The sequence below is a fragment of the Mus musculus genome, chromosome Y (assembly GCF_000001635.26).
Source record: "Mus musculus strain C57BL/6J chromosome Y, GRCm38.p6 C57BL/6J".
NCBI lineage: Eukaryota > Metazoa > Chordata > Mammalia > Rodentia > Muridae > Mus > Mus musculus.
Genome location: NC_000087.7, coordinates 15,881,621 through 15,953,709, shown reverse-complemented (window position 1 = coordinate 15,953,709; position 72,089 = coordinate 15,881,621). Strand labels below are relative to the sequence as shown.

Here is a 72,089-nt window from a genome sequence, read left to right as displayed (position 1 = left end):
GGTCCTCCTACATAAGCTCTTAAAGGCAAAGCAACAGTGGAACCTGGTTTAGATTCACTTCCCTCTGAACTATGGCCTTCGCAGCTAGGAGTCCCTCCCACCGGTCCTGTCACAGAGGCCACCCTGGGGTCTGCTGGGGTGGGCAGCTGTGAGGGATCAGGATTAGAAGTTCTTTGGGGGTAAGGGGGTGGGAAGGAGTCAAGGAAAAAGGCATCATCAATTTCAGGATAGATCCACAGGGGGGCCTATGGAACATGCTCTGGCAGACCCGCAGGCATCATTTTCGGTTTCATGGCTACTGCCACCATCACTGCCTCAGCTCCAGAAGTCCAGGAACTCAGTCAGGGTGGCAGATTTTGTACCAGGTCCTGCCACACAATTATATATGGTACCGGATAGGATGCCCTCCTGCGGTCTGAAAAATTACTTGACACCTAGAATAACAGGCAGGCTAAAATTTCCCTGTGAAGGCCAGTCCACACCAAAAGCTGGCCATTTAGAAGAGCAAAAAGTTTGCCAAGGTCGCTTCTTGACATCGGAGGAAAGATTGTTGGCCCTAGTCATAACGTCTGTCCAATGGTTCTGAGTAAGTGTTAGTGGGGTCGTCACAGTCTTTCCCACGTTAAGCTCTGTCACACACATGGTAAAAATGATTACAAAGGCTACAAGACTCAAAAACAAAACCAGTCGCCTACTCTGTGTCAACCAGAGTTCCTGAAAAGAATCAGACGGCCTAGTAACAGGTCTCAGAAACAGATCGTCAAGGAGAAAATTTATCTCCTGACTTTTCCCGAGGGGGTTCACTAGGCATCTCTGGCCCTCCCCCTGACTTCCCTGAACTTCTCCCAGGGCGAACAAATGGTGGACACCTAGACACATCTGTCCTTATCCACTTTGCTCTCCTTTCGAAGTGCTGTCTCATAAGAGCATTTGCAAAACTGAAACTGTGATCTCACAAGATTTTCAGACAGAATATAGAGACAAAACCAAAACAAGATAGAGGGCCTTACCTCCAAGTGGGTCTAGAACCCCTGGGTGGTCACGCACCTCCCGGCCAATGCACCACATGAAAGACCCCTTCAGTGAGTCCCTCTTCAGGGAGGTGCGCACCCAGTAGGACACTGAGGCGGAACTCGCTGTAACTATACAAGCTTTAATCTCACACAAACACACAAACAAAAATGGAGCGCCCAAGCCAGCATGCTGGGGTCGAAACTCATGCACCAGGCAGGGGGCAGGGAAGTTCAAACCCGGCCCAAACTTTTTACAGGCTTATAAAGGCAAAAACCACAAACCAAAAACAGGGGAGCCAAAAGTATTTGGGCCATTACACATGATTGGCTTATTTAAATGTTGGCGGGATGATTACAAATTAACAGGGTAATATGTGCATGCTAAGGTGTAGGGAGGCACAAGGGCTTGGGACTTCTCGAGGTCAGCAGGACACCTGGTCAATGTATGATTTATGGGGAGCTATAGGGAGGTGCCATCCTGCCAGATGGCCATTTGGTCCGTCCTGATAGCAGTGGCTAGATCCTGCATTCTCTTTTTTATCTTTTATGGCCGGACATTTTTAGCTACAGGGTGGGTTTGGCTGTGCCTGGACCCGCCTGGGTCTATTCTTCAGCCCTGAATTTCTTGAACTTACATACCACAATACTATAAGACCCAAAATTATAAGTTTTTACTCTTCACTACAACATCCAAGATTTTACCTCTTAATCAGATCTCTAACTTTTTAGCTCCAAGTTACTTTTGGTTTTGCAATTTTCACAGGGTGTCTGACAATCTCAATCACTACAGCCTGCTGCTGTTCTTCAATAATTGTCTGACAGGCAACCAAGCTCCTGCTGTTTCTATCAAAGAAAGTCCCACCCATTCCTCTTGTTCAAAAGTGTGGCTGGACACGCACTCTCAGGCGAAGGAGACCTCAGTAAACTTTATCTGAACATTCAGGTGCTCTCAGGCACTCCTTTGTTGAGCCATGCCCAGGCTTCGAAAAAAAAAAAAAAAAAAAAAAACAGCCCAGTGGATAAAAGTCATTTCATTTGTACCTGGCTGTCCACTTTGAACAAATTAGCAATAATTCTGTTTTTGTGAAATATAACAGGTAATGAATATTTTACTTTCAGTCAGTGGAAACTAACGGCTGTTCCCATTAACTCTTTCACACCAATTAACATTTTTGCTTCACGATCCCTTTAACATTTTCAATTTCCACAGTATTCACACCAGGATGAATACTGAGACATTAAGAACAGGGACATCATTAGAGCAAAGGTAAACAACTCTGTCTCAACATATGTCCTTTCACAATGGAAACAGACCAGAGATCATGGGGATGCACAACTCTGAATAGTTTATAAAGGGCCCTGTAGATATCTGTTCCTGTATATTGAGGGGTGTGTTTAAGTGGAAAAAACTTACAGCTGTCATTTGGGAATAACACATATAAACCTCAAGTGTTTTTTTTTTTAAATGAAAAATGTTGACAATTACAGTTCTTATACATAGGGAATATCTGGATTAAGAACTAGTCTTTACCAGACTTCACACTTCCTCTGACCCTGACTCTGTACCTTCCAGGCTAAGAATAGTCTTGATGGCCTGATTTCCCCAGTAACAGGCTATCCAGCAGAAAAGAACAACAAACTTCTCAAGATGCAACCAGTATACTAAGACATGGTTCATGTCTAATTGTTTACACAGACAGGCAGAATACAGTACCACTACCAAGATTTGGGAATAAGAAGCCAGTGTCTATGAAAATCAAAGAAACCTTCTGAAGCATCATGATCAGGAGTAGTAGAAACTGCAAGCTTTGTGGCTGCAGTGGTGAATACTTCTTCACCTGACAGCTCATCCCAGATTTATCACACTAACCTCACAGGCCACTGTGAAGAATACAAACACTTTGGATGTGGACAGCTTAAGACAGAATGCTACCCAACAGGATGCCTTACATAGGCTCTATGTGGTAAGGTTGCTACAGAAAGTTAGAAGTGTCTGAAGGCGTTACTTGGGAACTGTAATGAGGACATCTTCTAAAGAAGTATTGTGAGACAGAAAATTTAAAAAAAATGTTGATGTCTACTTAGAAAGGGGTTTAATCTCAGGATTTGGTGATAAAATCCAGTAGATTTGAATTCGGGACTGAACTGCACAAGAAGGCCCAGAATTGCTAGGACTATACAGAAAAATCCATTTCCAGATAAGTTAAACAGAAAAAAAGGAGAGGAATGAAATGAAAAAAGAAGAATGTCAGTGTCCTGATGGTAAATCCTGTCTTTGTGAGCAATAATCAACAAACTTTGAAAGGAATAATGCAACAACGTGAAAAAAAATGGACACACCATTTGAAATATCTTACATAAATCAGTAAAAAAAAAACATTAAAAATATCTCACTAAAAATGGCAATATTTGCAGGGTGTTGGTGGTGCACAGCTTTAATCCCAGCACTTGGGAGACAGACTTAGGCAGATTTCTGATTACAAGGCCAGCATGGTCTACAGAGTGAGTTCCAGGACAGCCAGGGGCATATAAAGAATTCCTGTCTCGAAAAAATCCAAAAAAATCAGACCATACACACAAATAAGAAAACAAACAAACAAACAAACAAAAACAAAAAAACAAAACACACACACAACTCACAAAAAACAGAAATACAACATAAGGCAATATTCCCTTTCCGTTTTGTCTTGTGGTTTTCTTTTTTAAATGTGTTATTGCATCTCAGAGATGCCTCCTCCTTTATAAACACTGGCATCACAAACACATCATAGATATGAACTTGCAACATAGCCACAGGTGGTTTACAACTCCTTCTACTTCAGTGACACAAGGGACTCCACACACATACTCCTTCCATAGAGTAAATGTATCCAGTATCATACAGATTATTCAAAACAATGGAAATATCTTCAAATTATCTCAACACTTATGCTCAGTGATCGGGTGTCTCAGCTTGAGGCTCCCAATGATCAATTGTTTATAAGTACTAGCTTGTAAAACTGTAAATGAGTTGTCTATCTGGAACCCTTTATAAGATCCTGTCCTCAGCAAGGATCCTGTTCAAAGCTATTAGCCACTTTTTATATTTTTACTGTGCACATTTAATGGGATAAAGTAATGAGACTTTTCCTAATTGTAGAAACGACCTCGTCTCTTTATTTCCCCCACATTTTTTATTACATATGTTCTTCTTTTACCTTTTAAATGTTATCTCAAAAGTCCCCTATACCTCCTGCCCCCTGCTCACCTACCCACTCACTCCCACTTCTTGGCCTTGGCATTCCCCTGAATTGTGGAATATAAACTTTGCTAGACCAAGGACCTCTCTTCCCAATGATAGCCGACTAGGCAATCTTCTGCTACATATGCAGCTAAAGGAACAAGTTCTGTGGGTACTGGTTAGTTCATATTGTTGTTCAACCTATAGGGTTGCAGACCCCTTCAGTTTTTGGGTACTTTCTTTAGCTCCTATATTGGGGGCCCTGTATTCCATCCTATAGATGACTGTGAGCATCCACTTCAGTATTTGCAAGGCACACTATTTCATACACCAGCAAGATTTTACTTAAGGGACCCTGATATAGTTGTCTCCTGTGGTGTTTTGCCCTCAGTCACTTCTATGCTTCAGAAGAAACAAAGTTCTAGTTGTGTGCCATGCAGATCGTGTAGAGGGCTGTCAATATCCCCTCTCCTCCAGCAAAGCCTCACAAACAGTCACAACAATTGTCTTCCAGGACAACTTTGAGTGCCTAAGATAAGGATCAAAGCACCTCTGCTTGCTCCAATGTCTAAATGCCACTGCAGATTAAGAAATTACCTAGCAAGACCCTAAGATTCACAGTCCAGGACCATTTCAGCAACCCATTACATTTCTAGGGTCCAAACTTGTTGCAATTCTACAGACCTATACATTGTACCCTTAGAGCCCTTCTCAAGAGCAGGCAGCAACTGCTCCAACTGCTTTCTCCAAAAGCAGCTAAACAGAAACAACCTGTAGAGGCAGGTGATCTGCTCCTGGTTCCACCAAGGTGACTTTGCCTTGTGTGTGGGGTGGTGGTGGGAGTTTACCTGCTGTGAGACCCTTTTCCTGTAGTTGTGCTCATCCACCAAAGCACTTGGAAAGACAAGGAAAGAGTTCCTCATTCAAAATCCCTCCTCCTGCCTGTGGTGTTTGTGTTTCTAAAGAGTGGTAAATCGGCTCTATTTGGGGGGTTCTTTGTGTCTTTGTGATTAAACACACAGTAATTGCTCTCTCCTATCCTACCTTTCCCAGAAAAATTAGAATCATAGTCTACACATCATTTCTTTTATTTTACAAACTGTGATGGTGGGTATGGTTGTTTGTGTACATGCCATTTTGCTTGGACACTTCATGTGTAAAATACCTGCAGAGGCAAAAAGACACTACAGCAGGATATGCTGCTGGAAATGGAGGAAGTGGGAAAGAGAAAGGAAGAGGGGGACTATTAATAAATTTTAAAGCTTTCTAGTTAAATCCGCTGTTCAAGATAAACAATTAAAAGTGTAATTAGTCGCTGGCCTTGTTATATTAATACTGACTATAACAGTAAAGCATTTGAAATGTTTTGTAAAAAAATTTATTAATTTATCTAATACAGGGTAATGTGGAATTAAAAAAAAAACCTCTTCTTCTTAAAAAAACAAAGGACAAGATAAATTATATCCCCATGCACATTATTTAAATCACACTTTAAGAACTTTGAAATTTGGATGTCAAAGAACTTAAAAATGTCTGATAGTATCTTAAATAGGAGACATAATCATGTCTAGGTCAAATGAAAGTAATCTACTTATTGGTATATGGCTTGATCCTAAGTAGCTACTTTATTGGGAAAGGGACAAGAATAGGTTCTCTTCACAGAATGCTACAGATATATGAAGGCGAATTTTTGTGACAAACTAAAAGGTGTGTTTGCTTAGTGCCCTGACTGTAGTGACAAGAAAGCTGAATTGGGCATATGTTTTTGACCTACCTTTGTTTATCATTTTCCCAGTTTGGACAAGCTAAGATGCCTTACTTCAAGGTTTTTAAGAATTATGGGATATAGAACAGTAGAGACTGTGTAATCTGATTTAGAAAGATTAGTCTCAAGATAGAGTTATAGTGATTCATCTTCTAACTTCACTGTGACCAGGTATCCTAATTCAATATTGGACGGGTCTATTAATAATTCCAATATTAGAAGAATTAGGGAAGATAGCTAAAATCTTCATTAGCTAGCAAATTTAATTTGGAGCACAGCCTCCACTCCCAGAGAGGCTGCAGCCTTTCTGCAATTCTCAAAGCCACCCCCCCACACCAGGATCTCTAAGACTAAGCTTGATCATTGCTAATTTGCAACTGAATGGGGTACCTGGACTTCTCCAAAGAAACTTTCATACTCATGCTTATCACTGTCCCACCTTTGTTTCTCAAGCAGGTCATCCAAGTCCTTCAGCCTGACTGTAGCAGATGTACAGCCTTGCCTCCAACACTGAAGGTGGCAGTTATTGATCTTCGTTCTAGTACATATTATGACTTTGGTCTGAATTGGGAATAAGGTGTGCTAATGAGGGCTGGATATTCAATGACAGACATTCAGATCTCAGAACCATACCAATCTAAGACAGAGGTACATGCCAAAGGCCATGACTGTTGATAACACAACACAGAGCCATGTTTTGTGTGAAATATAACACAAACTAGTTGCACGTAGCATCCATAATGGAATTTGATGCTTCAGGAAGATCTAAGATTTCCTAAGGGAGGTGTGGCCTCCAGCCACCATAACTCCCATGCAAGACTTTAGAGCATAAATACATGTTATGCCTCAGTTTAGCACTTTTTAAAATATCATTAACGGGGGGGGTGTATAACCTCCTCCAACCTATGCAGGTTCAGACCTTATGCCATTGAGGCAGGGCCACCTGCAGTGCAGCTCCTCAGCTAGTTTCCTTTGATGTGAAACTACCTGCCATCTGCCATGAGGCCAAATTGGTTCTCCAAGATTTTCTGTAGTTAACTGCAATCTGTGAATTTGGTGACTTAGTGCTAAAAGGCTGTGCTGACAACTTGGTATCAGGAAAGCAAGAAACTTGGCACGGCAGAGAATAGGTTTCCCCCTTTATAAGTGCAAACTTTTATTAAATATTTGAGCCTAGATCAGAAAATTGTCTTGGCTCCATTTTTCTCTCACCTATATAGTTCCCCTCTCTTTTCAGCCTCTGTTCGCCTCCCAGGTGAAACACAGTTCAAGTTAGGTAAGGCCTGGTTTCCAACATTTTGGTCTTGATCTTTATCACATTGAACACAAGACAGAATTTTACATTAACACTAAAGTTATCTGCCTGTGCTTAAAATTCTGATTAAAAAAAAACTTCCTTTAGAACAGTGGAGTGGTTGATGAACACCAGACACTTACTTAGCAATAGTTGGCCTATGAATTTGGAATAAATTTCTTATTATGTGGAAGATTCAAATTGAATTAAATAGTTTTACAACAAGCCTGGAAGGAACAAGACATGAAGAAAAAAAAATTCTAGAGTAGATCAGTACTAAAACTGAACTGATCTGAGGGTTATCTGTGTGCTAGTGGGGAGGCTAGAAGGAGAGGGAGCGGGAGAGGGAGAGGGAGAGGGAGAGGGACAGGGACAGGGACAGAGACAGGGACATGGAGAGTGACTGGGACAGGGACAGGGACATGGACAAGGACAGGGGGAGGAAGGAGGAGGCAGAGGTAGAGCAGAGGCAGAAAGGGAGGTGGAGGTGGAGGCAGTTGCAGACTGAGGACCTAGAATTCCAAGCCACTGAAAGGAGTGTAATTGAGGCATTGTCTCCATAACAACTGAAAGCAACATAACCTAAGGGCATCTGCCAATTTCCTGGACAACTATTCACAAAGCTAATCTTTCAAATTCCAACCAAAATTTCCATAGAATGAGAGGATTGGGATTTCGAAATCAGGTGAACATATTTCTTATTATTCATTAATATTTTTTTACTTAAACTAGCAAAATATATGTATTCATTTTTTTAAATTTCTAATGTATTTCATTACTACTACTACTACTACTACTACTACTACTACTGTAATTATTATTATTTTTGTTATTCTTATTACTAAAAATCAGTTTTTCAGTACAGTTCTTGTTTTCCTCCTGGTTCAATTTGGTTAGAATAGCCTCTAATTTTCTCTCATTGATTAAATAGGTTATAACTTCTTTTGCTTTTATGTTGTGAATATAAGTTATGATTGTTAAAAGCCTGTTTAATATACATGATATTTTCTAAAACTAAAATTCATAAATGTTAAAACCGTATTTAAAATCTATTTGTAGTATTAACCATGGTAGAAGCAAAAAATAATCTCAAACAAAGTCCTGTGTGAAAGGAAGAAGTGACCAGTTCCTCATTAGGCAGTGACCATTCCATCTCCACAGGAGAATATGCAGTTTAACTGTGGCTTCATAGAATGAATTGGGTAGTGTTCCTTCTGTTTCTAATTTGTGGAACACTTTCATGAGAATTGGTATTAGTTCTTCTTCGATGCTCTGATAGAATTCTGCACTACAGCCATCTAGTCCCAGGGTTGTTTTGGTGGGAGATTATCATGATTGGTTCTATTTCTTAAGGAGTTAAGGTGCTGTTTAGATGGTTTATCTTATGAATTTGGTATATGTCTAGATAATTGCATATTTCACTCGTCTTTCGCAGTGTTTTTTTTTTTTTTTATTCAATACTTAACTATGAAGTTTATTCATTTCAAGTTTTTTTTTCCAGGCTGCATTCCATGGAATATCTTTGGCTAAACTGGAATTTGCTCTATAGACGAGACTGACAAGGAATTTAGAGATTTTCCTGCCTCAGCATAATAAGTCCTGGGATTACATGTGTGTTTGCCCCTATTCCGTGGCACCTAGGAATTAATTTTGAAGACTACTTACATACCTTCATATAGTTCAAACCTTATAATATTACAAAATGGAAGCCTATCACAGTGATTCCTGCTTTTAACCAGAGGACTATGGGTCTTATGAAATCATATCTCTTTTGACTTCTAAGAAAGCCATACATACATAGCCAATTTGAGGCCAGCCAGTGCTAATCAATACAATTTGGCCAAAATGGAAAAAAAAAAAAACAAACAAACAAACAAAAAAAAACAAAGTGAAAGTGCCTTTCTTATTTAAGAATGGGCTACATTATAATAACACACACACTCACTCACATTCAGACTCACAGAAACAGACACACACAGAAACACACACAGACACAATCAGACAGAAATAGAGAGTGAGACAGAGAGAGAGAGAGAGAGAGAGAGAGAGAGAGAGAGAGAGAGAGAGAGAGAGAGAGAGAGAGAGAGAGAGAGAGAGAGAGAGAGAGAGATCCACAGTGTTGGTGTTGGGAATCATAGCCACCTCCTATGTGGTAGCAGCAACTCTGTGTAACAGATAAGTCATCCTTTTAGATGTTGGCTCTAATTTTGAATTGGCCAAGAAAAACCTGATGCTATGCAGTCTGGAGCTGACATTTGGATTTCATAGGATCCCTGAAAATGGTTTCTGAGCAAGAGAACACAAAGTTTAATCATTCCTGGTGCATCTTACATATCTTCTGCCCAGTCTCCAAATGAGACACACAGAATTTACTGTTGGGGATTTGATAAAGGGGGTTTATTTTTGAAGGGAGTGTGGTACCTCCCTTCTTTATGCTTCTCAGTGCAGCTTCATTGAGTGTGTTCATTTAGTCCTGGTCAGAACACACAAAAGAGCAGAAACAAACATACTTTTCAATTTTTACACACCTTCTATTTTTTCTTTTCTTTTTTTTTTTTTTTTTTTTTGTTGTGTATCTTGACAAACCCTTGCAAGCATTAATTTATTCTTAGATGAATTTGGACATTTTGAGTAATGTTCTCTTCCTACACCTTCCTTCTCTCTCCAGAAATGTGGAGATCTTTACATGACTCAGAGTATAAGATCATTGGCTGCTCTTGCAGAGGGTCTGGGATTCAATTCCCAGTGATCATCCTGTGTGTCACAGCCACATGTAAGTCCTGTTCCAGGGGATCTTATACAAGCTAACTTAGGACCTCCATGTGGTCCAGAAATGTTCACATCCAACAAATACACTCTTTCAGGTAAAAATGTCCATCCAATAGAAATAATGAAAAGTATGCTGTTTACCATTTGCCATGTAGAACTTGATTTCCAAATGAACACACATATTATCAAGAGCAGACTTTAAAGTATGCATGTAGGTCAACCATTGTGATATGTTTGGTACTTATTTTTTCTTTCTTTTCTGTTTTGCATCCCCTAGGACCTCGCATACCTATGACTTGGAGGAAAGTAATCCAGAGTTCTTCCATAGTCTCTGCTTCAGTTTCTGCCTCTACTTACCAGCTCCGAATCAAGTTCTGTCCTGACTTTCCTAGGTCATGCAATTTACAAGCTAAGACTTGTAAACAGAAAGAAACCATTACCTCCTTTTGTAGTTTTGGGCCCCAATCTTTATCACATTGAAATCAAGACAGACTTGCATAATTACACTTATGCTATCTGCCTGTGCTTAAACTACTGGTTACAAACAGTTTGTTCAGAACAGTGGAGTGACTGTTGAATGCCAGACAGTTACCTAGCAATTGTTGCCCTATGAATTTGGGTTACATATCTCATTATACTGAAGATTCAAATTCAATCAAATGGTTTTAGTACAAGGTAGAGAGGCAAATTAATGTTCATAGAAAACCAATTCCACAGTAGATCAATTCTAAAACTAAACTAACCTGTATGTTATCTCAGCACTAATAAGTTGCAGTGGGACAATCAAAGGCATAGGAAGGTGCAGAGGCAGAGGTTCAGATACAGGCTGAGGTAGAGAATGTAGAGGCAGAAAAAGAAGGAGGGGCAGAGTCACAAGGACAGTCATAGGAAGATTCAGAATCAGAGAATCAGTCAGAATTTGTGGTGTGCATGTACCTGGTGTGTGTCTTTGTAATTCTTGGACATTTTAGAAGTTACATTAATTCAAGTCCTGAGAGGTGAGGTTATTGGTTACGACAAAGCTATCAGATTGCAACAAGTATACCAAGACATGGTTTCTGTCTAATTGGCCACCCAGACACTAGGAATACTTATAAAAGGAGAGATTCCAAGATAATGGCTTTCTTTCTACTGATAAGCCTGCCTTCCCGAGTCTCAGCATAAACGTTAATTATGATTCATTAGAAAAGAGCACACACAAGACTGCAGAATCTCAGCCAACACTATGAGAACACTTTTTTTTTTTAAATCACAAAGCCTTCACACAACATTTTAAAAATCCTTTACTGGATTCATCTTCTAAGTATACACTATATGTTATATTTAGTGTATCATAAAATACTAAAGAGGAGTATCTACTTATGCACACTGAAAGTGTACTTCAAACAGAAAGCATTAGTACTGTTACTCCATAGATGAAACATGTTTATGAAGTAACACTAAGGGAGATTTACACACAATATTTGCATTTCATATGAGGTCCCCAGATGAAACTTAATTGCATCAAAACACATGGCACAGCATGGAACAGGTATGACTAATATTAAAATAGTGAACAGCTGAATGCAGGAAGTATGGAATACAGAGTTACTAAGTTTGGTGGAATACTATATTTACATACAACATACATTAGTGAAAAACTCCTGCTGCATTAACTTTGCACAAGATTGAGTGTCAAAGCTAGCACTTTTAGTCTGGTGTTTGGTGGTTGGTTATGCAAGTTGGTTGTGGTTTTTTCATATCCATAGTTAAAGAAGAAGCACTAGGAAAAAAATTAGATTCAGAGATTTTCTAATTCCTCTCTCTACCCCTATTTCTGTCCTATCTAATGTTTTGGAGTATAAAAAGAAGAACCTAGAAAATATCAAACAAAAGCTATAAAAATGAATCTTCCTTGCCCTCCACCAGAAATCATCAACTGTGAAGAAATACACTTCATCTTCTTTATCATAAATTTTAAAGGACTCTCTTCAATAGCTTCTTGACTGGACTGTTTCTTTTTACTTGTGTGTGTGTGTGTGTGTCTTGCTGTGCATAATTCCTTCCTGTGTTGCTATCCATTCATGTTTGTGGATTTACTCACAACAAAGCAGATACAGTGCATTGGAGTATCTTTTGCTTTTTTTGCTTGCTTGTTTGTTTGTTTGTTTGTTTTTGTTTTTGTTTTGTTTTGTTTTGTTTTGTTTTTATTTTCTGGTGGTGTGGAGTGCATCTATGCTTTTTGTTGGGAGCTATTACTGCAACGCTATTGTCCTGATCTCTGAATTGGGTCTCCCCCCCCATAAGAAAAGAGTGTCAAAAGCAGGCCACAGACACACTGCTCCGAGAACAACTACAGATTGTTCCAACCCTAAGTCAGTGCTGGATGTCCTGACCTCAAGATGTACCCTGATAACGCCAAGTTCCTCCTTCCACCAGTAGTCGCCAAAAGAAAAATTTCTGCTGCCCCTTCCTTCCTCCTGAGAAGTACTTCCTCTCCCCCCCCACCATGCTGCCCCATCCCTCCTGCTGAGGTGCATTGCTTCTGCCCCATTCTTCCTGCTGAAAGGCACTTCCCATTTTGCTTGTGCTTTTAAACCTTGGTCATGGCTAATACATTGGGGTCCTGATGTAATTCAGAACGTTTCCATATCTTTGTTCGCACAATACCCTCATCTCTCTCTACACCCCATTTATTTCTTAGGAGAAAGTCCTCTTGAGACCCTCGAATAACTGGACCTGCCTGACGGGTCAGCTTTTGAAGTTACAAATCAAATACTACCATTGAGTGACAAATCTACCTTAGACAGGGTTTTGAATACTTTAACAGAAAGTATTTCTCTCTTTATTACTAAGAAATTATAATCTTGTTTTTCTTGTACTAATGAACTGTTACAGAACTTTTAGTTCCATTGATACCAATTTTATGCAGACACTAAGAAATGTCAACCCTTTGCTGACATTTTTTTATTGATAATGCAATTTGATCAATACATGAGTTCTTGTTTCTGCCTTGTGTCTGATTGTGTTTTCTTGAAGACTTGTATCTTAAGGGCTATAACAAAAACATGTAATTCTTGTAATGTACAGTTGAGGAGGGTGATCTGGAGACTCGGGGGGTATTTCTGTGTATAGAATGAATGCCAAGTGCCTGGTGTTATATCAGGGAAATGTTGCTCCTTAGGCTACATGCTCATCGTTATGTCCTCATACATTTGGGGACAATATTTTTCATTACCAAAGAGCAAACGTTACAGGTACTTACTTTTTAAACTGTCAGTAATCACAAAATCTGAAATCTGGGCCTTGGACCACGCTGTTCTCTCAAAGCTAGTCAGAAAATGCTTAGCCATATGAGCCCAATTTTTGCTTTTTATCCTTAGAGTGGAGAAAAACTGGTCTTTCCTGTAAGGGTTTTGCAATTAGAGATTCTGGTGTCAGCAGAGCTTACATAACCCCTATTGAGGTTGATCATTTGTAACAGCAAGGGAAAAGTGGGAGGATCATTACCCTGATGGCTCAAAATAAGTCTAGAACACACTGCATTCTTCCCCCTTGTGGGTGCCATCCCTGTCACATTTTGAAGAGAAACAGTGCTCCTCCAGGAAGCTGGAGGAAATTGGCCTGTATTCCTTTGGATGCTGTTAGACCCAGCCTCCAGGTCTGGACTGACTATCATTAAGGCCCCTGTCTCTGCTGTTCTCTCAGTTCTCCACAAAACAAGAGACTCTCTTTAGCTTTTGTGCTGAGTGATGTCAGCCCCGCTTCTCATATACTGATTAACTAGGCTATTTGGGCCTTAGAAGAATGTCTTTTTTTTAAACTAGCTATTTACCAGGTAAACTGTCAGTGAGAATGGTGAGACATCTATTCTTGGCAAAGTTACCATAATTAAGGGCAGGGAATATGAAGATAAGGCAGACTTATTAATATATTCCCAAAGTCTAGCTTTAATTGACACTCTAATGACTTGCACAAGAAACATGAGATTGTGGGTTGACTTCAAAGTGTAACATATGAGGTCCATATAGAAAATCAGGAGATGACTGTTGAGAACAGCACTGGGCTTTAAAGAATTTGTTCCACCATGGTTTTCCCAATATTTCACCATCTTAATAAGTATGTTGTGAAGGCAGGAGATGGTGTAAGAGTGTTCTCATCAGCATCTAGGTCCCCATGGATGCTTGTACACTCTGTCACTTCAAGATATCTGTGGCACAGTGGTACCTGATTAACAAAGAAGCCTTTGTAGTGCCACAGAGCAGCAAATAGTGGCCTAGAAGCAGGAAGTAGGAAGGTTGACCATGGCCCTCTTTTCAAGATTTACACTTTAAAGCTGAGACACACTGTAAAACACACATGTTTCTGACATTTAGCCCATGGAATGTACAGACAGTATCTCGGTCAATTGGTGTGATGGTTTTAGACATGACTGAAAATGTTTTTATGTTAATATGAGTGTGCTAGTAATCTTATGCCTTCTTGTGAAAATCTAGAGTCACCTACGAAGAGGAAACATCAAATAGGTTCTCCCTACATTAGATGGGTCTATAGGCATGCTTTTTGGATTAAAAAAAAAGTATATATTAATTTAATTTTTTTCATGTAATATGGGTTGAACAAATTATTTCCCTACTTTATATCCCTACCATTCAACTCAGAGACAATGTGAAACTTATAGAAGTCATGGACCAAATGGATTTAACAGATACATGTGGAACATCTCTCCCTAAAACAATAACACACATGGTATGCATTCACTGTTATGTGGATATTAGACAATGAACACGGAATACCCATGATATTATACAGTAAATATCTGCACCGAAGCAGTACCCATACTGTATTCATATCATCACGAATCAGTATGCACAGTTCTCAGTACTGTGCATCTCCTAAAGGAGAATTGCCAACAGCAGATTTAGCAAGGCCTCAACAAGAATTATATCACTGGAAACACCACAATTTGTGGCTTTTAGGCTATATTAGGAGCTGGAGGTCATCCTCCTCATCTCTGTTATTCCCACAGCCTGAGGAAATTAGGGGAGCTTTCAATAACAGCAAGGATGGAAAACCAGAGACCAGCAAAGGGACTAAGACCGTCTATCAGAATAAAAACCAATCTCTTCTAATATTTGAAATATCTGCCTTCCTAGCCCTTCTAATATACCTATTTTTCAAATCAGACCTAAAGCCAAAATGCATGGTAGAATGTCTTTAGAATGAAAATAGCAGTTGCCACCTTAAGCCTTTGTTTGCAGGGATGCACTCCCCCTGCAGTCTGATTGGAGGATGTTGATTGACCTGCTTAAGAAAAAGAGACCCAGACAATGAGAAAGTATCAATGCAAAGCTTCTTTTGGGGAAGTCCAGATACTTTATTCAGTTGCAAATTGCAAAGCTCTGAGAATAGCAAGAAGACAGCTTTTCTGGAAGGCTGAGTCCCCAACTAAATTCTATGCAAAAGAGGAATTTTAGTTCTCAGAGTGATACTTATAAGAAGATTCAGGATCTGTGTTCAGCTAACAAATTAATCTCTTGGGCAGCCTCTGTGCTCCATCTTCTCATGAAAAAACGCAAACCGAGCCCCTTCCCCAGATTCGAATCGGATCTGGGCCCTTACATTCCTTAGTTAGTGTGTCCTTGCATTTTATCAATGCATAAGAATTAGAAGTAACTGGATGCCAGTGGTGATCTGCTGCAGACTGACCTTTAATATCAGTTTGCAAAAAATTTAGATCAAATAAAGTAAAGGCAAGATGTGCCTTTGGTGACCTTGGGGGATATAACTGCCACTGTTTTGTCATAAAAGGCCAATTCTTTAAGGTGTGATGAGCACATTGAACTATTCCGTTTGCCATGGGCTTATAAGGAATTCAAGTTTTATGTTTGATTCCAAATTCCTTACAGAATGAAATAAAATTTTTACTAGAATAGGATGGCCCATTATCTGTTTTGATATGTTTAGGCAATTCTATTGCATTAAATACTTGTGGGCAATAATCAATTACGTTTTTAGAAGCCTTTCCTTTATTCAGAGAAGCAGAAAAAAGCAAAAAGAAATCCTGAACAAGTATCGATACAAACATGTTCATATTTTAGTTTTCCAAATTCTGCATAATGGGTTATATCCATTTGCCAAATATGGTTAGGCATAAGGCCTCTAGAATTGACTTATAAATGTGGCACTGGAGATAATGAAATACATTTAGGACATTGCTTTACAATCATTTCGCTTGTTCCTTAGTAATCTTATGTCTTGTGTTTGTGTGTGTGTGTGTGTGTGTGTGTGTGTGTGTGTGTGTGTTTGTGTGTGTTTGTGGGTATGTTATTAAAATAAAAGTTAAAAAAAAAGCTTTCAAATTTTGTAAGAAAAAAAGCTGAGAAAACTGTGCTGAGAAAGCAATCCAATAAGCAGCCTTTCTCCATGTACCCTGCCTATACTCCTACATGTGTCCTGTCTTGATTTCACTCAGTGATGGAGTGCAATGTAGAAATATAATACAAACTAAACCTTTTTTCAAAGGGAAGGGAGGAGATGGTGGATGGGATGGGGATTTGTTGAATGGAAAATGGGAAAGGAGCTATCATTTAAAATATAAATAAATCCCAAAATTAACGAAAGAAAATATAAGTCCTATGCAGAAATCCAAAATGACAACATGAAACTGCTCACCTACAATCTCCTAAGCTCAAATGTGTACGGCTTGGGCATGCATGACTTCCATCTGTGCCTGCAGGCCACTGAAATCAACTATGTGTATATCTACCCTGACTTCCTGGCACAGATGCTCCCCAAAATGAAGTGGGCAGTGATTGTACAGGGAGCAGACACTTCAATCTTGGCTGAGGTACTTAAAGATCCAACTGAAAGCTATTACCAGGACGAAACGTTTTTTAGGAAGATGTACCCACATGTGGCTTGAGATTGATGTATTGGATGGTACCCTGCAATGCTCAGAATCTGGACATCTTTTCCCTATAAGCTGCAGGATCCCCAATATGGTGTTGAATGATAAGGATACAGAAATATAAACTTGTTAGCCACCACACTGTGAGGTGGGAGTGGGTGCACAGGTGAAGGAACACCCTCATGGAAGCAGGGGGACAGGGGATGTGATAGGAGGTTTCTGGAGGAGTGGGAAACAGGGAAAGAATACAACATTTGAAATGTAAGTTAAAATATATGTAATTTAAAAAAAAAGACCATCCAAATAATGCAAAGTGAGGGGCCCATCGCTGCCACCGAATATGTAGCAAATGATGGCCTAGTTGGACACAGTGAGAGGAGGGGATCCTGGTCCTGGGAGGCTCTATACCCCATTGTAAGGGAATGGCAGGACAGGGAAGAATGAGTGCTTAGGTTGGTCAGTAGGGGGAGGAGGGGCATGTTAGTGGGTTTTTAGAGGGGAAAACATGAAATGGGATAACATTTAAAATGTAAATATAGAAAATATCTAATAAAATAATAAAATAAACAACCTTGGGAACAATAAGTTAATAGCAAAATAAAAAAAAATCAAAGAAGCTGGGTGTGGTGTTGCAAGCCTTTATTCCCTTGACTTGGTAGGCAGAAGCAGGCAAATTTATAAGTACAAGGCCAACCAGGTCTTCAGAATGAGTTCTACAACAGCCAGGCCTACACAGAGAAAACCTGTCTCAAAAAAAAAAATAAGAAAGAAAGAAAGAAAGAAAGAAAAAAATAAAGAAAGAAAGAAAGAAAGAAAGAAAGAAAGAAAGAAAGAAAGAAAGAAAGAAAGAAAGAAAGAAAGAAAGAAAGAAAGAAAGAGCAAAGCACCAAAGCACTCATGTGCATGCACTGGTTCCAAAGACAGCCCTGTCCAAATGATACAACAGCACATGTTTTCACAAAATGGATTCTGAACATGTCCTCAGATTGGTCCTTTGACTATACTATCTAGGTTATTCCCCTCATGGTCACAAGAAACAAAAGGAAGCAAGATAGTAGTCTGAAGCAGATATCAAACTGATGCCAAGACCAGCCTATGACTCCATTATGCTTTCTGTTTTCAAGCATCCAGAGAGTGGTTCTCAACCTTTCTAATGCTACAGTTCCTTCATATATATTCTTCCTCATGCTTGGTGAGCCCCTACATAAAATTATTTTTTACTACTTCATAACTGTAATTTCCTACTGTTATAAATCCTAACATACATACCTGACATAAAGATAGTCTTAGACAACTCCCATGAAAGTGTCACAAGGACTTAGAACTTATAGGTTGCCATTCACAGTGCCAGGAAATACTAGTAAGACTAGCCAGCTCCTTGATTTTTACACTTTCTGCCTTCCAGAACTGTACTAGGCTAGATGTGGTCTATTTTAGTTGTCTAATCATGTGATCATCTGGAGTTGTCTAAGACTATCTTTATGTCAGGTATGTATGTTAGGATTTATAACAGTAGGAAATTACAGTTATGAAGTAGGAAAAAATAATTTTATGTAGGGGTTCACCAAGCATGAGGAAGAATATATATGAAGGGTCTTGGAAACACACATACCCAAGTGGATGATGGAGTCTATTTTTCCTGTTCTGGAATCTTGGCAGGGATGAGTCAGCTCTAATGAAATAGATGAGAAAGGTAACTGGATGAATTCCTACTCAAAGTCATTGGAGACAACAGCAAATCTGTTTTGTCCTCATGGAGAATGGATGAGGATTTGATCTCCATTAAAAGGTCAATATATTGACTAATTTGATTCCTGCCTGTATATTTGTGTGTGCTTTGTACTTTTTTCTGCTTTGTGTTGTGTTCTGTGTTCTTGATTATTAACTCTAGGGTCCTTACCATACTTGCAAAATGAAACTTTTCTCAGTTGGAAGAGCTTTCATTTTTGTCCTCTGTATACAATATGATTCTTTAAAAAATCAGTTTTTGATTCCTTTGTACTAATAGTAAGATCAAAATTTCTGGGAAGACACTTTTCATTGAAAATACAGCTTTTCATTCAATAGATTCAAATTACTGTCCCCCCAAATCCTTCTACAACCTCTCCACTTCTCAACCCACCCAAATTCACACTTTTTCTTTCTCCCTTTATTAAAATGCAAACACGCATCTAAATAATAATGATACTATTAATGATACTAATAACAATAATAATGAAGATTAAGATACAAAATAAACAAATGAACCAGAAAAGAAGAAAGCAAACATAATAAAAAAGAGGCAAAGAAAAAGCACAAAAAATATACATGTAGACACAGAGACATATATGTTTACAAACACTCAGAAATCCCATAAAAACAAAAAAAACTGCAAACCATAATATATAAACAAAGGACCCTTAAGGTATTCTTTAAAGAACCCTGCAAATACCATATTATATAAAGGACCTCCAAGATTGTTATCCAGTTCGATTTTCATTTGCCAGGCAATGCTGAACTAGAGACTTAGATTTAAGCATGGTTTGCATACCCAGTGATACCCTAGTGGAAATTTGAATGTTTTCCTTTCCAAGCTACAAACTAGAAATAACTTCTGAGATAAAGATAGTGGCATTCATGCCCTTCCCTCTCTTTGCTTGGGCTCTTTCTATCTCAGACCTTGCAGGCTCTGTGCATACAGATACTGCTACAGACACATTTAGTTCAATGCAATTGATATTAGAAGGCCTTGGGTGAGAGTTTTAACCACTTCGACCTATGGGAGTGATAGGATGATAAGAAATATCAATGGCTCATTTAAACTTTGGTTGCTTCATTTTCTATACTCATGCTGGTTTGCAGCATGACCACCTTCATAGTCTCTGTGAGTTTTGACATGATGAATGAACAGGCAATCTTCAGAGGATGTAAAGAATTAAAGCTCAAGGAATGTATGAGGTGGCCCACTAGCCACTCAAGTAAGGTTACTAGCCACTCAAGACCGAGTGCCTGAACTTCATCTCTGAAATAATATACATGGTAGAAGAAGAGGATTGGCTCTTCCACACTGTCCTGCAATCTCTACACATGTGCAGTGGTTTGTGCATAGTTACACACATATGTACTTAATCAAACACACGTACCCATAATGTAAGTACATTAAAATGTATAAAACATATAAAAACAAGCAGACCTTCTACTGGAAGTTTCAAGGAGACTACATTTATAGGATTTGGAGCTTGTTTGTTTCCTACAAACCTCCCATGCAGAAGGGAGGTTTTACATCTACTTTCCCACGAGTAAGACTTCGCTTGAAGCACTTGCCTGGGATTCCTGTAGAGTTGGTTTTTCTCGCCACATATGAAGAAATCTCTGTGTATTCTGAGTGCCCTAGATGCTGCTGAACTGAAAAATGCACATGCAACACAGACTTCCCACAATTGCTGAAGGCAGGCCCTCCTTTCTTTCTTTTACTGTAGAAGTATCTTTTCCATTTTCTAAACAACAGACAGTAGTAGTTTCCTTCCTAACACAAATGTCTCTGGTTTAGTTAAATAGATTTATTAGCTTCAAATCAGACAATACCATGCAAGTTCATTTTCAGAAGCGTTAAGTGAAAATGAATTTGTGTTTTGTATTACTAACTGAGAGGCCAATTTATAACCACAAAGCACTTTAAGGTGAGTGGAAATAATATTTTTACAATTATAAAATGCATAAAATTCCATACCAAATTTTTATCAAACATACTTTATATGTAAGATCAACCAAAAATTAACAGACATCTACCAAGCAGTTAAAGCATACAACATGGCAATAAATTAAACAAAAATGCTTATTTATAAGAGGGAGAAGATAAGCTTTTATGGAATCTGCTTAATTTTATAAGAAAGAGAAACATCACTTTTCATCACATGCTCAGAATTAAAGAGGGGGAAAAGATCCATGTGATAATCCAGTTTTATGTACACAAAATTAAGCAAGATCCTCATAATTAATGTGTGAGTGCACAATGCCTGACTCAAATTCTATCATAGATGCTCAAGTCCTGTCACTGCAGGCTCACCAGTCTCACTGTATTATTATTATTATTATTATTATTATTACTATTATTATTATTATTATTATTTAATTGCTGTTGTTTTTCTTTTTGTTTTAATTAAATAATTTAAATTTAAAATTTATTAAATTTCAGTAGATGATATTCAAGAAATGTATAAAACTTTTCATATTGACCAGGGACAAATGACTTTGCACTAAAAAACTAGATCTCATTCCCCATATTATTATCTGGTAACAGTGTGCGCAAGCAGACCTGAGACCTAACAAAGTTGTCCTTTATTTCCTCATTTTGCTCACATCAGCATCTTTAAACCATTGCCAAGTTCAGAGGCTAAGAATATGCATAGTATCTTTCACAGACCAAGTCCTCATCGATGACAGAAACTGTGGCTATGTACTGTGTTTATACTTTATTCCTCACGATGAAGGAACAGCTGAAAGCAAGAAACTGATGCTCTAAAGGGCTTACTAAGAAACTTCCCTGGACAATATTGGTATGGATTAGTACAATTTGACTAAAAGAGCACTTTGTCCACCAGGCTTGGAAGATGTAGAAAATGTAAAAATATTAAAGAGAAAAATGTAAAGCTGTACTTGTAATATAGTTAACAAAACACCCATGGAAGGAGTTACAGAGACAAAATTTGGAACTGTGACGAAAAGTTGGAGCATCTAGTGATTGCCATATCCAGGGATACATCTCATAATAAGCTTACAAACGCTGACACCATTGCATACACTAGCAAGATTTTGCTGAAAGGACCCAGATATAGCGGTCTCTTGTGAGACTAAGGCCGAGGCCTAGCAAACACAGAAGTGAATGCTCACATTTACCTATTGGAATGGGTCAAACGGCCCCCAATGCAGGAGCTAGAGAAAGTACCCAAGGAGCTAAAGGGAGCTGCAACCCTATAGGTGGAACAACAATATGAACTAACCAGTACCCCAGAGCTCTTGTCTCTAGCTGCATATGTATCAAAAGATGGCCTAGTCAGCCATCACTGGAAAGAGAGGCCCTTTGGACTTGCAAACTTTATATGCTCCAGTACAAGGGAACGCCAGGGCCAAAAAGGGGGAGTGGGTGGGTAGGGGAGTGGGGGGATGGGTATGGGCGACTTTTGGGATAGCATTGGAAATGTAAACGAGGAAAATACCTAATTAAAAAAAAAGAGAAATAAAAAAGAGTTTATGGTTAATGAGCGTAAATTTTTGTTAAGATTAGTTCACATAGCCTGTCTTCCACTTAGCTCTATTTCCATAGCCAATGGGAGGAAATTCTGCCAGGCCTTGTCTATCATCAATATGAGTGGATGTGCAACTACAATAGCCAACACTAGGAGTTATCATGGAAGATCTCTTTTCTGAAGAAAAATTGAGGAAGAGTGGATTGGGGTAGCAGGAGTGAAGGAGAAATCATGGAGCAGAGAATAGAAGGAATACTAGGTTTGGGATGTTGATTGATTAATTTAAAAAGTCAGCTCCAGGACAGATTATTTTCTGGTGTTAGAGAAAAATCATCTCAACAATTACTATTAAGGAGAATTTTATTCTCTGAGATCCTAGAGTGAATTCGTATTGGTGTGTGTGTCTGTGTCTGTGTGTCTTGGTGTGTGAACCTACCATGTTGCTTAAAGCAGCTAGCACAATATAATTTGTCTTTCCTGAACTCACAAGCCAGGATTCACTTCTCTGACTACATGGCCATCTTAAGAAGAATCCTCCTGGCCAAGCAGTTGTTATTTCAACATAAGCCTGGGATTCAATCTACCCTGCTTCTAATTGGGACCAAAAGTATAAGCCACATGTGTTTCTCTGCCAGACTACTAGTGGATGAGACCCTGGAGTATCAGATGCATACCATGTTGGAGAGGGTACATCAGCTCCCATGCACTGACCTTATCAATAAATTAAATGCTCAAACTTTTCTATAGAGAAAACTGCTATACTCATTTAAAATTAAGAAATCACAAATTGTGCATACCTTTAGGCACAGGAGTGGTATGCAATCATTTAAAAATTCCAGTGTGTGTAATAAAAGCCAAAATAATCAAAGTCACTTTACTGCTCTCTTTTACTTCCACAGAGATGGATAACTAGTATGGACAGTGAGATCTGTAAGTTGACTTCAAATGCTTACAAGTTTCTTAGGTTTGTGTTGGCTTTCAGGTCTTCTTGTATTCCCCAAGCTTCCTTGAAAATAGACAATGTCAAGGGAGAAACTGAGGTGACAAATACCATGCTTACACTGAAGGAAGACACAGTCTTATCATCTTGTTCATGAATTTACCTGAATCTTTGTTTTGGTATTCTATGGCGGTCAACATTATAGCCACTGAAACTATGCCATGAATATTAATTCTTTCTGACTTCAAGGGCCAAAATAGCCTTTTACATCTCTTCTGAGAAAAGTGAAGAATTAAATCATAATCCATGGTACCTGAAACCAGAGGATAGTGTCTAAGAAAAAATTGCTATGGACACAGATGTAAAACAAAAACATAGGTATGGATACAAATGTCAAACAAATACTCATTTCTTTTATTCCTAATACAAAAAAAAATAATGTGTGGATAACACAGACAATGAAAGACAGTGGGAAGCAACTTATTATTCTATTGTATCTTTTTTTATGATATGAAACATAACTCTGCCAAATTTTCTAGATTTTAAACATTCTTTACATTCTGTCCCTGCAATATGCTAATTTCCCTTAGCTTGGCAATTCTGTCTGAGTTTTCTGACTAAGAACATTCTGGTGTCTGAGAAGCCTTGATCGTCTGTTAAACATTTTCTCACACAGGTTACATGTATAGGGATGGTCAGCAATGTGGGTCAGCTGGTGCTTAATGAGGTGACATTTCTGAAGGAATGGTCTCCCACATTCAATACAGTTAAACAGGATTCTCTCCTGTATAAAATCATTGATGTTCAACTAAATTTGTATTATGATTAAAGGTTTTCTGGCACCAGGAACACTGATGTAGTTTTATTTCTTAGTGAGTCAGATAATGTATTTTAAAATCTGAACGGTGTTTTTCTGCGTGTGAGGGTGCATGTGTGTGTGTGTGTGTGTGTGTGTGTGTGTGTGTGTGTGTGTGTGTGTGTGTGATATGTATTCAGGATCCAAAGAGACCAGAAGACCTAGAGATACAAGTAGGTTTTTATTCTTGTTTTTTTTTTTTGTTGTTGTTCTTTTGTTTTGTTTTGTTTTGTTTTCTAGACAAAGTTTGTTTGTTTACCCCTGGTTTTCCCAAAACACACTCTGTAGACCATGGTGGCCTCAAACTCAGAAATTCGCCTGCCAATGCCCCCACCCCCCAAATGCTGGGATTGAAGACCTGTTCCCACACTGCCTGACATTAGACAGTTTTTTTGTTAAACTATATTTGGTGCTATAAACAGAACGGGAATTTTAACATGTACTGTTCAAGAATTGAGCCATCTCTTTCTTCACAATGCAAAGAATAACAAGAATGAATAAAGTAGAAAAATATTGTATAATAGATATGAGGGCTTATCTATAATTGTTTAAGAGTTAAATAATAACAACAAAAAGTCAAACAGCTCAGTCTGGACATATGTATACAAATTGCCAAGTAACTTTCAACAAAATACACAAGCAATTCAATGAAGGAAGGCTATAAATGTCAATAAATTATGGGGAGCTAATTGGACAATGTGATGAGTGTTCTTGGTTTTGAACTTTACTGCATCAAGAATTAATTAAAATCCAACTGACTGGGCAAGACGTTAAAGGATTTTTTTCTTAATAATTTGAAATGGCAAGATCCATTTTGAATCTGAATCTTTCAAGTGGGAAAAGTCACCTTAAACCTGGCACACACTTATATAAATGTTCTGCAACCTATATGAAAGACGTGGAAGAAGAAAGTTTGTTTTCTTTGCCTGTTTGCCCTCATTGGGAAGTCCATTCCTTCACTGTCAATACAGGCCATTTTCAGTATTCCATAATACAGTGGAGACTACGTGAGACAATCCACCTCATTGACTGAATAACTATTAGGTTCTTAGAATATCAGTTGGTAGACAGCTATTTTTAGATCACACCCTGTAATTCACTTTAAAGTATATTTAAAGTACATTTAAAGTATATTATATAACAAAATATTATAAATGATAAAATATATTACATATGAAATAAATTATATATAATATATACACCATAGTTTTATAACATTATGCATATATATAATTTGTGCTGTATGTTTTGTTTCACCCGAGAGCAGTGACACATAATAGGTAAAAGAGTCAGCCTCACACTCAATCTCAACTTCAAACTGTATGTAAAATAATTCACAAGGGCATTAACTTAATGTAAGAACAAAATAAAAGATTTAGGAAAATTGGTGTATATGTACGATTAAGAGAGTTAAGAGTTCTAGATTTCATGGAAGAAATATTCATTCTAAGAGAAATAATTGATCCTCATTAAAATTAAGAACTTTCACACTGAGCTGGATGGTGGTGGTGCATGTTTTAAACCCAGAACTTGGGAGGCAAAGGCATGTGAGTTTGTGGTAAACCTGCTGTACAGATTGATCTTGAGGACAGCCAGGGTTACACAGAGAAATTGTATCTTTAAAAAACAAAGAAAACAAACAACCCCAAAACAAAAAATAACATAGATTTTTTTTTCTGTAGCAGTTCCTGACTCAACAGTGAAGAAGCAATCTAAATCAATTATAACCCAAAAGGTAATATCTCCCAGGGTGTATTTTTCACCGTTACAGTCCAGATTACACAACATATAAACAAAGGAAAGGAGTTATAGTTAACCAGTTAACCTAGACATGTGGTTAGCTTGTAGATGACCAGCATTACAACACTGTAGAGTGTCTTCTTCGATGGGTTAGCTTAGCCCATTCTTCCTCAGATAAATTCATTTGTATATCGTCAAATATTAACATTCCTGAAGAAGAGAAAGGACTTGAATTTAATACTGAGGCAGAAGCAGTTGTTGTACCTGTCTGTGAATCATGGCAGGCTGCATGCTGAGGAAATTATCAGTAATGAATTTAGGTAGAGAAACTGAGATGACCAGCGGTAGGCAAGTGGACCAGATAATTGTTTGTAAATTATCCAGTTTCCACTCTGACCCTGACAAGTCTAGTCGCCTGGAGATCAGTAAGGTTGAATGTACCAGAGAACACTAGGGGTCTTAGCAGCAGGAAAAATCTAAAATGAGACTGCCTGAATTCAAAAGGGAAATGTTAAAATAAAATAAAACAATAAGAAAAAGCAATCTGATTTTCTCCAGCCCCTCTATGGTCCAGTAGCCTGCATGGCTCTTTAACACCAACAAACCACTAGTAAACACTAGTGTTGGGCAGATTTGTGTGTTGCTATAAAGCTGCCTTGATCATTTGCTGTCTTGGGTGTTATCCTTCATGAAGTTATTTCTCTCTTTTCCTTCTCTGTAAAATATATAAGACTAAACTTAAAAGCATTTTCTGAAGTGATACATGAGTCCCAACCTCTCTATATAAGATCTGGTTACCATGAGTCAGCCAAAATAAACTCTGCCTGACATTTTTAGGTTGGATTCTGAAAGAGGTGGTTTCTGTTGTCACTGGGGTGTCACTTAGTTCCCCATTCACTAGCAGCACCTAGAACATGGCACTAGGGTACAAAGGCCAGTGGAAGTCCTCCTCTCTCAACTCATAGATGTATTTTTATAAAAAAATATTAATCCCAGCATCTCTTCAACCTCTAGAGAACATGAATGCTAGCCTAGGCTCCTATACCTATCAATACTCTCAATCACCATAGATGGAGAAAACAATATATTCCACGACAAAGCCAATTTTACACATAATCTTTCCTTAAATCCAGCCCTAAAAAGAATAATAGGTGAAAAACAACAACACAAGGAGTGAAACTACACCATAGAAGGAACAAGAAAGTAATCTTACAACAAATCCACAAAAACATGCTTCCACCTCTAAGAATAAAACTAATAGAAAGTAACAATCACTTTACCTTAATAAAAAAAAAAAAAACTAAAACAATACAGCAAAACCTAAAACCATAAAAAACCCTAAAATTATTAAACAAACACTAAATGACCCAAAAAGCTATTTTTTTAATTCTTAATAAATATTTTTAAAACCCTAAAATTCTATAAATAAGAAAACACAAGAACTCTAAAAAGACCTTAAAAAATTATAAAACTGTGTCTTTCTGCACAAAATCAGGCCATTCAGTCTTCCTTCACTGAATGGGGAGGGCTCACTATCCCTCATCACTATCTAATAAGGTATAGACAGTTGATGAAGGATGAACAGTCAGTTTTCATCAAAGGTATTGCCTTTGAAGGTGAAAGATTGGCCATGCTCTAGTGGAAGCCAGATGTCCAAGAGTTTATGGTAAACACAAATGATTTTGAATGGATTGTAACAAAAGAGAGAAGATGAGATATGAAGTTGGCAGGAGAAGTTAGGTGGGAATGGGCCCTGTTTTGTCCTGGGAGGAGTTACTAAAAGAATTGGAAAGTAAATTCCATCAAAATATTTGCATGTAATTCTCAAGGTATTAAGGAAAGTAGTTCTTAATATACCATGTCTGCACTGAACACATACAGACCACTTATATTGCCATCTTCTAAATAACAACTTATTATACAGCAGTTTCATTACATTGAGGGCAAAAGTAATCCAGAGGTTATTTAAAATAAAGAAAAATCTAGGGAGATGGCCCAGGGGTAAAGCCAAGTGTTTGGTCAAATTTTCACCTGCAACACTGGTGCTTAGGAATGGGAGTGGAAGAGACAGAAGGATGACTGAATGTCAGCCTCACTCCTAGTTCAGCAAGAAACCCTGTCACGAGGGGAAAATTAGGGACTGAAGTAACAGAAAACAGTATACCATTCCCAATCCTCTGCACTTACCTGTATATTTCTGTATGCATACACACATCAATATGATTACTGTATAAAAGAGGTTACTTTGCATAAATTATAGGCAAAAGCAATGTTGTTTTGACCTAGAGACCTGAAGACTTTTATATCATTAGGGTCCTAGAGAAACTCTCCAGGTATAGAGGATGGGTATATCTTCTTCCTGTGCAAAGGAAACCTCAGTTAAGTGTGTGTGTCAGTGACTCTAAACATCTTTCCTCCTCTAGATTCCTATTTATAACACACAATGTTCTGTAAATAATGAAAATATTAAAATAAGACTTTTTATTTGCATTTCCCTGATGATTAAAAATGTTGAACATTTTTTCAGGTGTTTCTCTGCCATTCGGTATTCCTCGGGTGTGAAATCTTTGTTCAGTTCTGAGGCCCATATTTTAATGGGGTTATTTGATTTCATGGAGTCTACCTTCTTGATTTCTTTATATATATTGGATATTAGTCCCCTGTCTGATTTGGGTTAGGTAAAGATCCTTTCCCAATCTGTTGGTGGTCTTTTTGTCTTATTGACTCAGAGCCACTAGTCCAATAAATTACACCCTATAAAATCAAATTTGCTTGGAAAACGATTTTCCAAGCAAATGGTCTAAAGAAACAAGCTGGAGTGGCCATTCTAATATCAGATAAAATCAAGTTCCAACCCAAAGTTATCAAATTAGACAAGGAGGGACACTTCATACACATCAAAGGTAAAATCCTTTAAGAGGAACTCTCAATTCTGAATATATACGCTCCAAATTCAAGGGCAGCCACATTCATTAAAGACACTTCAGTAAAGCTCAAAGCACACATTGCACCTCACACAATAATAGTGGGAGAAATCAACACACCACTTTCATCATTGGACAGATCGTGGAAACAGAAACTAAACAGGGACACAGTGAAACTAACATAAGTTATGGAACAAGTAGACCTGACAGATATCTACAGAACATTTTATCTTAAAACAAAAGGATATACCTTCTTCTCAGCACCTCATGGTATCTTCTCCAAATTTGACCACATAATTAGTCACAAAACAAGCCTCAACACATACAAAAATATTGAAATTGTCCCATGCATCCTACCAGACCACCAAGGACTAAGGCTGATCTTCAATAACAAAATAAATTATAGAAAGCCAACATTCACGTGGAAACTGAACAACACTCTTCTCAATGATATCTTGGTCAAGGAAGGAATAAAGAAAGAAATTAAAGACTTTTTAGAGTTTAATGAAAATGAAGCCACAACGTACCCAAACCTATGGGACACAATGAAAGCATTTCTAAGAGGGAAACTCATAGCTCAAAGTGCCTCCAAGAAGAAACGGGAGAGAGCACATACTAGCAGCTTGACAACACATCTAAAAGCTCTATAAAAAAAGGAAGCAAATTCACCCAAGAGCAGTAGATGGCAGGAAATAATCAAACTCAGGGGTGAAATCAACCAAGTGGAATCAAGAAGAACTATTCAAAGAATTAACCAAAGGAGGAGTTGATTCTTTGAGAAAATCAACAAGATAGATAAACCCTTAGCTAGACTCACTAGAGGGCACAGGAACAAAATCCTAATTAACAAAATCAGAAATGAAAAGGGAGACATAACAACAGATCCTGAAGAAATCCAAAACACCATCAGATCCTTCTACAAAAGGCTATACTCAAAAAAACTGGAAAACCTGGACGAAATGGACAAATTTCTGGACAGATACCAGGTACCAAAGTTGAATCAGGATCAAGTTGACCATATAAACAGTCCCATATCCCCAAAAGAAATAGAAGCAGATATTAATGGTCTCCCAGCCAAAAAAAAAAAAAAAAACCCAGGACCAGATGGGTTTAATGCAAAGTTCTATCAGACCTTCAAAGAAGATCTAATTCCAGTTCTGCACAAACTATTTCAAAAAATAGAAGTAGAAGGTACTCTACCCAACTCATTTTATGAAGCCACTATTACTCTGATACCTAAACACAGAAAGATCCAACAAAGATAGAGAACTTCAGACCAATTTCTCTTATGAATATTGATGCAAAAATCCTCAATAAAATTCTCGCTAACCGAATCCAAGAACACATTAAAGCTCTCATCCATCCTGACCAAGTAGGTTTTATTCCAGGGATGCAGGGATGGTTTAATATACAAAAATCCATCAATGTAATCCGTTATATAAACAAACTCAAAGATAAAAACCACATGATCATCTCGTTAGATGCAGAAAAAGCATTTGACACGATCCAACACCCATTCATGATAAAAGTCTTGGAAAGATCAGGAATTCAAGGCCCATACCTAAACATGATAAAAGCAATCTACAGCAAACCAGTAGCCAACATCAAAGTAAATGGAGAGAAGCTGGAAGCAATCCCACTAAAATCAGGGACTAGACAAGGCTGTCCACTCTCTCCCTACCTATTCAACATTGTACTTGAAATCCTAGCCAGAGCAATTAAAAAACAAAAGGAGATCAAGGAGACACAAATTGGAAAAGCAGAAGTCAAAATATCACTTTTTGCAGATGATATTATAGTATATATAAGTGACCCTAAAAATTCCACCAGAGAACTCCTAAACCTGATAAGCAGCTTCGGTGAAGTAGCTGGATATAAAATTAACTCAATCCAGTCAATGGCCTTTCTCTACACAAAGAATAAATAGGCTGAGAAAGAAGTTAGGGAAACAACTCCCTTCTCAATAGTCACAAATAATATAAAATATCTCCGCGTGACTCTAACTAAGGAAGTGAAAGAACTGTATGATAAAAACTTCAAGTCTCTGAAGAAAGAAATTAAAGAAGATCTCAGAAGATGGAAAGATCTCCCATGCTCATGGATTGGCAAGATCAACATCGTAAAAATGGCTATCTTGCCAAAAGCAATCTACAGATTCAATGCAATCCCCATCAAAATTCCAACTCAATTCTTCAACGGATTAGAAGGAGAAATTTGCAAATTCATCTGGAATAACAAAAAACCTAGGATTGTAAAAACTCTTCTCAAGGAAAAAAGAACCTCTGGTGGAATCACCATGCCTGACCTAAAGCTTTACTACAGATCAATTGTGATAAAAACTGCATGATACTGGTATAGAGACAGACAAGTAGACCAATGGGACAGAATTACAGAAACAGAAATGAACCCACACACCTATGGTCACTTGATCTTCGTCAAGGGAGCTAAAACCTTCCAGTGGAAGAAAGACAGCATTTTCAACAATTGGTGCTCGCACAACTAGTTGCTATCATGTAGAAGAATGTGAATCGATCCATGCTTATCTCCTTGTAATAAGGTCAAATCTAAGTGGATCAAGGAACTTCACATAAAACCAGAGACACTGAAATTTATAGAGGAGAAAGGGGGGAAAAGCCTTGAAGATATGGGCACAGGGGAAAATTCCTGAACAGAACAGCAATGGCTTGTGCTGTAAGATCGAGAATTCACAAATGGGACTTAATGAAACTCCAAAGTTTCTGCAAGGCAAAAGACACCGTCAATAAGACAAAAAGACCACCAACAGATTGGGAAAGGATCTTTACCTATCCTAAATCAGATAGGGGACTAATATCCAACATATATAAAGAACTCAAGAAGGTGGACTTAAGAAAAATCAAATAACCCCCATACAAAAATGGGGCTCAGAACTGAACAAAGAATTCTCACCTGAGGAATACCGAATGACAGAGAAGCACCTGAAAAAAATGTTCAACATTCTTAATAATCAGGGAAATGCAAATCAAAATAACCCTGAGATTCCACCTCACACCAGTCAGAATGGCTAAGATCAAAAATTCAGGTGACAGCAGATGCTGGCGTGGATGTGGAGAAAGAGATACACTCCTCCATTGTTGGTGGGATGGCAGGCTTATACAACCACTCTGGAAATCAGTCTGGCGGTTCATCAGAAAATTGTACATAGTACTACCGGAGGATCCAGCAATACATCTCCTGGGCATATATCCAGAAGATGCCCCAACTGGTAAGAATGACACATGCTCCACTATGTTCATAGCAGCCTTATTTATAATAGCCAGGGCTGGAAAGAACCCAGATGCCCCTCAACAGAGAAATGGATACAGAAAATATGGTACATCTACACAATGGAGTACCACTCAGCTATTAAAAAGAATGAATTTATGAAATTCCTAGCCCAATGGATGGACCTGGAGGGCATCATCCTGAGTGAGGTACAACATTCACAAAGGAAATCACACAATATGTATTCACTGATAAGTGGATATTAGCCCAAAACCTAGGATACCCAAGTTATAAGATACAATTTTCTAAACACATGAAACTCAAGACAAATGAAGACTGAAATGTGGATACTATGCCCCTCCTTAGATGTGGGAACAAAACACCCTTGGAAGGAGTTACAGAAACAAAGTTAGGAGCTGAGATAAAAGGATGCACCATGTAGAGACTGCCATATCCAGGGATCCACCCAATAATCAGCATCCAAACTTTGACACCATTGAGTACACTAGCAAGATTTTATCGAAAGGACCCAGATGTAGCTGTGTCTTGTGAGACTATGCCGGGGCCTAGCAAACACAGAAGAGGATGCTCACAGTCAGCTAATGGATTGATCACAGGGCTCTTAATGGAGGAGCTAGAGAAAGTACTCAAGGAGCTAAAGAGATCTGCAACCCTATAGGTGGAACAACATTATGAACTAAGAAGTTCCCCGGAGCTCTTGACTCTATCTGCATATGTATCAAAAGATGGCCTAGTCGGCCATCACTGGAAAGAGAGGCCCATTGGACATGCAAACTTTATATGCCCCAGTACAGGGGAACGCCAGGGCCAAAAAGGGGGAGTGGGTGGGTAGGGGAGTGGGGGTGGGTGGCTATGGGGAACTTTTGGTATAGCATTGGAAATGTAAATGTCCTAAATACCTAATAAAAAATGGAAAAGAAAAAAAAAAGATGTATATTGCAAACACTTACCGGGGACAGACTGTCATGATAAGGACAGGATGAGGAAACAACAAGTTCATCTGTGGCATTGAGAGCCTGAATGGGCCCTTCTCACATTTGGTTGGATTTAGAAGCCAAGATTTAGTTCAGAACCACCCAGCTCCCTCCTTCTTTTCCCAGTGATCTACTTCTGCTAGGGCACAGTCACAAAGGTTCCACAAAATTTCTAGACAGTTTTACAAGTTTGAGACAACTGAGACTGTGGGAGAAATAACCCCCCGCCCCAATCTTAATTAAACTAAGCCACACAACTGCAAAATATTTTTGAAAACAGTTTAATTTCAATTTTGGAAAGAGAACAGAGAGCTCTACTTTGAAATGGACTAAATTAGTCTTTAGGTTCCATTGTGCACCCTAAATAAAATATAGTGTAAAAGAATCCGTTTTCTATGTACGAAGTGAGGGCTGAATACAACACACTAATGGAGATAAAATGCAAAAAAATTGTGATATATAGTAACAATTCAAACTGACAGTGTGAAAAACAATGTATTTATACATGTTAACTGTCCTTTTGACCACAGTGTCATTCATCATTGTGTTAGGGGATCCAATCTAGTGATTAATCATCAGGGTTTGACAGTAAAATCTTTAGGCTCAATACACCAAACATTAGCTGGAAAATGATTTACAAGAATGTAATGCCCTTTGGTGTCTTCTCTGTGAGTCTATTGTATGGATGCCCTGTCGTTGGTTGTTTTAGTTGTTGGTGTTGTTTTAAAATAGAAATATTGAATGCAAAAGCAAGTGGCAGGAGCCCAAAAGGTCTTTGCATCCTCTCTTTCTCCTTCCCATAACTTTCTAATTTTCCCAATCCCCACATTCATTAAAAAATTCAGAAGTTCAAAAAATACAGAAACTCATTCATCGTCTTTACTTTGTGCTTGCATGCTGGTTGCAATTATCTTGTAAGCATTAAAAATCAGGCTAACATACTGCCTATGTTCAACAGGGTTTCATTGATGTGAAGAGACATCATGACTCAGGAAACTCTTATAGGGAAAATTTAATTGAGGTTGTCTTTCAATTTCAGAGGGTCAGTACATTATTATCTTTGTAGGAGGCATGGCAGTATCCAGGTAGAGGAGGTACTGTGGAAGGAACTAATTGGTCTATATCTTAGTCTGAAGGCAACCAGGAGGAAGCTTGTGGCCACAGGTAGCAAGGAAGAGGATCGATTTGCGTCACTGGGCAGACATTGTACACTACATAAAAGCAAGTCTAAACAATGATACACTTCTTCAAACAAGCCAACACCTTGTAATAGTGCCACATCCCATGTGCAAAAGATATTCTAATCAACACACTGCTTCATAGGAAAATGGCAGAGAGACATAAAGAAAGATACTGCATTATTGCATCCCTCTGGTCACAAGTGCTACATATCTACACACTTATATGCACACACACACACACACACACACAAACACACACATACACACACAAACACACACATACACACACAAACACACACACACACATGCCTATCTGATGTGCATAATAATAATGTGCAGTCTAGGGTCCTGCGCGATTGGATTTGACCAGGCTCTTTGTTCCACTCACCAGAGGTCTTAGGATCCCATGGAGGATCCTGTATGTGTCCTTGCGGGTGTCCAAAGAATCCCCTGGGCCAGGGACGATGGTGTCCCTTGATGTACTTCTGTTGTCCAATTACTCTGGCTAGGATTTCAAGTGCTATATGGAATAGATAGGAAGAAAGTGGGCAGCCTGATTTTAGTGGGATTGGTTTTAGTTTCTCTCCATTTAGTTTGATGTTGACTACTGTTTTGCTATATACTGCTTTTACTATGTTTAATTATGGGCCTTGAATTCCTGATATTTCCATGGCTTTTATCATGAATGGGTGTTGGATTTCCTTAAATGATTTCTCAGCATCTAAGGAGATGATCATGCGTTTTTTGTTTTTTTTTTGAGTTTGCTTATATATAGTGGATTATGTTGATGTGTTTTTTATATTAAACCATCCCTGCATCCCTGGGATGAAGCCTACTTGATCATTATTGATGATCTTTGTGATATGTTCTTGGATTCAGTTTGCATGGACTTTATTGAATATTTTTTGCATCGATATTCAGAAGGGAAATTGATCTGAAGTCCTCTATTTTGTTGGGACTTTATATGGTTTAGTTATCAGAGTAATTGTGGCTTCTATAGAATGAATTGAATAGAGTATGTTCTGTTTCTATTTTGTGAAATAGTTTGAGAACAATTGGAATTAGTTCTTTTTTGAAAGTCTGATAGAACTCTGCACTAAACCTATGTGGGTGGTCCTGGGCATTATTTGGTTGGGAGACTATTAGTGACTGCTTCTATTTCTTTAGGGGATATGGGGCTGTTTAGATCTTTATTCTGATCTGGATTTAACTTTGGTACCTGATTTTTGTTTAGAAAATTGTCCATTTTGTCCAAGTTTTCCAGTTTTGTTTAGAATAGCCTTTTGTAGTAGGATGTAATGATGCCTAGGATTTCCTCAGGTTCTGGTCTTATGTCTCCCTTTTCATTTATGATTTTGTTAATTAGGATACTATTCCTGTGCCCTCTAGTTCATCATTCTAAGGGTTTATCTATCTTGATACTATTTTCAAAGAACAAGCTCATGGATTGTTTGATACTTTGAATAGTTCTTTTTGTGCCCACTTGTTTGAGTCCAGCCCTGAGTTTGATTATTTTCTGCTATCTACTCCCCCTTGTAAATTTGCCTCCTTTTGTTCTAGAGCTTTTAGGTGTGCTGTCAAGCTCTTAGTGTGTGCTCTCTCTGGTTTCATTTTGGTGGCACTCAGAGCTTTTGGTTTTCTTTGTGGGACTACATTCATTGTGTCCCATAAGTTTGGTTATATTGTCCCTTCATTTTCCTTAAACTCTAAAAAGTATTTTTTTCTTCTTTATTTCTTCCTTGACCAAGTTATCATTGAGTAGACTGTTGTTCAGCTTTCACGTGAATGTTGGCTTTCTATTATTTATGTTGTTATTGAAGATCAGCCTTCATCCATGGTGATGTGATAGAGTGTATGTGATACTTTCAATATTTTTGTTGAGTCCTGTTTTATGACTTATTGTGGTCTATTGTTGAGAAGGTACCATGAGGTGCTAAGAGGAAGTTATAACCTTTTGTTTTAGGGTAAAATATTCTGTAGATATCTATTAAAAGTCAATTTTATTTGATATTAGCATGGCTGCTCCATCTTATTTCTTGGGATCATTTGCTTGGAAAGTTTTTTTCCAGCCTTTTAGTCTAAGATAATGTCTGACATTGTCCTTGGTGTTTTTTTCTAGTATGCTGAATATTGCTTACACATCCATTTTGTATTCTATGCCTTTTTACTGGTGAACTGAGTCCACTGATATTAAGAGATACTAAGGAAAAGTCCTTGTTGCTTCCTGTTATTTTTGTAATTAGAGTTGGAATTTTGTTCATGCAGCTATCTTCTTTTAGGTTTCCTTCAAGTTTAATTTCTTGCTTTTTCTCGAGTGTAATTTCCCTCCTTATATTGGAATTGTCCCTTTATTATCGTTTGAAGTGCTGGATGCATTGGAAGATATTCTGTAAATTTGGTTTTGTCACAGAATACCTTGTTGTCTCAAGCTATGTTAAAAGAGTTTTGCTTCATATAGTAGTCTTGGCTGGCATTTCTGCTCTCTTACATTCTGTATGACATCTGCCCTAGATTTTCTGGCTTTCATAGTCTCAGGGCAGAAGTTATGTGTTATCCTGATAGATCTTGCTTTATATATTACTTGACCATTTTCCCTTACTGCTTTTAATATTCTTTCTTTGATTTGTGCATTTGGTGTTTTGACTATTATTTGATGGCAGGATTTTTTTTTTCCCTGGTCCAAATAATTTGGCGTTCTGTAGGCTTCTTGTATATTCATGAGCATATCTTTCTTTAAGTTAGGGAAGTTTTTATTTTTTTTCTATAATATAGGTAAAGATATTCAATGGCCCTATAATTTGGAAACCTTACTTCTCATCTATACCTATACCGGATATCATGTATGTAATTATGTCATTTCTCAAAGCCGTTTTAAAAATTCACATGGGCAGTATTTCCTGAGAAATTCAAATCATTAAAACTTTATTCCCTTTTAATAAGATAGCATATTATGTTTCCATTTTCTGTTGTCCATATAGTACACAGCCCAGCATTTGACAAAGATGAGAATATATCACCTCAGGTAGAAACAGATGAAGATACGGTACAATATTTTCAATTTTATCCCATTTCAATAGAGTACTTCAAAAGTGGTGTTTGTGATCCCTTGCCTGGAGAAGAGGATTCAGGAAAAAGTGCAATTCAGGGTCAGATGCTCTTATATGTGTAGTTGAAGACCAGATTGTGGTCCTTTAGACCTTGTGATCACAAAAACATAGCAATGAGTACAATACAACCACCTGCATGAGATGTTTCCATATATACACACAAAGAAAAGGAGAACCATTATAAAAATAAGAAAGGGACCATTTGGGAAGAAGAAGGATCTCAGCAAGGGTAGTACAGTTATGAAGAAGTGATGTGGGGTGTAAATATATGAATTGTTTAAAGTAAATATTACAAGTTTTTTTTGGAAATCTACCATGTATTTTATATGGATATGACATTTGGTTCAGACCAAATATTTTATATTTATTATAAATAATTAAAATAATTTTCTGTGTAAAGTTTTGTGTGTGGTAGAAAAAATGTCCTACTGTGAGACTCGAACTTAAAGTATATCTCCCAGTAACGTAAAGCCCCTAGACTTTCCCCAAGCTTGTTTTCCCAGATCTCTGAAAATAAAGCTAGGAAGAAACTCTTTGTTCTCTATAGCCAGCAAAAAAACTTTTTGTTTCTATACTTTATAACCAGAAATGCCTGCCTTCCTGTGCCAAGGACAAGGAGATAAAAATTCAGAAAGAACTCACTCCCCACTCCTGCCTTGTAAATTTTACCAAGAACATCAGGAAGAGAAGAACTCTCCTGCCAACATTTCTCAACTCCTCTCAACTCTCCTCCAACTCCTCCCTATTCCTCAGCTAGCTGTTAAAAGCCCCTTACTGTCACAGCTCGGTGTCAAACTCCCCTGCCCTGCTAGGTGGAGGGACTTTGTCCTCAGCTAGCTAGTAATAAAACCTCTTGCATTTTGCATCAGTTGTGGTTTTCTCTTGGGTCACAGGGGTGCTGGCCAGCTCATCCTGGGTCTTGAGAGGAGGCCCAGCTTCTGAGTTCTTACATTTGAGGGCTTCTCCACCAGGATTTGTGGCCTACCCCAATTCTCAGAGATCCTGCTTGGAGGTAGGATTCAATCTTTGTATGTATCTTTGTCTCTATCATTTTATATAACTTTCCTCTATCTTTGACTCTATCTCTGTGTGCCAGCTCTGTTTCAATTTACTATTCTCGGTTTACAGCTGTACATGCTCATGAGAGAAACGAACTCCCTCTCCCAGATGGAAGAGAGTTACTGACAGACATGTCAGGAGAAACCGGCTGCCACCCTGTGGGACATCCCAGGAGTTCTGAGGGAGTTCCAGAGATACCTGGAGATCTCCTATCAGGGTGCCAAGTTAGAGTGTGCTCACTCGGCTGTCTGTTTCTGTTACTGGGTGCCAAGTGAGTGTGTGCTCTCTCGGCCATCTTATTGGGGCCTGGTCTTGGTTATTGTAATCTTTTCGTGTGTATATATTGTTTTTTCCCTGTATGTAACTCTGATATTGGGACTGACTATTAGCATGCCCCTTGGACTGACCTTATGAGCACTGGACTGAAATTGAAACTAAGACTCACATTCTCTCTGTGGATGTCTGAAATAGATTTTAGAGAACTTTCTGCTCTACAGAATGGCCAGCTTTGATGTTAGTTGACCACTATTGGGCACTCTTGGTTTGGTTCTGTTTTCAGCTCTTAAAGTTGTTTTACAGAGGAGACCAAGGTCTCAGCCAAATTGAGTGCACTACATTCTCATCTATAAAAAAATAGCACAGGATCCCCCCCTCTCCCATCCTGTTTAAACCCTTGGGTTCAAAAGAATAATCCAGGCTCCCCAGTCCTGGCCTCTGCCACCCAGAGGGAAAACAAAAGTTAATACTGGCACCAGTTGAACTGCAGCACTCAGTTTCTCCAAAGATCTATCCAGAGTTAGAAGAACCTCCTAAATGGCACAGCACCCCACCCCCATATTCCCAACTGGTCCATTCCAAGAACTCTCAAAAGGGTACCACTAGATATTTGGGGAGGGACCAGTTGCTAAAGCCCAAGGCCAGCGAGCTCGAAGCCCAGAGTGACCAGATCAACTGTCGCACTGCCTTTATGTACTTATGACCCTCAACCAGCGGACCCCAGACAACTGCAGCCTCTTCAGTAATGGCCTTTTTCCTCCTCTGATCTCTATAATTGAAAGGCAAATCACACTCCCCTTCGTTGAAAACCCCTCTAGCCTTGCTAATCTAATGGTATCTCTCATATTCTCTCTTCAGCCTACTTGGGATGACTGTCAGCAGATTTTACAGGTTCTTTCACCACAGAGGAGAAGGAGAGGATTCTGAGAGGAAAGAAAGAGCATGCTGGGGGCCAATAAAACTTCTGAATGAAATAGATGCAGCCTTCCCTCTGACATATCCTGACAGGACTGACCATATGGAGCAATTGACAATTTTCTGCTGGGCTCTGATAATAGGACTGAAAGGAGCTGGCAGGTGCCCCACCAATTTGGCCAAGGTAAGAGAGATCCTACAAGAGAAAAAGGAGCCCCCAGCAGTGTTTTTAGAGTACCTCTTAAAGGTATAGAAGTGTTACACTACCTTTGACCCTGCTTCAGTGTGCGAGCATTTGACAGGTGTCATGGTTCTATCTGGCAGTCCTCTTCTGACATTAGGAAAAGGTTACAGCGTCTAGAGAGTCTGAAAACTTATCTTTACAATATCTGTTTAAGGAGGCAGAGAAAGTGTACCATAAGAGAGAGACTGACAAGCCAGAACCAGGGCACATTGGACTCGGAGTTTGCAGACACCACTAAGGTCCCCACAAGACCCTCAATAGGATCATAAGACCTCTGGTGAATGGAACACAACCTCTGCTCCAATCCAATCTCACAGGATCTGAGACTGCATTAATTAGGGAAGCAGAAAAACTGGCCTGACAATGGTCACAAGTCCCTCTGGTCTGTGTCAGCACCTGGGCAACATTTTGGGCAGAGTCTGAGGACAGCCCCAAGGTCCTCACAGAAACATCCACGAAATCTTAAGACCTTTGGTGAGTGGAAAACAACTTCTGCTCCAATCCTATCATGCAGGACCTGTGACTGCATTAATTAGGGAAGCAGAGAAACCGGTATGATCAGGGTCATATGTCCCTTCCAGTCCATGACAGCACAGGGAACCTTGGGGGCAGAGTCTGTGGACACCCCAAAGGTCCCCACAATACTCTCCACGGGATCTTAGTACCTCTAGTGTGTGGATCACAACATCTGCCATGAGGAAGGTTTGAACACCAGATATCTGGGCCCCTTCTCTGCCAGTGGAGATCTTGCCTGCAGAGAGTACTGTGAATACTGAAACTTAGGAGAAAACTAGTCTCCCAGGTCTGCTGATAGAGGATAACATAATCACCTGAGGAACAAGATATAACCAGAGACATATAACAAATAACTCCAGAGATTACCAGATGATGAAAGGCAAACATAAGAATCTTACTAACAGAAACCAAGACCACTCACCATCATCAGAATTACAGCACTCCCACTTCACCCAGTCCTGGAAACGCCAAAACACTGGAAAATTTAGTCCCAGATTTAAAAGCACATCTCAGGTTGATGGTAGAGGACATCAAGAAGGAATTTAATAAATCACTTAAATAAATACAGGAGAACAATGCAAAATAGGTAGAAACTTAAGAGGAAGCACAAAAAAAAAAAACCCTTAAAGAATTGAAGGAAAACAAAACCAAACAGGTGATGGAATTGAATAAAACCATCCAAGACCTAAAAAGTGAAGTAGACACAATAAAGAAAACCCAAAGTGAGGCAACGCTGGAGATAGAATCCCTAGGCAAGAAATCTGGAATCATATATGCAAGCATCAGCACCAGAATACAAGACATGGAAGAGAGAATGTCAGATGCAGAAGATTCCATAGAGAACATTGGAAAAACAATCAAATAAAATACAAAATGCAAAAGATCTTATCTCAAACATCCAGGAAATCCAGGACACAATGTGAAGTCTAAACCTACTGGTAATAGGAGTAGATGAAATGAAGATTTTCAACATAAAGGGCCAGCAAATATCTTCAAAAAAATCATTGAAGAAAACTTGTCAAACCTAAAGAAAGACATGTCCATGAATATAAAAGAAGCCTACAGAATTCCATATAGACTGGACCAGAAAAGAAATCCACCTGACACATAATAATCAGAAGAAGAAATTCAATAAATAGATATATACTGTTAAAAGTAGTAAGGGAAAAATGTCAGGTAACATATAAAGGCAGGCCTATCAGAATTACACCAGACTTTTCACCAGAGTCTATGAAAGACAGAAGATCCTGGAAAGATGTTATACAGATACTAAGAGAACACAAATGCCAGCCCAGGCTATTAAACCCAGCCAAACTCTCAATTACCATAGATGGAGAAACCAAAGTATTTCACGATAAAAAACAAATTCACACATTAACTTTCCATAAATCCAGCCCTTCAAAGAATAATAAAGGAAAAACAAAACAAAACAAAACAAAACAAACAAAAAAAAACAACAACAACAAAAAACAAAACAAAACAATACAAGGACAGGAACCATGCCCTAGAAAAAGCAAGAAAGTAATCACTCAACAAACCAAAAAGAAGACAGCCATAATAACAGAATGCAAACTCTAACAACAAAAATAATAGGAAGCAACAATTACTTTTCCTTAATATCTCTTAATATCAATGGATTCAGTTCCCCAATAAAAAGACATAGATTGGCTACCAAAACAGGACCCAATAGTCTGCTGCTTACAGGAAAACCATCTCAGGGAAAATGACAGACACTATCTCAGAGTGAATGGCTACAAAATAATTTTCCACGCAAATGGTCTGTAGAAATCAGCTGCAGTAACCATTCAAATATCGATTAAAATTGATTTCCAACCTAAAGTTATCAAAAACAACAAAGAAGGACAATTCATACTTATCAAAGTTAAAATCTTCCAAGAGGAACTCTCAATTCTGAATATCTATGCTCCAAATGCAAGGGCAGTCCCATTCATTAAAGAAAGCTCAAAGCACACATTGCAGCACACACAATAATAGTGGGAGGCTTCAACAAACCACTTTTATCAATGGACAAATCTTGGAAACAGAAACTAAACAGGGACATAGTGAAACTAACAGAAGTTATTAAACAAATGGACTTAATAGATATCTACAAAACGTTTTTACCTGAAAAAAAAAAGGATATAAATTTTCTCAGCACATCATGGTACCTTCTCCAAAATTGACCATATAATTGGTCATAAAACTGGCCTCAACTGATAAAAAATATTGCAATTGTCCAAAGCATCCTATCAGACCACCAAGGCCTTAGGATGATTGATCTTCAATAACAACATAAATAATGGAAAGCCAACGTTTACGTTGAAAATGAACAACAGTTTTTTTCAGTGATACCTTGGTTAAGGAGGAATAAAGAAGGAAATTAAAGACATTTTAGAGTTTAATGAAAATAAAGCCACGACATTCCCTAACTTATGAGACTCAGTGAAATCATTACTAAGAGGGAAACTCATAGATTTGAGTGCCTCAAAAAAGAAACCAGAGAGAGCACATACAAACAAGTTGAAAAAACATGAAAAATCTCCAGAATTAAGGAAGCAAATTCGCTCAAGAGGAGAAGATGTAAGGAAATAATCAAACTCAGTGGTGAAAATAACCAAGTGGAAACAAGAAGAACTACTTAAAGAATCAACCAAAGAAGAGCTGGTTCTTTGAGAAAATCAACAAGATAAATAAACCCTTAGCTAGCATCCCTTAAGGCACAGAGACAGCATCCTAATTAACAAAATCAGAATTGAAAAGAGAGACATAAAAACAGATCCTGAAGAAATCCTAAACACCATCAGATCCTTCTACCACAGGCTATACTCAACAGAACAGGATAACATGGAAAAAATGGACAAATTTCTAGACAGATACCAGGTAACAAAATTAAAACAGGATCAAGTTAACGATCTAAACAGTCACATGTACCCTAAAGAAATAGAAGCAGGAATTAATAGTCTCCCAAACAAAACAAAAAAAAAAAAAAAAAAAACAAACAAAAAAAAAACAAAAAAAAAAAGGCCCAGGAACAGATGGTTTTAATGCAGAGTTCTATCAGACCTTCAAAGAATATCTAATTCCAGTTCTGCACAAACAATTCCACAAAATAGCAGTAGAAGATACACTACACAACTCATTTTATGAAGCCACAATTACTCTGATACCTAAACCACAGAAAAATCCAACAAAGATAAAGAACTTCAGAACAATGGCCCTTATGAATATCGAAAAAAATACTCAGTACAATTATCCCTAATCATATCCAAGAACACATTAAAAATTTCATTCATACTTACCAAGTAGGTTTTATACCAGGGATACAGGGATGGTTTAATATATGGCAATCCATCAATATAATCCATTATATAAACAACCTCAAAGACAAAACCACATGATCATCTCATTAGATGCAAATAAATCATTTCAGTATATCCAAAACCCATTCATGATAAAAGTCTTGGAAGAATCAGGAATACAAGGTCCATACATAAATAGGATAAAAGCAATTTACAGTAAACCAGTACCCAACATCAAATGAAATGTTATGAAGCTGGAAGCAATCCCACTAAAATCAGTGACTAGACAAGGCTGCCCACTTTCTCCCTACCTATTCACCATTGTTCTTGAAGTCCTAGGCAGAGCAATTTGACAACAAAAGGAGACCAAGGGGATACAAATTGGAAAAGAAGAATTCAAAATATCACTTTTTTGCAGATGATATAATAGTATATATAAGTGAACCTAAACATTCCACCACAGAACTCCTAAACTTGAAAAACAACGTCAGTGAAATAGCTGGATATAAAATTAACCAAACATGTCAATGGCCTTTCTCTTCACAAAGAATAAACAGGCTGAGAATGAAATAAGAGAATCATCACCCTTCTAAATAGTCACAAATAATATAAAATACTTTGTTGTGACTCTAACTAAGGAAGGGAAAGATCTCTATGATAAGAACTTCAAGTCTCTAAAGAAAGAAGTTAAAGAATATCTCAGAAGATGGAAAGATCGTCCATTATCATGGATTGGCAGTATCAACATTGTAAAAATGGCCATCTTGCCAAAAGAAATCTACAGATTCAATAAAATCTCCATTAAAATTCCAACTCAATTCTTCAATGAATTAGAAAGGGCAATCTGCAAATACATTGAGAATAAACAAAACCTAGGATAGCAAAAACACTTCTCCTGGATAAAAGAACCTCTGGTGCAATCACCTTGCATGACCCAAAGCTGTACTACCGAGCAATTGTGATAAAAACTGCATGGTACTGATATAGTGACAGACAAGTAGACCAATGAAATAGAATTGAAGACCCAGAAATGAACCAACACACCTATTGTCAATTCATCATCTACAAGGGAGCTAAAACCATCCAGTGGAAAAAAGACTGCATTTTCAACAAATGGTGCTGGCACAGTTAGTGGTTATCATGTAGAAGAATGTGAATCAATCCATTCCTATCTCCTTGTACTAAGGTTAAATGTAAGTGGATAAAGGAGCTCCACATAAAATCAGAGACACTGAAACTTGTAGAGGAGAAAATGGGGAAAAGCCTCAAAGATATGGGAACAGGGGAAAAATTCCTGAATAGAAGACAAATGGCTTGTGACAACAACAACAACAACAACAACAACAACAACAACAACAACAAAAGAAAAACACCAAAAAAAAAGAACAAAACAAAACAAAAAACGTAGTAATCGTGGCTACTGTTCAGAAACCATACTCTTGGTCCACTGATAAGAAAGTTAATTTAAGAAGAAGCCAAGTAACTCATTCCTTCCTCAACATTCTTGAATGTCAACCCCACTGTTGGGTAGAGACTTACTATCACACTAAAAGTCCAAATAAGCTTCTCTTTGGAAGCAAATTCAATCTCTTGATAAGACCCTCTCTCTAATTTTAGTTTTAAAATTAGAAGTATATAGATTATATGAGCCTCAAGCCACATCGAGAAAAGTTCTAGAATGGACCTGGTTAGAGAGATTATCTTCACGCCTGGGCAGAGATGGAAGGTATGGGAGAGGCAAACAGGGTGCCCCCCATCATTGTGAAGCTGAAAACTGGTGCGACTTCTATTGGGGTACAACAATACCCCATGAGCAGAGAGGCCCAAGAGTGCATCAGACCTCACATTCAAAGGCTCAAAGAACTAGGTGTTTTGGTCCCTTGTCAATCTCCCTGGAATACTCCATTACTACCAGTTAAAAAGCCAGGCACTAATGTTTATCTGCCAGTACAAGACTTAATAAAAGTAAACAAAAGAGTATGAAATATTCATCCTACTGCCCCTAACTCCTACAATCTACTTAGTTCTCTCCACCCTGACAGACATTGTTATATAGTCCTGCACCTGAAGGACACATTCTTCTGCCTAAAACTACATCCCATGAGTCAGGTAATCTTTGCTTTCAAGTGGAGAGACCCATTTTAGGGATAGGCTGGACAAACTAACTTTGACACATTTACCTCAAAAATTCAAAAACTACTCTCTTTGTTGAAGCCTTGCATTCAGACTTGGCACAGTTCAGGTCAGAAATCCCCATGTTTTTCTTCTTCAATATGTTTATGACCTGCTTCTTGCTGCCACCACCGAAAAATGGTGCAGACTGGGAACTGAAAAATTACTGGCAGAATTGAGCGAGTTGGGATACAAGGCATCTGCTAAGAAAGCCCAGAATTGACAGACAGAAGTAACCTATTTGGGTTATAGTCTCAGGGAAAGGAAATGGTGGCTGACAGAAGCTTGGAAAAAGACTGTAACTCAAATCCCCATCCCAACAACCTTAAAGCACATGAGAGAATTTGTGGGAATAGCTGGAATTGTAGACTCTAGATTCCAAGCTTTGCCACTCTGGCAGCCACACTCTACCCTTTTACTAAAGAGACTGGTACTTTCTCATGGACCCCCATACACCAGTAGTCCTTTAAAGAGATTAAAAAGGCCTTGCTTAGTGCAAAGGTCTTGCCCTGCAAGACCTGATTAAGCCTGTCACTTCATATAGAGGAATGAGTAGGAATAGAAAGTGGGGTTCTGATCTAAGCTCTGGGGCCAAAAAAACAATCTGTGGAACACTGGTCCAAAAAAAAAAAAAAAAGAAAAAAAGAAAAGAAAAGAAAAGAAACAAAAACCAAAAACCAAAAACCAAACAAACAAACAAAAAACTAGACCCAGTGTCCAGTGGATGGCCATTTTGTTTAAAAGCTATCAATGCTTTGGCCCTACTTCTCAAAGATGCTGATTAACTGACTCTAGGTCAAGGAATGATAGTGGTAGACCCATGCCTTAGAAAGTATCATTACACCACCGCCTGAAAGCTGGATGACTAAATCTCACATGACCCATTATCAGAATCTCTTACTGACTGAGAGAGTGCAGGTTGTACTCCCTGCTATCCTGAATTCTGCCACCTTGCTGTCAGAAGCTTACAAATCCCTACCAGAGCACCAGTGTATGGGCATCCTGGCAGAATAAACCGGACCTAAGAAAGAACTCACTGATCAGCCATGGCCAGACTGCCCCAACTGGTGCAGGGATGATAGCAGGTTTTTGGTTAAAGGTAAGCAAAAGGCAAGGGCAGCCTTGGGCAATGGAAAACAAACCATCTGCACCAGCACCTTGCCTGAAGGGACAATAAATAACCCAGAGAGCAGAGCTAATTGCACTCACACAAGCTTTGCAGCTGGCCAAAGAGAAAAACAAAAATATCTACACAGACAGCAGGTAAGTTTTCAAAACCACTCACATATGTGGGACACTCTATAGGCAACGGGGGCTACTCACTTCTGCTGGGAAAGATATTAATAATACAAAAAGTCTTGAGCTTATGAGAAGCCAAAACTTGAAAATAAATTAAAAAAAAAACACAAAACAAACAAAACATAACAAAACAAAACAAAACAAGAACAAAACAAAACAAAACAAAACAAAAAACAAACGAAAGAACAACAACAAAAAAACAAAAACAAAAACAAAACAAAACAAAACAACAACAACAACAACAACAAAAAACCTACCCACCATACATTGTTCTGGTCACCAGAAAGTCCTTGATGCCAGAGGGAAAGGAAATCAGATGGCTTACCTGGTTGAAAAACAGGTGGCTCTATGAGAAAAATAAAGAACTTAATGACCATTACAAATTCAAAGACACAGGCTTTGAATGAACTCAGAAGATCAGGAACTAATCGGCAAAATACCTGAGATATGTGGGTATACTCCTCAGGAAGTAGCTAAGACCCAAGATGGTTGCTATTGCCTGCCCACCAGAAAAGGGCAACAATATGTAGCCAGTCTGCACAGGCTCACACATTTGGGAAATAAGAAGCTCAAAGAAACTGTTAAGAGCTCAAACGACTATGTTATAAAAATGTCTGATATTGCTCAAGATAGTGCTAATAAATGCCAAGCCTGTGTCCTCATCAATGCCTGACACAACAAGAACGCCCCTGGAAGTTGGCTAAGCTGTAACTGTCCAGAGGCATACTGAAAATTATATTTTACTGAAGTTAAACCAGCCAAGTACAGTAATAAATATCTATCAGTTTTTATAGACACTTTTTCAGGTTGAGTAAAGCCCTCCCCACTAAGAAAGAGACCTCCAATATCACGGCAAAGAAGATATTAGAGGAAATTTTTTCAAGATTCAGCATCCCTAAGTTACTTTCCTCAGACAGTGGCTCCTCCTTCATTGCCCAAGTAAGTCAAGAGTTAGCCAGACAATTGTGGATCAATCAGAAGTTACTTTGTGTTTATAGACCCCAGAGTTCAGGACAGGTATAGCAGATGAATAGAACATTAAACGAAAACTTGAATAAATTGGCTTTAGAGACTGAAGAAAAGATTGGACAACTCTCCTTCCCTTCACTTTGTTCCAAGTACAGAACACCCCAGGAAAATTTAAACTTACACCCTTTGAAATTCACCATGGGGGACTGTCCCCCTTAATGTGTGACCCTGATGTTCCTTTTTTCCCAACCACTTCTAGCTCGCTTGAAGGCCTTAGAACTGGTTGGAAAAGACACCTGGAAATTGCTGAAAAAAAAAAAAAAGGAACGAACCAGGAACTGACCACAGTGCCACATAAAAGTCAAGTAGGGGATCCTGTCCTGGTCTGGCATGATTGTTCCAGGAACCTTGATCCCAGATACAAGTCCAGCTGCTCCTCCAGCATGTGCCTGGTTACCCATCCTGACGATACTGAGGTCCACTATCCTGTCCCTGCTCACACTCTGAAGACACTGCACAGGAACTTCCTCCCTCCCTGCTACCACTGACTAGAGACTCTCTAGTCTCATTTGAGGAGCTTCTAAGGCTCTCAATGTTACAAATCCTAAAGATGCAAACTCTTGTTGGCCTTATTTGACAACTGGAACAGAGGTTTAATTTTCCCAGTTCTAAGATAAGAACTCTATACTAGAAGGAATGGGGAATGTGTGACCCCAACTTAAAGTGTTTCTCCCAGGAAGGTAATGCCTCTAGATGTTCTCCAAGCTTGTTTTCCCTGATCTCTGAAAATACAGCCAGAAAGAACCTCTTTTTTTCTAAGCCAGCAAAAAGGCTTTTTGTTTCTATACTTTACAACCAGAGATGCCTCCCTTCCTGTGCCAAGGACAATAAGATAAAAATTCAGAAAGATCTCACTCCCCACTCCTGCCCTGTAAATTTCAACAAGGACACCCAGAAGAAAAGAACTCTCCTCCTAACACCTCCCAACTCTTCCCAACTCTCCTCCCAACTCCTCCCAATTCCTCAGCTAGCTGTTAAAAGCCCTCTACTGTCACTGCTCAGGGTCAAACTCCCCTGCCCTGCATGGTGGAGGGACTTCATCCTCAGCTTGCTGATAATTAAACCTCTTGCAGTTTGCATCAGGTGTGGTTTTTTTCTGGAGCCACTGGGGTGCTGGACAGCTCATCCTGGGAATTGAGCATAGGCCCAGCTTTGGGGTGACTTACACTAGCTTTCCACTATATTTCATGCTTTAATCTTTTATTGTTCTTTCTTCTAAAAGATGAATTAGACAGTATGTTGGATAAATCTGGAAGTATGTGTTTTTGGAGATATTTGCCTGTTTTTTGAAGAGGCCAGAAGATGGCATTACATCCCCATAGACCCTATAGCATAGGGGAATAATTTTAGGTTTCACAGAAATCATAGTTTTCCTTAAAACACATACAGATGACTTTTCACCCAACATTTAGAACTAATGTTTACCTGGAGATGTAGCTCAGTGGTAAAGCACCAAGTAACAGTTATGAGTTTCATCTTCAGTTGTGGAAAAATCAAAACAAAACAAAAAAAAATAAAACAACAACAACAAAAAGAAAACAAAATTAAAAAACAAAAAGCAACCAAATAATCAAGCAAACAAAAAAATTCAACCAACCCACCAAATTAAAAAAATAACAAAAAAACAAAAACAAACAAAAAACAAAAAACAAAAACCTAACAAGCAAACAAAACACAGCAACAAGTCTCACAAATGAAATATGAGTCTGACAAGTTTACCCAATTAAATGTATAATGTAGACGGAGCAAGAAAACCAATTTTCTATTGTAAGGAAACAAGCAAAACCAGCCTTAAACACTTTAGGAGCATAAACCTAGGCATGATTAGAGCAATAGAAAAAAAAAATAATAATGCTAGTGACTACAGCAGAACAAATCTCACAAGGGGTCTAGAGAGATGGTTGTTTTGGAAAATTGCTTTCCTTGAAATTATATGGAATTAAGATGGGGTTTTAGAATCCACATTAAAAATACATTCTGCAGGCCAGTGCTGAGTAGGTGGAGACAGATGGCTGGCTAGCCAGGCTAGTGGTGTTTGTGAGCTGCAGATTCAGAGATATACTGTCTCAACTTTTAAGTTGTGTCAGACAGTGGTGGCACATGCCTTAATACCTGCAGTTTTGAGGAAAAAGCAGGGAAATTTCTGAGTTTGTGGCCACACTGGTATAAAGGGTGAATTCCAGGACAAACAGATCTATACAGAGCAACCCTGTCTCATAAAAAAAAAAATTGTTGGAATATAATTTAGGATAAAACAGTTGTCTATTTCGGACCTCTGTATGCACACATATAATGAAATGTATACACATCCTTTTTTGCTGAAACTCTTTTTCTGATTTACACAATCTATTCAAATTATGGTGATTTTATTTCTTTTCTGGAAATAGAAAATATTAAGAAAGTGTCATATCTTTATTTATCTCCACTGTATAGTAAAATTAAACATCTATTGAGAGAAATGATCCAACATACTTTAAAACACACTGGGCAGGGAATGAAAGATGACTTAGACATTAAGAGCACTAGTTGCTCTTGGACAGAACCAAGGTTGAGTTCCTAGGACCCACATAATGGCTCACAACAATTTTTAATTAAGATCCAGGGGATTTTGCCATCCTATTCTAGTTTCTAAGAGCATGAGACATGCATGTCGTATAAACATCAGATCATACGACAAATGTGCAAAAACACGTTAGGTAAATAAATAAAACAATTTAGAATTACACACGACAGTCCCATCAACTAAAACAAAGTAGGAGAGACTTCTTTGTTGATTTGTTTTGTTTTGTTTTGTTTTGTCTTTGTTGTTGTTGTTTTTTGTTTTTTTTTGTTTTTTTTTTGTTTTTTCTTTTTTTTTGTTTTTCTTACTTTCAAGTTAGTATTGCAAACTTGAAAAATGAATAAACTCTTAGTAGTAGTGGAAGCTAAAATACTACCTCGTTCTTGCTACTGTGATGACAGATGACTGATAAATCCTCTCTCACCCTTTGTAGGAATGTGTAAACAGGCCAATAAGCAATGGGCTTGGCTAAGATTGTTTTCCTGCTGTCCAAACCCTGTTACTCAGTATGCTTTGTGGTGGCCAGGAAGCTGAGTTCCTGAGGAAGTAAAGTTCTTTAGGAAGCATGGTAGGGAGAAGTCTCTGTGGAGGGAGTCAGTGAACTGTTGAAAGATGGTTAATCCTGGTTCAGCTGGGAGTCCCAGTGGGATGATGGTGGAGGGATGGAGGTGTTACTAAAGGAGAAAGGAGAGCAGGTGACCCTCATCGGACTCCTGCTGTTAATGCTTCTGGGTTCACAATCCACTTTACCCAAGAAAAACAGAGAACTATTTTGCTAAGGGCAGGAGATTGAACAGATGATCACCTAGCAGAAAGCAGGAATGCTAGGGAATTGGAGACCCTAAAAGTAATCTTGGGGCCTGGGGATGTGAGTTATGAGTAAGCTGGGGGGCAGTTAGTGGTGGAAACAGACTAGATCCTTTTCTGTACTGCTGCTGCCAGCCAGGAATTCATTAAAAACAAACTGAAGACCAGTCTTCATTTTCCTTTACCTGGTTTTGAAAGGACAGATTTCCAAAATTTGCATATATAAGCATCAAATTGCTTCCAAATGCAGAGGCTTCTCTCAACCTCAGAAAAGCAGGTACTTCAGACATAATTCAAAGAAGGCTATGTTTATGTATGTGTTGTTTTTGTATAGGAAGGTAAGCTCTAACTCTATATCTCAGTATTATCTCAAAGCACATGTGCAGTTCGGACTGGCCTTGAAAATGAAGTACTCAGCCTTACAAATTTACTGGGGCCTAAGGAAACATGTCTTCTATATTTTTTATATTTAAATTTTATTTTTTATTTATTTATTTTTTCGTTGTTGAAGATTGAATCCAGAGCTTCTTTGTGTAGCATTGAAATATAAGTCTAGTCAGGCGAAAAGTATTTCATTCATATTTGCAAAAAAAAAAAAAATTGTTTATATATCTTGTTGTATTACCAACCAAGAACAGAATTTCCAGTAACTGATGATAATTACAATGCAAATTCTGAAGAAGTAATTGGAGATACACTGTAATATGTTCAAACTTATTATTTCCTTCGTAGTGTATTTAAATGAAAGTATAATTGATTGTATAGCAAGTAATCTATATTAATATTTTGCATATGATGTATATTCCAAACAATAATTCTGTATGATTAATCTTTAATTCTAATGGTTTTCTTGGAGGGTATAGTGGTGTGGGTAAAACTCTCATTGTCATGCCTGTAGGTCAAAAGCTGAGCCATCAAACACTAACATCTGCATTCTTACTTTTTAAAACTTTAATTTCTTTATAGATATCCAGTACAAAATCTTCTGGGGAAATTTGAAGGTACATTTTTGGATATATAATTTTTTTAAACTATATAGTATTAGCAAAATTTCTATATTAGGAAATATTAGTTAATATACTGTATGACATCATAGTGAATTATTCTTTTTATATGTAGTATTTTGTAACTATTTTTATTTTTATTTATTTATTTATTTATTTATTTATTTTTACTAGATATTATCTTTCTTTACATTTCAAATATTAGTCCTTTCTTTGTTTCACACCAGATAATCCCTATTCCATTTACCCTCTCTGTGTTTCTACGAGGGTCTTCCTCCATCCACCAATTTTACCCTCCCCACCCTGGTACATGCTTACACTGGGGAATCAAGCCTTCACAGGAGCAAGAACCTGTCCTCCCACTGATGTCTGACAAGGTCATACTCTGCTATATATGCAGCTGGAACCATGGGTTGGTGCTTAGTCCCTGGGTGCTCTGGATAGTCTTGATGTTTCATATTGTTGTTCTTCCTATAAGGTTGCAAACCCATTCAGCTTCTTCAGTTCTTCCTGTAACTCGTCTACTGGGGACACCATGATCAGTCTGATAGTTGTCTTTGAGCATCAGCCTCTTTTCTTAACAAGAAGTGCCTGAGCTTCTCAGGAGATAGACATATTTGGCTCCTGTCAGCAAGCACGTGTTGGTATCCACAACAGTGACTGGGTTTGGTGTCTGTATATGGGATGGATCCACAGGTTGGGCAGACAATGGATAGTTATTCCTTCAGTCTCTGCTCTGCACATTGTCTCTATATTTTTTCCAAGGAGTATTTTTTTCCCCATTCTAAGAGGTATTGAAACACCCACACTCTCATCTTCCTTCTGCTTGACCTTCATGTGGTCTGTGAATTATATTTTGGATATTCTGAATTTTTAGAATAATATCCCTTTATCAGTGACTGTGTACCATGTTTGTAATTTTGGAATTGGGTTACCTCACACAGGATGATATATTTTATATCCTTCCATTTGCCTGTGTATTTAATGAAGTCATTGTCTTTGTATCATTAGCATATATTTTTATCTCTCTTGCTCTATTGTACAGCTTGAGGTCAAGGATGATTCCCCCTGTAATTCTTTTATTGTTGAGAATAGTTTTTCCATATCCTGGATTTTTTTATTCAGGATGATTTTGTAAATTGTTCTTTCTATCTTTATGAAGAATTGAGTTTGAATTTTGATTGTGATTTCACTGAATCTATAGATTGCTTTTGGCAAGATGACCATTTTTACTGAATTAATCGTGCCAATCTATGAGCATGGGAGGTCTTTCCATCTTCTGAGATTTTCAATTTCTTTCTTCAGAGACTTGAAGTTCTTGTCACACAGATGTTTCACTTGCTTGGTGTGAGTAACAGAAAGTTATTTTCTACTTTAAGTAAATGTTAATTGTTGGGAGCCGCCCCCACATTCGCCGTCACAAGATGGCGCTGACATCCTGTGTTCTAAGTGGTAAACAAATAATCTGCGCATGTGCCAAGGGTATTTTACGACTACTTGTACTCTGCTTTTCCCGTGAACGTCAGCTCGGCCATGGGCTGCAGCCAATCAGGGAGTGATGCGTCCTAGGCGAAATATAACTCTCCTAAAAAGGGGACGGGTTTTTCCGCCAATTCTCTCTCGCTGGCATCTCTCTGGCTCTGCGCGCCCTGCGCTCTCTCGCTGCCTAAAGATGTAAACAATAGAGCGCGCTCTGTGCTTTGGCGGCGCCGGAGCTCTGGCTCCTAAAGATGTAAGATTGAAGGGGCTTTCGTTTTTGGGGCTGGGCGCTGGGCGCTTGCCCTCCTGGCTCCAAAAGATGTAAGCAATAAAGTTTTGCCGCAGAAGATTCTGGTTTGTTGCGTCTTTCCTGGCCGGGCGTGAGAACGCTATTAAGAATTGGTGCTGAAATCCGGGACGAGAAAAAATCCGGGAAGAAAAAACCCGGGAGGAAACTCGGGACGGGAGTTTCACCGGCGCAGGGAAGATCCCTCATTCCAGAACCAGAACTGCGGGTCGCGGTAATAAAGGTTCCCGTAAAGCAGACTGTTAAGAAGGATTCAACTGCATGAATTCAGAACTTTTCAGCTGGGGAACGGCGGTAACCCGTAAGTATAGCTTTACAAGGTACGCCTGATCTTGAACTTTCTAAGGAAATTCAAGACAGTCTATCAGAAGTAAAGTGGAAAATAGCTTTATAAGATATGTTTGGCCTTGAACTTTCTCTAGTGTTAGAAGCCCTTTTGTTCCTTTTCACATGTTATCAAGTGGTTAAGGCAGGGCGGATTCTGGATGAAGTTCAGGACAATCTATCAGAAGTAAAGCGGGGAGAGAGAATAGGAGCAAAGAGAAAATATGGTACACAAAATAAGTATACAGGCCTTTCCAAGGGTCTTGAACCCGAGGAAAAGTTTAGGTCAGGTAAGAATACCTGGGGAGAGATTAGAAGGAAGGAGAAGAGAAAAGAAAAGAAAAAAGATCAATTAGAGAAGCCAGTTCTTAGTAGTTCTGAATCAGATGAAAAGGCTATTAGGGCCTGGAAGGCGCTCTCCCGAGCAGGTGAAGCCACTGGACAATAATGACAGAGGCAGGCTCTTGCAGCCTACAAGGTCTTATTGTCCACCCTAGAGTTGTAGATCAGGATTGTAAAGGGGAACTTCAGGTTCTCTGTTCTTGTCCTCAAGTTGTCTTTTCTATATCACAAGGGGACAGAATAGCTCAACTAATAATTTTGCCAAGCCTACATGGCTGTTTTTTCTTCCTCTGGTATTCCTAGAGCTGCAAGAGGGATTGGTTCTACTAGAAATGATTCTGATTACTTAATAATGCCTTTAGATTGTTGTCAAATTTTATCTACTCACGTAGGGGTAAACCATCGTGGCGTCAGGCCATTACAGGTCTGACAAATGGATGTCACGCATATTTCCTCCTTTGAGAGAAATCAATATTTACATGTTTCTATTGACACCTGCTCTGGTGTAATGTTTGCCACACCTTTAACAGGTGAAAAAGGCCTTTGTTTGGTATTTTAGAAGGAGATCCTCATATCTCCTCCCCTAAAACTCTTACTCTAGCTGCTAACCAGGCCTTACAAAAGGTGGAAAAAGCCTTACAGAATGCACAATTACAACGTATTGAGGATTCGCAGCCTTTCAGTTTGTGTGTCTTTAAGACAGCACAATTGCCAACCGCAGTTTTGTGGCAGAATGGGCCATTGTTGTGGATCCATCCAAACGTATCCCCAGCTAAAATAATAGATTGGTATCCTGATGCAATTGCACAGCTTGCCCTTAGAGGCCTAAAAGCAGCAATCACCCACTTTGGGCGAAGTCCATATCTTTTAATTGTACCTTATACCGCTGCACAGGTTCAAACCTTGGCAGCCACATCTAATGATTGGGCAGTTTTAGTTACCTCCTTTTCAGGACGAATAGATAACCATTATCCAAAACATCCAATCTTACAGTTTGCCCAAAATCAATCTGTTGTGTTTCCACAAATAACAGTAAGAAACCCACTTAAAAATGGGATTGTGGTATATACTGATGGATCAAAAACTGGCATAGGTGCCTATGTGGCTAATGGTAAAGTGGTATCCAAACAATATAATGAAAATTCACCTCAAGTGGTAGAATGTTTAGTGGTTTTAGAAGTTTTAAAAACCTTTTTAGAACCCCTTAATATTGTGTCAGATTCCTGTTATGTGGTTAATGCAGTAAATCTTTTAGAAGTGGCTGGAGTGATTAAGCCTTCCAGTAGAGTTGCCAATATTTTTCAGCAGATACAATTAGTTTTGTTATCTAGAAGATTTCCTGTTTATATTACTCATGTTAGAGCCCATTCAGGCCTACCTGGCCCCATGGCTCTGGGAAATGATTTGGCAGATAAGGCCACTAAAGTGGTGGCTGCTGCCCTATCATCCCCGGTAGAGGCTGCAAGAAATTTTCATAACAATTTTCATGTGACGGCTGAAACATTACGCAGTCGTTTCTCCTTGACAAGAAAAGAAGCCCGTGACATTGTTACTCAATGTCAAAGCTGCTGTGAGTTCTTGCCAGTTCCTCATGTGGGAATTAACCCACGCGGTATTCGACCTCTACAGGTCTGGCAAATGGATGTTACACATGTTTCTTCCTTTGGAAAACTTCAATATCTCCATGTGTCCATTGACACATGTTCTGGCATCATGTTTGCTTCTCCGTTAACCGGAGAAAAAGCCTCACATGTGATTCAACATTGTCTTGAGGCATGGAGTGCTTGGGGGAAACCCAAACTCCTTAAGACTGATAATGGACCAGCTTATACGTCTCAAAAATTTCAGCAGTTCTGCCGTCAGATGGACGTAACCCACCTGACTGGACTTCCATACAACCCTCAAGGACAGGGTATTGTTGAGCGTGCGCATCGCACCCTCAAAGCCTATCTTATAAAACAAAAGAGGGGAATTGAAGAGATTTTACCCCGAGCACCAAGAGTAGCTGTTTCTATGGCACTCTTTACACTCAATTTTTTAAATATTGATGCTCATGGCCATACTGCAGCTGAACGTCATTGTTCAGAGCCAGATAGGCCCAATGAGATGGTTAAATGGAAAAATGTCCTTGATAATAAATGGTATGGCCCGGATCCTATTTTGATAAGATCCAGGGGAGCGGTCTGTGTTTTCCCACAGAATGAAGACAACCCATTTTGGATACCAGAAAGACTCACCCGAAAAATCCAGACTGACCAAGGGAATACTGATGTCCCTCGTCTTGGTGATGTCCAGGGCGTCAATAATAAAGAGAGAGCAGCGTTGGGGGATAATGTCGACATTTCCACTCCCAATGACGGTGATGTATAATGCTCAAGTATTCTCCTGCTTTTTTACCACTAACTAGGAACTGGGTTTAGCCTTGATTCAGACAGCCTTGGCTCTGTCTGGACAGGTCCAGACAACTGACACCATTAACACTTTGTCAGCCTCAGTGACTACAGTCATAGATGAACAGGCCTCAGCTAATGTCAAGATACAGAGAGGTCTCATGCTGGTTAATCAACTCATAGATCTTGTCCAGATACAACTAGATGTATTATGGCAAATAGCTCAGCTGGGGTGTAAACAAAAGTTTCCGAGATTGTGTGTTACTTCCATTCAGTATGTTAAATTTACTAGGGCAGCTAATTTGTCAAAAAGTCTTTTTCAGTATATGTTACAGAATTGGACGGCTGAATTTGAACAGATCCTTCGGGAATTGAGACTTCAGGTCAACTCCACGCGCTTGGACCTGTCCCTGACCAAAGGATTACCCAATTGGATCTCCTCAGCATTTCCCTTCTTTAAAGAATGGGTGGGATTGATATTATTTGGAGATACACTTTGCTGTGGATTAGTGTTGCTTCTTTGATTGGTCTGTAAGCTTAAGGCCCAAACTAGGAGAGACAAGGTGGTTATTGCCCAGGCGCTTGCAGCTCTAGAACATGGTGCTCCCCCTGATATATGGTTATCTATGCTTAGGCAATAGGTCGCTGGCCACTCAGCTCTTACATCTCACGAGGCTAGTCTCATTGCACGGGATAGAGTGAGTGTGCTTCAGCAGCCCGAGAGAGTTGCACGGCTAAGCACTGCAGTAGAAAGGCTCTGCGGCATATATGAGCCTATTCTAGGGAGACATGTCATCTTTCATGAAGGTTGAGTGTCCAAGTGTCCTTCTCTCCAGGCAAAACGACACGGGAGCAGGTCAGGGTTGCTCTGGGTAAAAGCCTGTGAGCCTAAGAGCTAATCCTGTACATGGCTCCTTTACCTACACACTGGGGATTTGACCTCTATCTCCACTCTCATTAATATGGGTGGCCTATTTGCTCTTATTAAAAGGAAAGGGGGAGATGTTGGGAGCCGCCCCCACATTCGCCGTCACAAGATGGCGCTGACATCCTGTGTTCTAAGTGGTAAAAAAATAATCTGCGCATGTGCCAAGGGTATTGTACGACTACTTGTACTCTGCTTTTCCCGTGAACGTCAGCTCGGCCATGGGCTGCAGCCAATCAGGGAGTGATGCATCCTAGGCGAAATATAACTCTCCTAAAAAGGGGACGGGGTTTCCGCCATTCTCTCTTGCTGGCATCTCTCTGGCTCTGCGCGCCCTGCGCTCTCTCACTGCCTAAAGATGTAAACAATAGAGCGCGCTCTGTGCTTTGGCGGCGCCGGAGCTCTGGCTCCTAAAGATGTAAGATTGAAGGGGCTTTCGTTTTTGGGGCTGGGCGCTGGGCGCTTGCCCTCCTGGCTCCAAAAGATGTAAGCAATAAAGTTTTGCCGCAGAAGATTCTGGTCTGTTGTGTTCTTCCTCGTCGGGCGCGCGAACGCTATTAAGAGTTAATGAGATTTTAAATTTTGAATTACATTTGTTGTGGAAATACAGAAGTTTTGCACAAAGTTTTCGAAATGTACTTTATGGTTTATTATGTTTAACAGTATGGGAAAGAATCAGTTACATAATCAGGCAATTTGTATATTTTAACTTAATTATGTTTTACACTAAGTCTTAACTGAGTCAATATACGAAAAAAAAAGATTATACCTTCTATTTGGTAGAACAGAATAAAACCCTACTTTGAAATACAATTGATTTTCTAAAAAAGATCACCTATCTATCTATCTATCTATCTATCTATCTATCTATCTATCTATCTATCTATCTATCTATCTATCATCTATCTATCTATCTATCTATCAAACATCTATCTATCTATCTATCTATCTATCTATCTATCTATCTGTCTGTAAACTTTAATTTTGAAAACTTAAAACATAAAATAAAACTTCTCTGATAATATCTTAGGAAAAAAAATCTGTAATTACTTCCCATTAGATGATTTTTTACTGCTATTATTCTTTTTATAGTATGAAAAGAACAATTTAGTTTTTTTTTGAGCGTTCTTTTCCTATTTGTATAAATTTGACTGCTTTCATTACTTTGCTTTACAGGGACATGATCAACAACAAATTATATGAGCAGTATAAAAATATGTTTCAGAAGTTGTATGTGGGTGTACAGAAATTCAATAAAGAACAAGAAAAAACAGTGGTTGGTATAATAAATAACTTTATAATTAACCTCGTATACCTATGTATCAATTAGGAATGGAGAAACTAGCCTTGTGTTCGACACATGAAACTAAATTAAGTCTCATTATCTAACTATCCTTGGTTCTGTTCTAGTCCTACTGAATTGTAAATCAGAGAGGTATGGTAACATACTATACCAATGAAAACAACTAAGAATTTTAATGGAGACGAGATCATAAATTTCCAAGAGGCAGACATTTGCTGAGAGATGAAGAGAGGATTACCAGTTTTTACAATATGTCAGCCTCAGGTATAGTTGAAAGATAGAGAAAGATTACTTACTGTTGTCATCTGGACTCTGTCATTAATTTTAGAAAAACAACTCAAACTATCAAATTAGTTTTTACAATCCCAAACTTAGTCCCTATTTAGTTTTAAAAAAAAAGTATATGGAAATAACTTTCCTAACAACCCTGGCAAAATAATCTTGTGGAAGAATATCACCAAACTAGTTTAGATCATCTCCCCATTAATGTAACAATCACTGTAGTCATCAAATGGTTTCCAAGTAAGATCTGGGTCAATTCCCATATTAACCATTTTTTTTTTTATTATTTGGTTGGTTAATTGTTTGGGGATATTCAATTTGAAATGAACAGGAGATCATTTCCTGCCTGCGAACAACGTGGAGGGAGCTGCCATTTTGAGTCAGTTCAGGAAAGAGATAGGGACTAAAAATAAAAAATAAATAAATACTCCAAATGAAAGCAATTTTTAAACCTTTCATAGCATGGCAAAAAACACTGTAGTCATTTACAGACCAAAAGCTAGAACCTCTTTGTAGTGTGGGTATTGGGCTTACCATCCTAGTCTCAGTATACTAACTTACTTGAAAATTTCCATAAAAAATACCCTGAATATTTTGTCTTTAGATCTCTAAAAACCTCAGAAAAACTTATCAAAATAACAGACTACAATAAATTCAACAGAATAAGTTTCATTTTATTTCAACAAAAATTTAGGCTTTTTATAATATTAAATATTTGTTATGAGTAATTCTAACTCATAAATATATATGTTTTTAGGAAAATAATTCTAAATAAATAATTCTAAAAACTTAAAATTTATGTTTTGTATTATTATGTATAACATTGGCAAATTAGATAAGACATGCTCATTCATGTTAAACTCATATATATACTCCTATTTATTGAATCTTTTAAAAATCAAAAACCACCCTAAGCAAGATCTTAAAATACTGTTCTCCTGTATGCCATGACATTTTTAGCAGATATTTAAATGTATTAACTGATCTACTAATGAGTAGAAATCTGAAAGACCAGAATCTCTGTTACCTTTCACCTAATGACTCTATTCAATGTATACTATGACTACAATTAGAAAAATACCCAAATCCTAAAGTCAAATCCTCACCTCTTTTATCAGTCATAGAAAATCTTTTAATAGCTATGGTACTGTAATTTGTAATCCCAGCACTTGGCAGTTGAATGCAGGAGGATCAAGGCCTTTGACTGTCCATAGCTACATAGTGAGTTTGAGGTCAGCATGAGTAATGTAGGACTGTCTCAAATAAACCTGTCCCCTACAAATCAAACAGAAATATAATGTTAGTATAAAGATATAAAAATAGTAAATATTTCTGTCACTTCAGTAGGAAAATGTTGACTAGAAATACTAAAATAAATGTACAATTGGAATTTTTTTACTATATTTTTGAAAGGAAAACTATTGAAATCTGGATATCCATAGAGTTCCCTGTTTAGAACATTATCCTGGCAGTATATAGCCAGAACTGGTAAGAAACAAGGCTTGGAGAATCACAGGAGTTGCCTTGCACAGACTTTAGAGATGGCAGTAAATAACTGTAAGTATCACCTGTTTTTTTAAACTGAGGAAGTGCAAATGATGATGACATGTTCCAATATAATAATAGAAAAACAAACAAACAAACAAACAAAAAACCTATTATTTCTGCTTTAGATCTTGGCACGGCCATTCTAACCCCATCGTTTGACAAAAGCACAACACAACTCAGAAAATTGTTTTGATGACATCAACAATTGTCAGACTTAAAATCTATCGATGTGCTTCAAACTTCTCTCATCTTCTGGGGTTATACATGGTGGTATTAATGAGATCTCTAAATGATCCCTAGGATTAGGAGCATAGTGTGTAGAGTTGGGAGTGGATATATAGACTGGAGAGATAAAATAGGAAGCATGATGAGCCTTGGATTGCCTGTGCCACATACCTTTTCAGTTGTGGTAATAGATTCAGTGCAGATTGCCAATACCGTCTATGAGCACTACCCTAGCACACAGTACATTGCTTTCTTTTCTGTTTCCTGGCTTTTGCCTGTGACAGGGAATGTAGCTTGGATACTGCTGGGTGGTGTGTGGAAGATAAAAATCATTGGATCGGTTCAAAGCTATGGGAACTGCCAGTTAATAGGCCCAGCTTCAGACGACATCCTTCCAATTGATAACTAGGGTCCAGTCTAGATGAATTTCTGGATCCCCAGGATACATGAATAGCATGCAGTATTCTAGAGTAGTATCCAGCTTAATGATACTTCTGTTGCTCTTGTGTCTTTCCCTCTTCTGTATCCCCCAAATTCATTCTGCTTTCTTGGCATGACTCACAAATGAGCCTTTGTGTATTAACCTGTGGTATATGAGAGGAGTTGTCTGAATAGAGATGAAATATTGAGTCACGGCAAACACAACTGTGGAAATGGAAACCATCCAGGGGCAAATGTTGTAAAATTAATATAGTCTGTGAAAGAAAAATGCTTTTGCTTTCAGAAGGAGAGTGAATGGAGTTTTTCACTAAGCTGGAAGGGGGCTAATAAAGACCTTTTTTTAACTGGAGAATTTAATGAGAATTAACCAAAACCCAGGTGCAATTATTCTTACAGGAGTGAACTGGATAGATGGGTAGAGTTTGGCTAGTATAAGATACTTGATTTAATGACGTTTGAGATCCTTTTTCAAAATCATGATCAATAAATTCTGCCCTCTGTGACATTTCTTCTATATTTGTTTGAAAGATGAATAAACCAGGATACATAGATATAGCTTTATAGTATAGTTCTTGAACTTTCATGATGTGACAATTAAATCTGTATGATCAGGACATATTCTAGAGCTCTGTATTAGGCACACATAATCTATAGCTCCTGGGGACATACACGCAAATGAACAAACATGACTTTATAGTGTTTCTTGTTTTCAGAATGGAATACATTTTATAAATAATCTAAAAGCAATAGGTTCAGTTTCTATGTTCTTAGAGACAGAACCTTAAAGACCCTAAAAACTCTAAAAAAGAAAAAAGAAAAAAGAAGAGAAAAGAAAATAAACTTGAAGCTTTAAATAAACAACAAAAACCCTAAAAAAACAAACAAACAAACAAACAAAACATAAAATTTTTGAAAAAAGAAAACTAAAAGAACCTAAAACCCTAAAGAAAAACAAACAAACAAAAAAAATCAACAAAAAAAATTGTAGATCTCTACAAAGACCCAAAAAACCATAAAATCATTACCACAAACAAACAAACAAACAAGGAAAGAACAACAATAACCATACTAACCCTTAAAAAAAATCTCGCCAAATACACTGAGAACAACCCTAAAATCATTTAAAAACCGAAAAAAAACCCTAAAATAATAAAGCAAAACCTAAAACCCTAAACAACCCTAAAATTATTAAACAAACACTAAATGACCGAAAAAAGCTATTTTTTAAATTCTTAATAAACATTTTTAAAATCCTAAAGTTCTACAAATAAGAAAACACAAGAATTCTAAAAAGACCCTAAAAAAATTATAAAACCCTAAAAAAAATCCAAAAACTCTACAAGTCTAGATCCCTAATGAGACAATAAAAAAACAATTAAAAAAAAAAAAAAAGAAAAGAAAAAGGTACAAAACCACCACCCCAACAACCACAAATTCTACTGCCTTAAAAAATCGCCAAAAACACTGGAAAAGAAAATCATTTTACAAACCTTATTAAAAAAATACTTAAAACAATTTTTAAAAATTACTTAATTAAATTAAAAAACAAAACAAAACAAAACTAAAAAATAAAGAAAAACCCTAAAATTCTATAACAATCTCAACAACAGTAAAGAGACCCAAAAGAACTGTAAAACCCTAAAAAAAGTTCCTTTAAAAAGTTCTAAAAACACATCAAAACTCTGAAACTCAAAAAAAAAAAAAAACTTGAAAACCCGCTTAAAAAAGCAAAACAAACCAACCAAACAAACAAACAAACAACAACAACAACAACAACAACAACAACAACAACAAAAAAACCTACAATACCCTGAAACCCTAACTAAAATCCTGAGACTATAAAAACAATCCTACCCCCCCAAAATACCTACAAAACCCTGAAACATTTACTAAAATCCTAAGATATAAAAATAATCCTAAACCCATTAAAAATAAAGCAAAAACACACAAAAGAAAACAAAAAACACTTACAAAATCCTAAAACCCTATAAAACACTAAAATCATAAAAAGAAACAAAAACAAAACAAAACAAAACAAGAACAAAAACACACAAAAAACTACAATTATCCTAAAATTATTTATAAACCCTAAAAAGCCCTGAAACCCTGAAATGTCTGAAATTTCTAGGAGAAATCAAGATCCAAAATAAATAAATAAATAAATAAATAAATAAATAAATAAATAAATAAATAAATAAATAAATAAATAAATAAATAAATATATAAATAAATAAATAAATAAATAAAATAAAAATATACCTCAACGCTATCCAAAACAAACAAACAAACAAACAAAAAACTTGTAAGAAAAAACAACCTCCCAAATTTAAAACCATTAAAACCCTAAAACTCTAAATATCCCAAAGGGCTTTACCCTCCCGCACCCCCCTCCAAAAAAAAAAAAAAAAAAAAAAAAAACCTGAAAACTGTAAAATACTAAAAAGCCCGAAAAAAAGCCTAAAACATTAGAAAAAGTAGATCAAAAAAAATTTAGAATTTTTAAACAAAGACTGAAATAGTCCTAAAATCCAAAAAAAAAAGAAAGAAAAGAAAAGAAAAAAAAAAAAAGAAGAGAAAAATAAAATTCGAAAACACACCTATCAGCTAGGCAGTCATTCAACTTACAGAGTTTAGCCTGCTTCTGAGTGCTGTTATTAAAGGGGAATAAAACTATACTTGACTCCTTTTTGTTTGTATAATTGTTTTCTAAAAGATTTTTTTTCTCTGTGGGTGAGCATATGTGTGTGATGTGTGTGATGTGTGTGTGTGTGTGTGTGTGTGTGTGTGTGTGTGTGTGTTGTCCAAAGAGGTCATCAGATCGTCTAGAAATAGAATTGCAGGTGGTTGTGAACAACCATGTGAGTGTTAGAAATTGAACCCTGGTCCTGTGCAAAAGCAATCAGTTGGCCTAAGCAGTGAGCTATCTCCTCCTCAGTCCTTTCTGCTTGCTCTAATCTCTACTTCACTATTCATCTTGCCCAAATATGTCTTTAAATCCTACTTCTTCTGTCTGTTTTTATGTGATGAATTCTTGTTTACTTTTCTCTTGTTTCTCCAATTTCTTCACCAAGATTCTGCATTTCCTTTTGTTTTGGAAGATTTTCTAGGAAATCCTAAATCCAGACTTTAGGGCAGTTATTTAAAATTCTTACTGGTGGTTCTGACAATGGTTTCCTCTTTTTTTTTTTTTTAAATTAGGTATTTTTTCATTTACATTTCCAATACTATCCCAAAAGTCCCCCCATACCCACCTCAACCGTACCCCCACCACCACCACCACATCTTGTCCTTGGCATACCTCTGAACTAAGGCATATAAAGTTTGCAAGACTGATGGGCCTCTCTTTCCAATGATGACCAACTAGTCCACCTTCTGATACAACTACAGCTAGAAACATGAGCTCTGATATGCTGCTAGAAAAATGAGCTCTGGGGGGTTTCTTTAGTTCATATTGTTGTTCCACTTATGGGATTGCAGACCCCTTTAGCTCCTTGGGTACCTTCTCTACCTCCTCCATTTCGGTCCCTGTGATTCATCCAATAGCTGACTGTGAGCATCCACTTCTGTGTTTGCTAGGCCATGGCATAGCCTCACAAGAGACAGCTAAATCTGGGTCCTTCCAGCAAAATTTTGCCAGTGTATGCAATGGTGTCAGTGTTTGGAGGCTGATTATGGGATGGATCCCTAGGAATGGCAGTCTCTAGATGGTCCATCCTTTTGACTCATCTCCAAAGGTTGTCTCTGTAACTCTTTCCATGGGTGTTTTGTTCCCAATTCTAAGAAGGGGCACAGTGTCAGCATTTTGGTCTTCAATCTCCTTAAGTTTCATATGTTTTGAAGATTATATCTTGTATATTGGGTATTCTAAGTGTCTGGGCTAATACCCACTTATGTCACCACTAGGGTACTGGTTATTCTCCTCTGCTTCTCATTTGTTCACATTGATTTTCATTTTGATCTTATTTGTCTAACATGCCAGCATGCCCTGCTTATCAACTGTGGTACAATAGATGTTTAACTTTCATAACTATTGGGTAGTGTTTTGATTTTTCTGCGTTTGCCTGATTGAATAAAGGGGATTATTCCTCCAGCCCATAGTGACAGGCATGCTTTAGAGAAGTCAGGACTAGTGGTCCTCAATCTTCAAAATGTTGTGATTCTTTAATATACAGCTCCACAACAAAAATGTTATTTCATTGCAACTTCATAAATATAATTTTGCTATAGTCATGAATTGTAAAGTATATATCTTATAAACAAGATATATGATATGTGACACTTGTGAAAGTGTTGTTTGAACACTCAGAGGAGTCTCATTCCATGGTTTGAAAACCACTAATTTGGACACAATTGTGCTACTGCTGCCAATGTACACTGTTTATCCAGTGTTGCTGGTCAGAAATCTCCGCACTTTGAAGGCAATGGGTTTTCCCAGAACAGGCTTCTTCTGAGTCCCCAAACTTCTGTCAACACCTGTTCACCTTGGTGATGATCACTGATGTATCAAATGACCATACATAGTAAATTAGAGTAATACAGTTTTCTTTTACACCCTAGAAAGTGGGGATTCTAAAAATATGTCTACTAGCTAAAAGCAGTGATGGTGCTCTTCCTAGGGTTCCTTACATAGTGTCCTCCTTGGATGTTCCTCTCTGATCTATACTCACCATCTATGCTGCTTCCTCTCATGAACAGCACACGTGATAATACTCAACCCATCTGATCTTCAGTCAGCAGAAATATACTAATTATATTTCCCATATGGCCCAGTTGCTCATGATTCTGAGGCATAATCATACATGTTGTATTGCCAAACAAAATGACACTAATTGTCTAGTATATAATGAAGCATATTTTGTATGACTCTTTTCAGGAGTCTGTATATTCAATGATGAACACACCATCAGCAAATGAGAGAATTCTTGTGAGATGATGTCATCACAGAGGGATCCAATGGGCTAGAAAGAGAAAAGAGGGAACCAAACTTTCTTTCATAATTAAAACTTTTCTAAAACAGCATTATTAAATTATTTTTATATGTAGGTCATATCCCTCCTGACCCATTCAATTTCTTCCAAATATATTCACACCTGTGGATTAATCTTCAGAAAATTATTTTGGGGAAAATCATTTGATTATTTCAACATCTAAAGTAGTGTGGGGGCATTATTCTCCCTACGTCATGTACACTTAAGATCTTTAGATACCTCCTTCCCTGTGATAGCCTAGCAGCTCACTGAGTTACTTGTGCATTTGATGATAAATGATACACAAACATTGTAGCACCTTACCATATCCTGTCACCCATATCATGTTCAACATAGCAAGAACCACACGTGAGTTGAAAAATACAAATACATTTTATAGTGTCTTGAAGTTAAAATCCCCAAATTAATCAAAATATTATTTGGACTCTGTTACTTTATACCAGTGTTTTTTAAGTGTACAAGTCGCAGGCCTTTTCTGTGACCCTTTGCACAGGTTTATAGTGTCCTTTTACCATCTTCATCATCCCCACTATCATCCATTGCTATCAGATCTCCCCCCTGATACTGCGCTTACTCTTCCAAAATACCTCCTATTTTTTAATGTCCCTTATTAAATTTATATTTTCACAATTGTCATTTTGAGTTTTACTTGTCTAACCTAATATATAGTATTTTACCTTTCCATCCATTTTTTAAAACAAAGCCCTGCACTAATACACATAGATGAGAAATATATTTATCTCTCTCTCTCTCTCTCTCTCTCTCTCTCTCTCTCTCTCTCTCTCTCTCTCTTTCTCTGTCTCTCTCTCTCTCTTTCTCTCTTTTTCTGTCTTTCATTTTTAAGGCATTCATCCAGTAGTTGACATCTAAAATCACTCCATAGCATGTATGTTTCATACAGTGAGGCAATCAATATTGATGATATGGATATGTAGTGGCCCTTCATAGATTTTTTTTTGTGTGAACTTAAATCAACCTGCGAAGATAGAATCTCAGATAAAGATCCTCCATCACATTGGCCTGTGGCCACACCTTAACGAATGATTATTATTTTTTTTGATGACTGTTGTTGAAGGATTTAGCTCTCTATGGATAGTGTCATATCCTATGAAGAAGATGTACAGGGTGTGGTGGGGACCGTGGAAGGTACTGAAAAGGATTTTTTTTGAAGAACTGAAGATCTATGTGGCATGAACAATTAAAGTGTCCTCTAATTTCTAAGTGAATTTTATATGTACCTGTGTCCAGTATTCTGTCTACACATATTTCAAAAGTAAAATTACCTCATCTATTTCATCCTGTTTTACTGCATTTAATCTATGAAATTCCTTATAATCAGAAGTGCTGCTAAATTTTAAAAACCTTTAAAATATGACTGGGAGATATCAGTTTTTTTTTATTTTATCACAAATTTGTTGGCATGCCCAAGATCTATGTTGTCCTCTTACTTTCCAAAGAATCCATAATTCATGATTGCTATTGGTTTCAATATATGTCATTTAACCCTGTCAAATTCCAGCTTTGTTTGCATAAAAATAGTCCTCTTCCAAGTGTGGGTTTTCATAAAGTGAAAATTGGTGTGCTATCCAGTGTGCTGCCTCAAAGAGTCTGGCAATATTTATGATAAGAAGCACAGCTTAAAGATAACTAAGGGAAAGGCTGGAACATGAAAAATAACCACCATGGATGATGTCAAGTCAGAAACCGAAGACTTTCTCAGAATGAAAATAAAAACAAAAATGAAACAAAACAAAACACAAACCAAACAAATAAAAATTCAACAACCAAACAATAAAAACAATGCAAGGGTGAAATTCTTTGGCAGAATATTACTCAGATCATCAGGCCTTTTATGTTTTGATTTTATTTATTATTTCTAGGAGGCCATATGAAAAGGTAAAGTCGAGATGCTGAACGTTTCTGAGTGTAATTAGGGAAGGAACCAGCCTGAGAGGTGTTCTATGATGTAAGCTTAACTAGGGTGATGTCACAGAGCACTGGCTGGAGGTTGCACATCTATTCCACTTGGAGGCGCTAGAATCCATTGAAGGTGAGTTCACTATCTTCACAGTGGTGTGTCAAAGCAGGTCATTTTTTCCCACAGGCTTTTGGTGCCTGGTCTGTATCAGGAGACAGAATCTTGACGACTAGGTTATTTTTCTATGGGTAAGTACATTTATGAAGTAATTTGGACCCTCATAGCTACAGAAAGTTAAAAATTTTCTCTCCTACAGTGAGTTACTGTACATTCTTCTTTCCCCATGTTTATTAGCTAGGGAGATGAATGGTCTAGGTTAGTTTATGTCCTGAATTTATTATCCTTGGTAACAATATCTAGATCACAATTCCACTAAAATGCCAAAGCTCCTCTTTGTCCATGTGCACGTTAGAAGATATTAGTTCTAAATGGCTGATATTGCCTTGACTTGTTGAGTTGTTCTTGTGTTCAGTAATGCAATGGCTTCATCAAATAATTCTGAAGCTGGGTCAGGAGAAACAATAAAGAAGGACAGTGGTGTGCTGTGTCCCTGGGAAGATATTTGTGAATGCAGGCACTTAGCTCAGACCTTACACGTACAAGAGAGTCATGGTGACCCCTCTGGCCCTTTTTTTTTCTCTTCTTCTTGATCATTGGGGGTAATAGTGATAGCACCACCTAAATTGACATAAAAATTCAAGGAGAGGATCCTCATCAGAGGCAAATTAACTCAGGGAAGAAGAAATAAATGTTAATCTGAGTATGTTATTCTGAGCTCTAGAGAATACATGTTAATTACACTATTTTTATTTCCTTGTTTCCCTTGTTTCTTTCTTTCTTTGTTTGTTTGTTTGCTTGCTTGGTTAATTTTATTTGAGTTTCTGTATGTTTAGATTTGGCTGTCAGGAAACTCACTGTGTAGAAGAGACTAGCCTTTATCTCACTAACGTCTGCCTTGCTCTGCCTCTTGAGTACTATGATTAAAGTTATGGGTCACCACCACTTTTTATTAACTTCTCCATTTGATTGTTTGTTTTGTTATTTTTTTGTTTGTATTTCTGTTTTGTTTGTTTTTTGTTTGATTTTTGTTTGTTTTCTTTTACTTGTTGTTGTTGTTGTTGTTGTTGTTGTTGTTGTTGTTGAGACAGGGTTCCTCTATATAGCACTGATTGCCCTGGAACTCACTTTGTAGGCCAGGCTGGTCTCTAAATTAGATATCGGCCTGTCATTGCCTTCTGAGTTCTGGGATTAAATGCGTGTACCACCATGGCTGACTTATTAACTTCTTATTTTTATAAAATTAATTTTAGGAGCTCAAAACTGTTTAGCATAGTCTTCTTCACCTGCTCAGAAGTTCTCTTAGAGAAGAGTCTTGGTCCAGCATTCACTCCAAACCCATAACCATTGCCCATCAGGAACTCATATATATGACAGAGGCAACAGCATTGTGTCTGGTTTAAACTGGCAAGATCTTCAGTCCCAGGCAATAAGCAAGTATGATATTTGAAGGGAATGGAAGCCCCAAGACAGTGTGATCTACCACAACAGGTCTACAGCCAGGTAGAAGACAATACCTCTGAAGAGTCTGAGCATGACATCACTCAAGAAGAAGAGTAGGAGGAAGCCTTCTTCACACGCCCTGGGGAATATTGTTGGCTGCAGAATTTCTCACGGGTGGAAGGAAGGTAATGAGCCTGTCACCCATTGGAAGGCCATCATTCTAGGTCAACTGACAACAAACCCTTCTCTTTATTTGGTGAAGTATGAAGGAATTGACAGTGTCTACGGACAGGAGGTCCACAGCGATGAGAGGATTTTAAATCTTAAGGTCTTGCCTCACAAAGTAGTTTTTCTTCAGGTGAGGGATGTCCACCTTGCCAGCGCCCTGGTTGGCAGAGAGGTACAACACAAATTTGACGGGAAAGATGGCTCTGAGGACAACTGGAGTGGAATGGTGCTAGCCCAGGTGCCATTCTTACAGGATTTTTTTTTTTACATTTCCTACAAGAAGGATCCGGTCCTCTACCACTATCAGCTCCTGGATGACTACAAGGTAGGTAACCTCCACATCATTCCAGAGACCTTTCTGGCTGAGGCGAGATCAGGTGATGACAATGACTTCTTAATAGGTACCTGTGTGCAGTACACCAGAGATGATGGATGCAAAAAGTTCGGAAAGGTTGTTTACAAAGCTCTAGCAAATCCTACTGTGTACTTTATCAAATTTCTTGGTGACCTCCATATCTATGTCTATACTCTGGTGTCAAATATCACATAAATTGAAAAAAAAATCACAAAGTACAGAAATGTAAACTTATAGGATTGAAAAAAAAATGTTTGTTTTCCTGTGTTGGGTACCTATGGGTCTTTGACAACCTCAGTATCTTTGTCAATAAAATTTGTTTTGTTCTAAAAATTAGTACGTGTGACATGACATGCTTTTAGTGAACACTTTGTTGGAAGAGATGGACTATGGTGGAAAGAACATCAAAGGAAGATGAAAGTTGCAACTCAGGCTGTGAACAGTGCATACATCTAATATCACACAGGCTAAAATGGACAGGACTTAGCTTCTGTGGTCTGCATAGTGAGCAAGGAATTGGAGATCTGACTTAGAGGAGCAGGGATGGCAGCAAAAGATGGATTTTTAGTAAGAAGCAGAGAAATACAGGACATAGATAGAATCTCTGGTATGAAGTCTGAGGGAGAAACAACAAGATGGGGAAAGAGTGATAGATAAAAGGAATGTGGCCTTGTTACACAAAGTGCAACCCAGAAAACTTATCCAAAGAGACTCAGAAATCAGACAAAATAAGGTTTCATTTGAATAATGAAACCAAATGAAACTTGTCTCTTATTTTAAGATTTATTATCTTTATTTATATGGTTGGGAGTAGAGCATGAGCTTGAGAGTATAGGTTACCACAGAGACATGAGTTGTCAGATCCCATGGAGTTGGCATTAAAGGTGATTGTTAACCATTGGATATGAATTCAAGAAAACAAATCCAGTTTTTTTTTTTTTTGTGGTACAATAGTGCTCTTGACAACATGGTCATCTCTCTATTCCCATTACGATATCTTTTTAAGAAATCCAATATTAACATGAAGAAAAGAGACCAGGTTAAAGTTAAGAAAGATTAAATTGATGGTGACCTTTAAAAACAATAAAGGACACACAAAGGAGTAGAAGACACTGAGGGACAAATGAATTCTA

The 72,089-nt window shown here is 37.9% G+C and overlaps 1 protein-coding gene across 1 annotated transcript; it reads left to right on the top strand.

Moving 5' to 3' along the window:
* The first annotated feature begins 70,464 nt into the window (after positions 1-70,464).
* Gm20822 (predicted gene, 20822) lies at positions 70,465-71,151 on the top strand. The gene has a single exon (NM_001199331.1). It carries the CDS (start codon positions 70,465-70,467, stop codon positions 71,149-71,151), a length of 687 nt encoding a protein of 228 aa, NP_001186260.1.
* The last annotated feature ends 938 nt before the right edge of the window (positions 71,152-72,089 follow it).

Excerpts from the sequence above, each read along its gene's own strand:
- Gm20822 (NM_001199331.1), top strand. The coding sequence starts at position 70,465 with ATGACATCACTCAAGAAGAAGAGTAGGAGGAAGCCTTCTTCACACGCC.